The 72089-nt window shown below is 40.0% G+C and overlaps 3 protein-coding genes and 1 long non-coding RNA gene across 4 annotated transcripts; 3 read left to right on the plus strand and 1 right to left on the minus strand.

Annotated features, from left to right (window-relative positions):
* Window positions 1-17007: 17007 nt before the first annotated feature.
* On the minus strand, window positions 17008-18852 carry LOC114573733 (uncharacterized). The gene is made up of 3 exons (XR_003694933.1): window positions 18759-18852; window positions 18632-18660; window positions 17008-17377 (listed from the first exon to the last, which is right to left on the minus strand). It is a non-coding gene; the product is annotated as an uncharacterized LOC114573733 (long non-coding RNA).
* Window positions 18853-33887: 15035 nt separating this feature from the next.
* On the plus strand, window positions 33888-49553 carry crip2l (cysteine-rich protein 2). Its single transcript, XM_028605397.1, has 8 exons — window positions 33888-34104; window positions 41260-41354; window positions 44279-44336; window positions 45123-45251; window positions 45646-45714; window positions 45922-46016; window positions 46125-46182; window positions 48982-49553. The coding sequence occupies exons 1-8, from the start codon at window positions 34062-34064 to the stop codon at window positions 49047-49049; spliced, it is 615 nt and encodes a 204-aa protein (XP_028461198.1). The 5' UTR covers window positions 33888-34061; the 3' UTR covers window positions 49050-49553.
* A 1005-nt stretch (window positions 49554-50558) lies between these two features.
* pnrc1 (proline-rich nuclear receptor coactivator 1) lies at window positions 50559-56246 on the plus strand. The gene is made up of 2 exons (XM_028605050.1): window positions 50559-51305; window positions 53510-56246. The coding sequence occupies exons 1-2, from the start codon at window positions 50988-50990 to the stop codon at window positions 53984-53986; spliced, it is 795 nt and encodes a 264-aa protein (XP_028460851.1). The 5' UTR covers window positions 50559-50987; the 3' UTR covers window positions 53987-56246.
* A 4575-nt stretch (window positions 56247-60821) lies between these two features.
* Window positions 60822-65648, plus strand: LOC114572867 (uncharacterized). The gene is made up of 6 exons (XM_028604648.1): window positions 60822-60910; window positions 63225-63536; window positions 63658-63945; window positions 64661-64762; window positions 65380-65408; window positions 65565-65648. The coding sequence occupies exons 1-6, from the start codon at window positions 60850-60852 to the stop codon at window positions 65646-65648; spliced, it is 876 nt and encodes a 291-aa protein (XP_028460449.1). The 5' UTR covers window positions 60822-60849.
* Window positions 65649-72089: the final 6441 nt, after the last annotated feature.

Below are 72089 nucleotides of genomic sequence, written 5' to 3' on the forward strand. Positions count from 1 at the left end.
CATAATTTTAAAAGAGAAAAAGCAGATTAAACCAGATCTTATTAAAAGTATACATGTCTTTGATTTCAGAGAAAGACTTGTACTCCAGCTTTATTCATGCTGTCACTGAGTTCTTCAAAATAAATCAATAATCATTTTCTAAATCACTTTCTGTGTTCTGCTTTAAACCACAGTGAAAAGTCAGTTTTGTCTTTTTATAAAGTGAATTAGTCAATCTATATTTTTTTCTTGTCTTTTTTTGCCATGAAAATTTTAAACAATAAAAACCTGTTCCATTAAAGGATATCATAGAATGAAATCTATGGATACATTTTGGGAGAGAGAAAGACACTGACAGAGAGACCGAGATTGTAGAGAAAGACGTACTGTAAAATCTATGAGTTACTACCTTGTAGTTTGGTTGAAGGATCATTGATTGCTGTGGTGGTTGGTACTGATTCTGGGCTTTCATCAGAAGTTCTTGTTGCTTCAGTTTTTGATGAAATAACACTGTTCAGTGATAAAATATCTAAATGTCTACCATCAACTGTAAAGGAGGAATAATGATTTGAAACTTTAAAGTCATTGAATAAACAAGTTTTGGGGGGTTTTAGTCATTTTGATCTGATACAGTTTAGTTCTTACCTTTTGATGTGCTCATTGTCCCTGATGTTGATATTGTAGTAGTCGCTTAATTAATACAATAATAAAATGCAACAAACTGTACATTTAGAAATAAACTTAACCATCTGACATCATGACACAATTATGAAATATTAAAACCTCAGATCTACACTAATATTTAGTGTAATTATCCACAAAGTGATTTTAAACAGCTCATCATATTCTCACCTGGTTTCTCTCTTGAGGAATGAGGAGGGATGAAGGGAAACAGCTGCACTTCTTTAGTGTAACCATCTGTCACTTCACACTTCAGTAAGTTAGACCTTGGTTTGTAAATTAAACCAGGATCCACAGAATCCACAGGATCCTGCCATTTCACAGTGGTGTAGCAGCCCCTCTGTAATGTCTCAATGTTTGGGTGATCTTTAGCCTCGTCTTTACCCTCATACAGCCACTTCACTGTGTGTTTACATCGTTCATATGTCGACAAAGAGCAGTTTAACATCACTATATCATCGATCTTCTCTTCAGTCACTGGTGAAGATGGAGATATTGAGAGAGAAAGACAACAATAATTAAATTAACTTCATCACTGTAATCATAAATATTGTAATATGTCAGTAAATTGTTCTTGTTAGAACACATGATGTAAATACTCACTGGTAACAACAGAGAGATAAACCTGAGAGTCTCGACCTTGTTGTTGTCCTTTTTTGTTGTACTGCTGACAGGAGTAACGACCAGCATCCTCCTCTGTGACATTCTTTATAACCAGAGAACAGTTCTCTCTAACACTCAGTCTGTCTGATTTAGCTTTGGCTTCTTCACCAATCTGACCAAGTATAACCAGCTCTACTACCGGGCTTCTTAAATCACTGAAAGTCCATGTTGTACCGTTACAGTTATTCTGATCATCTCTCAAATTTTCACAGGACAAAGTGACTTCATCTCCATCTCTGACAGTGGAGGAGAGCAGAAACTGTCTGTTTGCTGCTGCTGAGAAGATGAGAGAGAAATATAAGAGTTCACTAAACTCACCATGTTAATGACAAACAACAGATTTGTCTTAGTTGAATAACATTTAGGAAGTATCTGCCCAGATAGCTCAGATAGCTCAGTATCTTTAACAAGAATGATGAAGTTAATTTTTGCAATGTGCCTTCCATATATATATATGATATAAGTCTTCTTACCTGTAAAGTGAAGCAGCGGTATCAGAAATAAAGACATTTTGATCCATTTGAACTCTTCCATCGTGCTTCTCTGTGTCTCTGCTTCTTCTCTCTCTCGTTCTGATGCTCAGAACTGTTTCTAAAATAGTGCTTTAGTCGAGAGATGCTGCACCTACTTCCTGTAATTAGGATGATGTTACTTCCTCATAATGAGTTTTAGGGTTAGGGGTAGTCTGTTTGAATTCCTTATAGACGCCAAACAGCAAAAAGTTTTTTACAGTATTTACTTTTCCGTTTTTAAAACATAGTTTTCTCTCAGAGGAAAGTTAAATGTTTCTGCGTTCATTGATCCAATCTAACGCTATAACAAACAAACTGTATTAATCTCATGTTGAGTCTGGTGTTCACACTGTGTCCAGTCCCAGGGTGTATTTATGACACTGACGTGTTTCACACCTGAAAAGAAGAAGACGACGACTGAGGAAGTTGAGTGTGTGAAGATTGTTGGTTAAGATAAATGTTTGTCGGTGCCCAGATAGCTCAGTTGGTAGAGCAGGTGCCCATATATAGAGTTTTACTCCTCAACGCAGCGGGCTGAGTTTCGAATCAACCTGCGGCCCTTTAATGTGTGTCATTCCCTCCTCTCTCTCACATTTCATGTCTTCAGCTGTCCTATCAAAATAAAGGCCGAAAATGTCCAAAAAAAAATAAAAATAAAAATAAAAAGATTAAAAGATAAGTGTTTGCAGTAATGCAACTTGTTTTCTTCAGATGGTGTTTATTAGAAACCAGACAGGATTCATTTTGATGTTGTGGCAAACCAGGGGAAACGGGTCAGCCAATCCGGCACAGGGGGCGGGTACATAGGCTCAGACTGGGGGAGGTGATAGAGGGAGTCTATCTGCCTGTGCAGGTGCTGCAGCCACTTGGCACATGGCACTGGTCACACCTGCAGCCCAGGGCCGTGCAGAGACCTTTGGAGGGGCAGGCGCTCAAATTATAAAAGGGGCACATGGAACAATGTTGTTATGCAGTTTTGAAAAAGAATCAGAATAGAAAAGACCATTTTAAGGTAAAAAAAACCTCTGGAATTACAAACTGAAGTGTCTTAAATTTCCCCAATCTGAAGGCTTTTTCTTCTCTGTTATACAGAATAGTAAACAATAGCTGTTATAGTAAACTCTGTCTAGGACATTGTCATTATTCGAAATCAACGTGGCCCGTTATGTACAGTACAGTATAGTTTTATTTAATGCCTTATCAGCAGGGGTTAAATTTGGATTTGTTATGTGGGGGGGCTCTCCCTAGGGATGTCTGGGGATATGCTCCCCCGGGGGGAAAAAAATAGAAAAATAAACCGCTAAACCGCTTTTTTTTTGCCTTGACAAAAAGGCACTTTGGGCATCAAGGGGCAAAGGGGCAGGTGCTCAAGCACCCTGCGCCCCCCCCTCTGCACGTGCCTGCTGCAGCCCATCAGGTAATCAGAGGGAAGGTGTTAAGAGAGCCAGCCCAAGGCTGCAGGGAGACAGGAGACAGTGAGCAACAAAGGCCCAGGGGAGCAACACTTCAGGAGCTGATGGTCAACGAGGATATTGGCCAGGAAAAAGACTAACCTCTCCCTCTGCTTAAATCCTCCCAGGACAACACCTCTTGAAGGCTGACAGACCCCAGATGGGAAGAAACCTAAGTTGCAGTTTGTACCATTACCTTTTTCCCGAGCTACTTCATTAAAGAACACTTTCTGTTCAAGCCGACTGTCTCTGTGTTTCCTATGTTCATTGTTAATCCGGCGTTCAAGTCCCCTGGGTTGCCACAATGTTTGACAGCACACATGAACACACAGGTGAAGAGTCAAACTCCTCGCCCAGCAGGATTTCACTCTTGATGTCCGTGGTGTAATATGGTGATACTGTAGCAGCTGAAAGAACACACAGAAGATGAGGTTTTACTGTCTGACACCTGTTGGTACCTCATTGTATCTTTGCAGTTTGTTTCTGAGACCTGAAGGAGAAGTGTTTGGGTGAGAATGTGGGTAACACCAGCAGCAGAGCTCTGCAGGTTTTACCCTCTAATGAGGACCAGATAAACATCAGAAACACACAGACAGTCCACACTTTATTAGGACAAAGAGACACTTAATGAGTTGTGTTGAAAACTACTTTAACCCCTGGAAGGTTTGGGCTCACTGAGACTAGTTTCAACAAACGGTTAAAACACTGATGAGAGTCCTGACTGAACTGAGTGAGGCGACTGGGACAGGAGAAAAAGTCAGAGGACATCTGGTGGACAGGAAGAGAATGGCAGTGAACTGGTTTGCACAGCAATAAGTGACATATGAGGGAAAAGAAGGAGAAGGAAGAGGAAGTGACAGTTTTTCTCGATTGTTTAACCACATTTTCTGAAAGCATGCCTCATACTCTCAGAACTCTACACACAAATCAAAAACACACACAATGGGCAAAACCCCATTAATTCGCAAAATGACACTTTACATTCAAAACAATGTTATTTCTTCTCAAAATGGTATTTTGTTTTCAAATGACACACACAAACCATCATATGAATAGACATAAGAATCAGTTGAACACTGATGTGCTCAATGTACAGTAAAACACTATGATGAATGGAAAACACTTCTCCATTCATCATAATGACTTAGGCCTTTTTTTGTTCAGTTTTACACTTTCTACTGACAGTTCATACATAAGTGTGTTGTAAAATATTTGAGAATATTGTTTTTATACTCAGAACACACAAATACACGGTAACAAATATATTTTATTTTTCCCACAAAAACAGTGTACATCCGAACCAACACAAAGTTGCACATACAGTGGTCTAAATACAAAATAACAGAAAAATTTGAGGTATACAGTTATAGTAAAACAAACAAAAAAAAACAATGCTGCATCCTCTCTTCTGTTTCGGTCCGGCCACAGCACCTCATCCACATCACAAGCAATGTTTTCCCTGGCCAAGCAGCGGGGGAAATATGGCCTAGCATGGTGTATCCAGCCATGAAAAGCATCACCTGCAATATCTCCACAAGCTTGGAGAAGGCGTACACGCATTTGTGGATTTCGGTCATACACTTTCCATCTCCAGGCAGAACATCTCCTCCATTTTAAGTAAAATCATAGAAAAAGTGGTTTTTGATGCCTTCCAGTCAGGTTTTCGACCACAACACAGCACTGAGACGTCTCTTGTTAAAGTCTTTAATGACATCCACTTAAACACAGATAGTGGCAAAATTTCAGTCTTAGTATTACTTGAGCTCAGTGCTGCATTTGATACGGTAGACCATGACATAATGCTTGACCGATTGGAAAACTGGGTTGGTCTTTCTGGCTCAGTACTAAAGTGGTTTGAATCCTATTTAAAGAATAGGGACTACTTTGTGTCTATAGGTAATTATACATCTGAGCATACAAATATGACGTGCGGAGTTCCCCAAGGCTCAGTTCTGGGGCCTCTTCTGTTCAACATCTACATGCTTCCACTGGCTCAGATTATGGAAAACAACAAAATAAGTTACCATAGTTATGCGGATGACACACAAATTTACATAACCTTATCGCCAGGGAATGACACACAAATTTACATAACCTTATCGCCAGGGAACCAAAGCCCAATACAACAATTAAATATGTGCATTGAACAGATTAATGATTGGATGTGCCAGAACTTTCTTAAATTAAATGAAGAAAAAACGGAGATGGTTTTTTTTGGAGCAAAAGAGGAACGATTGAAAGTCAGCGCTCAGCTTCAAACGACAATGTTAAAAACAACAGAAAAAGCAAGAAATCTTGGTGTAGTCATGGACTCAGACCTAAATTTTAAAAGCCACATTAACATAATTAAAAAATCTGCCTATTATCACCTTAAAAATATATCAAGGGTTAAAGGGCTTATGTCTCAGCAGGATCTGGAAAAACTTGTCCATGCTTTTATCTTCAGTAGACTTGACTACTGTAACGGTGTCTTTACAGGTCTCCCTGAAAAATCAATCAGACAGCTGCAGCTGATTCAGAACGCTGCAGCTCGAGTCCTCACTAAGACCAAGAAAGTGGATCACATCACTCCAGTACTGAAGTCTCTACACTGGCTTCCAGTGCCTCAAAGAATTGATTTCAAAATACTTTTACTGGTTTATAAATCACTAAACGGTTTAGGGCCAAAATACATTTCTGATCTGCTACTACATTATGACCCAACCAGACCTCTCAGGTCGTCTGGGACAGGTCTACTTGTTGTCCCCGGAGTCAGAACTAAACAGGGGGAAGCAGCGTTCAGTTTTTATGCTCCACATATCTGGAACAAACTCCCAAAAACCTGTAGGTCCGTTGCAACTCTCAGTTCTTTTAAATCTAAGCTAAAGACCTATCTTTTTGATGTTGCTTTTCTTTAAATAATCTATTTTATTAACTTTAATTTCATATACTGCACTGTATCTTTTATTCTTATACTGCACTATCAATTTTATTCTTGTCTTTTAATGTTTTTAATTTGTTTATTATTGTTTTTTAATTGTTTTCTAACTGCTCTTTAATGTTTCATGTAAAGCACTTTGAATTGCCCTGTTGCTGAAATGTGCTATACAAATAAAGCTGCCTTGCCTTGCCTTGCCTCCAAACAGAAGACCTCACCTCTTGCCCTGTTATGCTAAAGCTCTGATTGCTAATTGTAAACCTGTGTGACAGGTGTTTGCCCATGTGATGAGTCAGTGTGCATATTTCAATGGCAGTGTGTTCCTTGTGAAAACAAGAGATTTTCTTCATGAAAAGTGTGCCAACTGCAGAGAATTGTGTGTAGTGTTTTGAAAAAAAGTGTGTTTTAGAACTGCAATTTGAGTGTAAAGCAGGAATTGCGCTTGTAGTGAAACAGAATTGGTTCAGGGGGTTGGTGATGAGTTAGATGTTGTGGTCATTGTGTCTCAAGTACCAGTATTTGTGTGTAAACAATTGAGAAAAACTTTAAGTGACAGCTTGCTCCCATCAGGGATATTTGGGACAAATTGGTGGAACACTTGCCATACATGTAGCCTTATTGCAGGATCTGTACACTCCAGCAAGAAGCAACAGCCCCATGTGAGTATCCAGGTGTGTTTTGTTGATCTCCGTCTATGTTTAAACTTGAAAACGAGTTAAATTTGACCCTAACACAATATAAGGGTTAACTTCAACACAAATACATTAAACTGCCTGGCAGCAAGTATTAAAGTGCTCATATTATGCTCATTTTCAGGTTCATAATTGTATTTCGAGGTTATATCAGAATAGGTTTACATGGTTTCATTTTCAAAAAACACCATCTTCTTGTTGTACTGCACAATGCTGCAGCTCCTCTTTTCACCCTGTGTGTTGAGCTCTCTGTTAAAGCTACAGAGTGAGACATCTCACTTCTGTTCCATCTTTGTTGGGAACACAGTAGCTAGGTAAGGACTACTAGCCAGTCAGAAGCAGAGTATGAGGGCGTGCCACGCTAGCAGCTAGGTGAGCATTATAACATGTGTTACAAAGTGACCACGTTGGTCTCTGAAGTAAAGGCTGGACTACAATAGAGCTGTTTGGAGCTGTTTGTGAACAGTGTTTTCTGTTGGAGATGGTAAGTCCCTTTGAGGTGGACTTTATGATTATATTGTGATTATACAACAAAATAAGTGACCAATCTGTATTCATATTGTGGAGCAATACGCTCTTGAAATACAAAAAACAGACTATTTAAAATAGTCCCTCCCTGTTTAGTAAACCAGCCAATTTACCGTGGGATTTATCAAACTGAATAAATCCCGCCTGCACAGAAAGACAAAACTGCTTTGCTTGCTCCATTGTGTTGTAAGTAAGACATCTGCTGAAAAAGTTATTGTATTCATTAGCATGATTGCCGTACTGTTTAGTTCAAAAACATCCAAAACACCAAAGGAAGACAAGCCGACCAAACGCAAGCTTTTATTTTGAAAAGTCAAAGCTCGAGCACGGCACCAGCCTCCCGGCTGAGACGGGAGCATAGACTGTATATTACTAATATATTATATTATGTTATTAATAAGGGCATGAGACAGGAGTTCTCTTTTTACTATGCAGCCATACCCGACTCTAATAAAAAGGCAGAAAAGGGGTCATAAATCCAGCTGATTAGCTGTTCCCTCTAGAGGTCTGGAGAACTTCCGTTGTGCAATATGGATGCAGCAATTTTTTGTTGCATGTGTTTTCGGGGTTTGTGTGCTTTTCTTTTTGCATCGTTTTTTATTCGCATCGCGTTTATGTATTTAGTTGTGTTGTGTGTATTTGCATCGCGTTTGCGGAATGCTGCACGTGTTGTCAAATTAATGAAGTTGTTTTCTTAATGTGCTTGTGTTTTGTCTATTTGCATGTGATTTCTGAAGTTGCAGGGCGTTTGCCCCTGTCGGCCACCGTAACTTTGGGCTTTTTCACTTTGTATACTATATAACGGGCACAAAAAATATATATAACACAATAAAGGAAAGGGAAAAAGACAAAAAGCATAATATGAGCTTTTTGACATATATTATGCTCATTTACATGTCAAACAGACGTGTAATGTTGGGTTATTGTGCTACCAGTTAGCCTATTGCTCAGGCAAAAAAATCCAGCGAATGATCATAAAAAGAATTCTAATGAACATGTATCAGTATCAGTTATAGGTTTATTTTTCATTTCTATGGGACGGCAAACATCTGGTCCATGCCACATGGGAATCACAAGACACCGCTATTTTACAACAAAGCCTACGTCTTCATCCTTGTACAATAAAGGGCAAGAAAACAAGCAAAAATTACGACATTAATATTTGAGACAACACATTTCATATGAACTGTAAACTGACAAAATCGGCTACCTGATTAAAAACAATTTTTATCTCATTTCCCAGGTTATCTCCAAGTATACTTAAGCTAAAATCCTCATATGCAAATTGCCAGCTCAATATTTGTGCATCATCCATATTTACAAAATCAAAAGGGAACAAAAGAAGAATCAATATCTGTTTTTAACATACTTAAAGTTATGTGCAGTTTCCAGGAAGAAGGGCAATACAAATTAAAATGGATTTCATTTTGTAGAGCAGTCACAAACCATCCAGTTCCAATAGTAAATGGTAAAATACAGAGATCTCAACTGGGCAAATAACCTTTTTAGATAAATTATATACGCATAACAAAATATAATTCTCTGTACCATATTTATATATTATCATCTTAAATGTAAGCCGTTTAGGTTTAGTCCATACAGGATCAGCCCATTCTCTTATTGAGAAATGTCTCGGCCATAGTTATAGAACACTGAGCACACATCTCTTGACCACTAATCATTTGTTTATCATATCTTTCTTCCATATCAAGTAACCGAATATAACTGTAATGATACGAGTTGTAACTACACTATGCTGTCTTATTTTTGGGGTTTGTTGACGGTGGCGTAGAGGTTGCTGAGATCAGCAGAGGCTGCAGCAGCAGCAGAGGAAGAGGGAGCTTTCACGGTGCTGTAGGTCACTGCATCATCTTCATCTTCATCTCCACCCCGAGCCTGGGAAACAAAAGACAACACGTAAATTACGCAATATGAAACAACAGAATAATGCAACATTATGATATCCAGCGCCTCATAAACACAACACAATGCTCAATAATGACACATCATCACAGTAACCAATCAGCAGCTGACCTGTGCTCTCCTGTTGGTCTTCTTGGTGTAGCTGATGGAGGCGTAGGAAACACCATCTTCAGGATCAGCCTGCACAGAGGAGCTCTTACATTACGTCTCCTATTCATGTTGTGATTGGGTCAAACAAACACAGGACTCTCACTCAGGAGACCGGCATATGTGTCCCGTGTGAATCCAAAAGTCAACTGTATCTTTTTAAAATTAACCGACTTTTACGGAGCTTAGGGCGTTTTCACACCTATAGTTTGTTTGCTTTGGTCCAAATCAGGTGATGAGTTTGTAAAGTTGGAGCGATTTTCCCTGGGTTCGTTTTTGTTTCACACCTGGAAAAATCCAAGCGTACCAAAATGCATCATTACAAATCAAGAACGTTCACTCCTCTTATTGGTCAGATGTGTCTAGGGCGGGAGCAAGAAAGTTAATAAAGGAAGAAGGTCCTGTGTTCTGGACTAGTCCATATTTCTTGCATCTCCATGGTCAAACCAGCTCATTTCATTTAAATAATCAGACCTTGTTTCCCTAGCAACGTTACTACGTCTGCTCTGGTCACCGAGACTTCACTATGCTCTGACGGCGTCTGTCTCCAACTTTAGCGGCGGCTGGTTTGACCACGGAGATGCGAGTAAGCGAACAGCGAACTTGACCTCAGTCTATTTCTGTGAGAGAAACACTGAAAGCCTGTTAAAGGAAATATGACTCATTGAGTTTTGTTAATCATTTCAACATTTTAATTTATGCATCGTGTTCAAAAATGCTCACACTGTTCACTGAGCTGTGATTTGGAAATGTAGTCAGAGGCCCATGTCGTCTTATTACCTCAGGTGACAAGAACTAGGCATTTCGTAGACCGGACGGAAACACCATGTATGTGGACTGGATGTGAACTAATGTATATGTCAAGGTCACCAGTAGGGGAAAAAATACTGTTTTCTTATAGGACACAGAGGAGTGTTGCTTGAGGACTTTTGTCCAATGATAATAGAGCATTATAGAGAGACTATTTCCAATCAGAAATGATTTATTTTGTTCTGTGACAGTATAAAATCAATGTGCACAAACTTCTCTGTGGGAGTTACTGGGGAAAACTGATCTGGTGATACCTTGACACCTTTTCTCTGGAACTTCCCTGTAATTAATGAAATAAACCTTTACAATATATCACTTTAACCATCTCTGTGTTCTCTGTGCTTTGTGTTCGATATTTGAGTATCTATGGAAAGATCAGTTAAAGGTCCCATGACATGGTGCTCTTCAGATGCTTTTATATAGACCTTAGTGGTCCCCTAATACTGTATCTGAAGTCTCTTTCCTGAAATTCAGTCTTGGTGCAGAATAACAGCCACTAGAGCCAGTCCCACAATGTGCTTTCTTTAGGATGTGCCATTTCTGTATCTGTAGCTATTGAGAGGGGGGGGCGGGGGGCAAGGTGGAGATTGGGGGTGTGGCCTTGGCCAACTGCCACTTTGCTCGTTTGAAAGCCATGATGTCTCTCTCTCATGGGTTGGCCAAATTCTCTGGGCGGGCAAAGCAGAGAAAGGGGAGGTAACCTTGCTCCTTATGACCTCATAAGGAGCAAGATTCCAGATCGGCCCATCTGAGCTTTCATTTTCTCAAAGGCAGAGAAGGATACCCAGGGCTCGGTTTACACCTATCGTCATTTCTAGCCACTTGGGGGACCATAGGCAGGCTGGGGGAACTCATATTAATGTTAAAAAACCTCATAAAGTGAAATTTTCATGCCATGGGACCTTTAATATCTATAACATTTTGGAGGTCCCATTGAGATTCTAAACCTGAAAGCTGCTCTTCTGATGCGTTGGACATTATAGGACGAGACTAGCCGGACAAATTCCAGGCTCTGGGAAACCTCTGACTCCTCATTTGATGGAAAGGTTTTTGTTCCTGAGACGCCCAGGAGGCCTTCGCTCAAAGGAACTGACTTCAGTAAGATTTTGAACTGAACTGGCAAGTTGTTTAAAAAAAAAAAAACATGTTGCTTTTCATTTTCTTTTTTGTTCTATCTTTAAATATTTGCAACACATTTGAATGGACGATTTATGGTGCACTGAGACTGGCTGACATCCAATAGATGTCTGCCCTGCAGGGCGCACCGAAGGCGGTATCCTTCATCTAAACAAAAAAAAAACTCTGCAGTTTGCTGTTCTGCCACATCCCAGATTGCAAAGCACACCTGACTACAGGAGCCATTAGCTCAGACTTGTGGAGTATATATAGTTATACAGTTGATGTGGTTCGAGGTCGGATCAAGTTCTCACAACAAACAAACCTCTCCAGAGTTCAATTTAAAGTGTGCTGAGACCACCTCATCAAGCAGGTCTCTGCACGCTTTGCTTGGTCCGCGTTTGGTACGCACCCGAGTTCAACTGCTGCTTTCTCACCTGCCCAAACGAACGGGGCAAACAAACCCTAGTATGATTCAACCGAACTAAATGAGGCAGGAGTGAAAGTGTCCTTAGTCTGTGACACAATGATGTCAGATGTCAAGTTCTGTCCTCCCTTCAGTAGTTTTACGTGACTCATTTTAAGCCAATCCCTGATGTTTTACTTAGCTAAAGTATTTTGTTGCCTAAACTTAACTAGTTTCATTTACCGATGTGTGCCACATGTTTAAAACTGCGCCTATTACACTGAATAGAACAGTCACGTGATTAAATTTCGATGTCGGTCACGTGTTTGGTAATGTGTTTAAGCGGCCAGCGTACGGCAGTAAACAGAACAGTCATATATGTCATTTTGGGAGTCATTGACAATCAAAATATTCTGTTGTTTAGGTATGAGGAAGTGTTGCAATGTTCTCACCTTTAGCTCTCTTCCATCTGAGGACAGCCACAGTGATGATTATGAGAGCTGCAACAGCCACAGACACAATGATCAGCCACCACCAACCTGGAAAGAGAATAAAAAAACTATTAAAGCATGTTTGAACTGGAAGCCAGAGAGATTTATGAGAAAGACACAAAGCATCTTTGAGTTACTACCGTGTAGTACCGTGTTTAGACCAGGTTTTTCCTGGTCAATGGTGGATTTTTTTTTCTGAAACTGCAAAATAGCACCAGGGAACGTTTGGGCCGGAACACGCCTCCTCTTTTCGCTGATCCGCCCCCGGGAGCGCATATACATTCCCTAATTTACCGACGTGCGTCTGTGGAGGGAAAAGTCCGCTGTGCATCGGGTGAAAAATAGGAATGATACATGCGTAGGTGCAAGATAGGGACCCAAGTGATTTTTTTCAAATGTTCTTGTTGCTTTAGCTGTTTGTGTTTCACCTGAACAAATGAAATAACACTGTTCAGTTTCTGCTTTAAACTACGATGAAAGGTCAGTTTTGCCTTTTCAGAATGTGAGTTAATCCAACAAATGTTTTATTTCCTTTTTAACTATAAAAATATTAAACAATAAAAACCTGTGCCATTAAAGAATAGTACAGATTAAAAAAAGAAAGTAAAATAAATATGGTTGGGAGAGAGAAAGAGATAAAATGTGTCATCAAATGTTTCTACCATCTGCTGTAACTAAATAAGAATAATCATTTCTCTTAAAACTTCAAAGTCATCAAATGAACAAATGTTTTGGGGGGTTTTAGTCATTTTGAAATGCAGTTTAGTTCTTACCTTTTGATGTGCTCATTGTCTCTGATGTTGGTGATATTATAGTCGTCGTTGTTGCATCAGTAGCTTAATTAATACAATAACAAAATGCAACAAACTGCATGTATTCATGCTGTCACTGAGTTTTTCAAAATAAGTCAATCATTTTCTAAATCACTTTCTGTGTTCTGCTTTAAACCACAATGAAAGGTCAGTTTTCTCTTTTTAGAAAGTGAGTTAATCAAACAACATTTTTTCTTTTCTGTTTTTGCCATGAAAATATTGAACAATAAAAACCTGTTCAATAAAAAAATATCATAGAATTAAATCAAAACAACAAGTTTGGAAGAGAGAGAGACTGACAGAGAGAGCTAGATTGTAGAGAAAGACGTACTGTAAAATCTATGAGTTACTACCTTGTAGTTTGGTTGAAGGATCATTGATTGCTGTGGTGGTTGGTACTGATTCTGGGCTTTCATCAGAAGTTCTTGTTGTCTCAGAGGTTGCGGTTTTTGCTTTACCTGGACAAATGAAATAACACTGTTCAGTGATAAAATATCTAAATGTCTACCATCTTCTCTAACTAAAGGAGGAATAATTTGAAACATCAAAGTCATCAAATGAACATGTTTTGAGGGGTTTTAGTCATTTTGATCTGATACAGTTTAGTTCTTACCATTTGATGTGCTCATTGTCCCTGATGTTGGTGATATTGTAGTCGTCATTGTTGCATCAGCAGCTTAATTAATACAATAACAAAATACAACAAACTGTACATTTAGAAATAAGCTTAACCATCTGACATCATGACACAATGATGAAATATTAAAACTTTAGATCTACACTAATATTTAGTGTAATTATCCACAAAGTGATTTTAAACAGCTCATCATATTCTCACCTGGTTTCTCTCTTGAGGAATGAGGAGGGATGAAGGGAAACAGCTGCACTTCTTTAGTGTAACCATCTGTCACTTCACACTTCAATAAGTTAGACCTTGGTTTGTAAATTAAACCAGGATCCACAGAATCCACAGGATCCTGCCATTTCACAGTGGTGTAGCAGCCCCTCTGTAATGTCTCAATGTTTGGGTGATCTTTAGCCTCGTCTTTACCCTCATACAGCCACTTCACTGTGTGTTTACATCGTTCATATGTCGACACAGAGCAGTTTAACATCACTATATCATCGTTCTTCTCTTCAGTCACTGGTGAAGATGGAGATATTGAGAGAGAAAGACAACAATAATTAAATTAACTTCATCACTGTAATTATAAATATTGTAATGTGTCAGTATATTGTTCTTGTTAGAACACATGATGTAAATACTCACTGGTAACAACAGAGAGATAAACCTGAGAGTCTGGACCTTGATGTTGTCCTGCTTTGTTGTACTGCAGACAGAAGTAACGACCAACATCCTCCTCTGTGACCTTCTTTATAACCAGAGAACAGTTCTCTCTAACACTCAGTCTGTCTGATTTAGCTTTGGCTTCTTCAACAATCTGACCAAGTCTAACCAGCTCTACTGTGCTACTTAAATAACTGAAAGTCCATGTTGTACCATCACAGTTATTCTGATCATCTCTCACATTTTCACAGGACAAAGTGACTTCATCTCCATCTCTGACAGTGGAGGAGAGCAGAAACTGTCTGTTTGCTGCTGCTGAGAAGATGAGAGAGAAATATAAGAGTTCACTAAACTCACCATGTTAATGACAAACAACAGATTTGTCTTAGTTGAATAACATTTAGGAAGTAAATTATGTTTAATAAGAATGACGAAGTTAATTGTTGCAATGTGCCTTCCATATATAGATGATATACGTCTTCTTACCTGTAAAGTGAAGCAGTGGTATCAGAAATAAAGACATTTTGATCCATTTGAACTCTTCCATCGTGCTTCTCTGTGTCTCTGCTTCTTCTCTCTCTCGTTCTGATGCTCAGAACTGTTTCTAAAATAGTGATTTAGTCGAGAGATGCTGCACCTACTTCCTGTAATTAGGACGATGTCACTTCCTCATAATGACTTTTAGGGTTAGGGGTAGGCTGTTTGAATTCCTTATAGATGCCAAACAGCCAAAACTTTCCCTTTTCCATATAACATAGTTTTCTCTCATAGTTATATGTTTCTGTGTTCATTGATCCAATCTAACGCTGCAACAAACAAACTGTATTAATCTCATGTTGAGTCTGGTGTTCACACTGTGTCCAGTCCCAGGGTGCATTTGTGTCACTGACGTATTTCACACCTGAAAAGAATATTTGTGACATTTGTGACACTGACGTGTTTCACACCTGAAAAGAAGAAGAAGACGACTGAGGGAGTTGAGCGTGTGAAGATTGTTGGTTAAGATAAATGTTTGCAGTAATGCAGCTTGTTTTCTTCAGATGGTGTTTATTAGAAACCAGACAGGATTCATGGTGATGTTTGACAGCACACATGAACACACAGGTGAAGAGTCAAACTCCTCGCCCAGCAGGATTTCACTCTTGATGTCCGTGGTGTAATATGGTGATACTGTAGCAGCTGAAAGAACACACAGAAGATGAGGTTTTACTGTCTGACACCTGTTGGTTCCTCATTGTATCTTTGCAGTTTGTTTCTGAGAACTGAAGGAGAAGTGTTTAGGTGAGAATGTGGGTAACACCAGCAGCAGATCTTTGCAGGTTTTACCCTCTAATGAGGACCAGATAAAGATCAGAAACACACAGTTTAACCCCTGGAAGGTTTGGGCTCACTGAGACTAGTTTCAACAAATGGTTAAAACACTGATGAGAGTCCTGACTGAACTGAGTGAGGCGACTGGGACAGGAGAAAAAGTCAGAGGACATCTGGTGGACAGGAAGAGAATGGCAGTGAACTGGTTTGAGGAAGTGTGAATGTGTCTGGAGGGACAGAGAGGCAGAATGGGACACACTGCAGAGACGACAAGATGGACGTTTAAGATGTGTGAAATGTTTCTACATCAATATTAGATCACAGTAGGAGGTTCTGTGCATCCCAAATCTCTGAACGTAGCCTGAGTTATTATATTTCTGTTGATTCTCAGGTAACTTTGGGTGCATTTCTATCTGTTTTCAGACACATTTGAGTTCTCAGTGAGAACAGAGCTGTTCAAGCCAACAGAGGGAAGCTCCACTACTAGAAGTGGACAAGAGGAGGGAGGTTGTGCTTCTAGTAGAGGCAGTAAAAGAATGTTCACTTTTCATTATGACTCTGTTAGTACATGAAGGAATCAGAAAAAAACAGTGTAGAATGAAGTGGTGAACTTTTCTTTATTTGCAGATTATATTATCAGATAGAATAAAGAGATTTGTAATTATTGTTGGAGGCCCAAAGAGGTAAACTCTCCAATATTTCACAAAAAGCAAAGCTAGGAGAATTGTGCCGAAACTGAAAAGAAATGTGTGTATCAGAACTTTTTCTTTTTCTTGTTTCCAACCATATGAATTATCTTCAGATTTATCTTGTGACTCGTTGGAGCTGCCTGGCCTCTAGCTTGGGAACCACAGTATATAAAGTAGTTAAAAGTAGCTCAACCTCAACAATGAAATACTACTTATGTGTTGATGCATCAGTATTAAGGATTCACTTTCCATTATGACTCTGTTAGTACATGAAGGAATCACAGAACACAGTAGAATGAAGTGGTGAACATTTCTTTATTTGCTGATTATATTGTTACCAGATAGAATAAAGAGAAGACTGTTACTGACTCCATTAAGGACACACACGCACGCACACACACACAAACACACACAAAGACACACACACAGACACACACATACAGTACACACACACACACACACTGACACAGACATATATATATATATATATATATATATATATACACACACACAGACACACACACATGCACACATACACACACACACACACTGACACACACGCACAGACACGCACAAACACACAGAACACACAAACACATATATACACACACACACACGCACACTGACACACACACAGTACATCTTAAAATCAGCTCTGAAATCTGCAGCTGGAAGACTATTTCAGGAAGTTAACAAGAGTTAAATGAAGTTCAAATCCAGCTGCTGTTCTCAACTGGCTGCAGATGAGAAAAGGTTTTTACAATTGATGCAGGAAAATACATCAGACTAAAATAAAATAAGCCTTAATGATTTTTTTTGTTATTTCCAGTCTTGAACTAGTCCAGTAAAAGGTGACGAGTTGATCAGTGGAGTCTGATGGAGGCAGAAGTGTTGGTCAAACTCCATCAGGAGATCTGATGTTTTCATAGTTCACTGTATCATCATCTACATCATAACGCACCTGGGAAAAACAACACAACACAATCAAAGACACACTTTCTAATCCCAATCCCACTTCTCTGATCTGTAGGAGTCCACCGCCCCACATTTAGCTCAGGGAAATAAGAAATAAGATAAAGACAACAAGGACATTTCATTACACTCATTAGGAAGATGCTTTTGTTACAATTACTGAATTTAAAGCGTAACTCTCGCCAAAATGCATCCTAGGGTCTTTTTTTTAATGTACCTGAGTCAAACTTTCGTTTAAAAGCATATTTAGGACGGAAGTGCCACTTTTAAGATTTACCGTGTTTTCATTTTTCGGTCAAATGGCCTTTTGAATGGGAGTGCTAGGGGCACTTTTATGCTAGCCTCAAAATAGCTATTTTTAAAACACTAAGAAGGCTCGACACAACATGAAACTTTGCTCCGAGTATCACCAGGGGCTCTACACCTTAACGAAAGCATCGACAACATTGTTTGTGTACCCAGAGTTTACTAAAAAAGGTTTTGAACAACTCACCGTAGCTCTTGTTGTTTCCGGCCGCAGCCATTTTATCAGTCAAAAACAATCGATTTCTGAATGCAACGTAACAGGGAGGAGAGTAAAGACGGAAAGCTCCTAAAGCTTAGTTCCATATAAACGCACGGATAAGTCGTTTTGTCGTTTTTGAAAAACAATACTGACCTTGTAGTTGAAAAAGGAGCCTCATATGGAGTCTGTTCATTCGCATTCGGATATCGACTCGTTTTGACTGCCGAGGTGGTAGTGGCCGGAAACAACAACAGCTGTGGTGAGTTGCTCAAAAACTTTCTTTTTAGTAAATCTGTGTACACAAATAATGTAGTCAATGCTTGCGTTAATGTGTAGACCTCCATACTTGAAGCAAAGTTTCATGTTGTGTAGAGCCTTCTTAGTATTTCGAAAATAGCTATTTTGAGACTAGCATGAGAGTGGCCCTAGCACTCCCATTCAAAAGGCCATATGACCCAAAAACGAGAATAGGGTCAATCTTAAAAGTGGCGATTCGGTCCTAAATATGCTTTTAAATTAAAGTTTGACTCACGTACATTCACAAAAATACCCTAGGATGCATTTTGGCGAGAGTTACGCTTTAAGACCAAAAGTAACATAAATATGTTGAACTAACATTTACGTCCACTTCACCTGTTTATTGTTGTCTCCTGTCTTCTTCTATCTAAATGTACAGTTTATGAAGTGTTTAAAGCAGCAACTGTAAAAACATTTCATTATTTAGTTGTAAAAACTCACAGCGATTTCCTCCGTCTGTGTTTTCTTCTCTGAAAAGACAAGAGAAAGAGAGGACTTCAGTTTCCACAGTGAAAATCAGCTTCATCAAAACTTGTTGTTTCTAAGTTTGATCTGTGAATGTTCTCACCTTTAGCTCTCGTCCACATGTTGACCACCACAACAATTATTATGAGAGCTGCTAAACCCACGGGCACAAAGATGATCCTCCCCCAACCTGGAGAGAGAAGGACAACATCAGAGATATATTTTAGTTGGAGCTTTGAGACTTAAAAGAGGAGACAGAGAGATATTGGAGTTTTTAGTAACATCAAAGTGTCTAAATGTTCCACTACATCAATGAAACAGTATAGTATCCATGTCTTTGGTTTCAGAGAAAGACTTGTGCTCCAGCTTTATTCATGCTGTCACTGAGTTCTTCAAAAGAAATCAATAATCATTTTGATTCACGATGTAGGTTTCTGTTGTTGTTTTTCCTGTTTTATTTTATAGTATTCTCTCTCTCCCCTGTTATGTCTTGATTTACTTTACTGCATTGTGTTTTCCCGCCTGTCTGATTTTCTGCCCTGAAGTTAATCAAACATTATCTTTCTTTTTTTGCCATTAAAATATTATACAATAAAAACATTTTCCATAAAAAAATATCATAGAATGAAATCAAAACAAATTTAAATAACTTTTTTTGAGAGAGAAAGACACTGACAGAGAGAGCTAGATTGTAGAGAAAGACGTACTGTAAAATCTATGAGTTACTACCTTGTAGTTTGGTTGAAGGATCATTGATTGCTGTGGTGGTTGGTACTGATTCTGGGCTTTTATCAGAAGTTCTTGTTGTCTCAGATGTTGATAAAATAACACTGTTTGGTGATAAAATATCACCAAATGTTTTTTCTATTTACTCCCAAGACAGGCGATAGCAAACATAGCTAGACTCTTCTAAGCATTAAAAAACGTCTCTCACTAACTTTCAAAGGTTGTAAACTTATTTCCATTCGGCAGTAGGTGTCGTTCTTCAAGTCGTTTGTCATCACCAAAATACTTGTGTGTGTGTGTGTGTGTGTGTGTGTGTGTGTGTGTGTGTGTGTGTGTGTGTGTGTGTGTGTAATCCTTCTGCTTTTACCCCTTGATAAGTGCCAGCTTGTTTTCCGTTGGAACAATTCGATTTTAGATTTAAATGAAAAATAGATTTGAATGTTAAATTGCTAGCTGTTTCTGATTAGCTACTGTTAGTGTTTGTAATAATAATAATAATAATAATAATAATAATAATAATATAAAGCGCATTTCATGACACCCAAGGTCACTTCACAAACAAAAAAGGACATTCAAATTATAGTCATCTTATAAGGTGCTGAGGTTCACACCATGCAGCAGGTCTTTTGATAATACCTATATATAGTTTGAATGTTACATATCTAGTCGTTCTGATTGGCTGATGTTATTTAATTTGAATGTCAAATGGTTGCATTATTTTTTTAAACCTGTAAATATATATAATTTCTATTCACATGGCTTTTTTGATACCTGGGAAACTAATACATATGTTGTTTGTCATTCAATGATTTCATTTTTTGATTTTTTTTGATGACAATAGTAACAACAATAATAGGCATATATTAGGGCGTAATCATTAATATTCAGGGCATTTAGTCTACATGATATTTGATGGGGGGCGTTAGGGACCTGGATAATGGAAAGGGGGGCGCTGGCACAAAAAAGGTTGAGAACCACTGATTTAGAAATAAGCTTAACCACCTGAAATCATGACACAATGATGAAATATTAAAACCTCAGATCTACACTAATATTTAGTGTAATTATCCACAAAGTGATTTTAAACAGCTCATCATATTCTCACCTGGTTTCTCTCTTGAGGAATGAGGAGGGATGAAGGGAAACAGCTGCACTTCTTTAGTGTAACCATCTGTCACTTCACACTTCAATAAGTTAGACCTTGGTTTGTAAATTAAACCAGGATCCACAGAATCCACAGGATCCTGCCATTTCACAGTGGTGTAGCAGCCCCTCTGTAATGTCTCAATGTTTGGGTGATCTTTAGCCTCGTCTTTACCCTCATACAGCCACTTCACTGTGTGTTTACATCGTTCATATGTCGACACAGAGCAGTTTAACATCACTATATCATCGTTCTTCTCTTCAGTCACTGGTGAAGATGGAGATATTGAGAGAGAAAGACAACAAGAGTTAAATTACCTTCATCACTCTAATCATTAATATTGTAATATGTCAGTATATTGTTCTTGTTAGAAAACATGATTTAAATACTTACTGGTAACAACAGAGAGATAAACCTGAGAGTCTGGACCTTGTTGTTGTCCTGTTTTGTTGTACTGCTGACAGAAGTAACGACCAGCATCCTCCTCTGTGACATTCTTTATAACCAGAGAACAGTTCTCTCTAACACTCAGTCTGTCTGATTTAGCTTTGGCTTCTTCAACAATCTGACCAAGTATAACCAGCTCTACTGTGCTATTTAAATCACTGAAAGTCCATACAGTACCATCACAGTTATTCTGATCATCTCTCACATTTTCACAGGACAAAGTGACTTCATCTCCATCTCTGACAGTGGAGGAGAGCAGAAACTGTCTGTTTGCTGCTGCTGAGAAGATGAGAGAGAAATATAAGAGTTCACTAAACTCACCATGTTAATGACAAACAACAGATTTGTCTTAGTTGAATAACATTTAGGAAGTAAAGTATGTTTAATAAGAATGATGAAGTTAATTGTTGCAATGTGCCTTCCATATATAGATGATATACGTCTTCTTACCTGTAAAGTGAAGCAGCGGTATCAGAAATAAAGACATTTTGATCCATTTGAACTCTTCCATCGTGCTTCTCTGTGTCTCTGCTTCTTCTCTCTCTCGTTCTGATGCTCAGAACTGTTTCTAAAATAGTGCTTTAGTCGAGAAATGCTGCATCTACTTCCTGTAATTAGTATGATGTTACTTCCTCATAATGACTTTTAGGGTTAGGGGTGTTTTTGATTATCTTATAGATGTCAAACAGCCACCATTTTCTTTTCAATTTTCACTTTTCCATAGTTGAAACATAGTTTTCTCTCATACTTAAATGTTTTTGCGTTCATTGATCCAATCTAATGCTGCAACAAACAAACTGTACTCATGTTGAGTCTGGTGTTCACACTGTGTCCAGTCCCAGGGCCCTATTTTAACGATCTGAAATGCAAGTATCAAACGTGAAACGCAAGTAGCTTTGTGGGCGGATCTCTGGCGCTGTTGATATTATACCAGCGGGATAAATGAGTCTTGCGCCCGACGCAAATCTAAAATGGGTTGGTCTGAAGTAGCTAGGTGTGGTTTGGGCGTAACGTGAAAATAACCAATCAGAGCGTCGCTTCACATTCCCTTTAAGAGCAGGCGCGCTTGTTCTATGGCGGACTGCTATTATAACGGCGGATTTGCCTGGCGCACGCCAGCGGGAGCTGTCCGGGATGCGGCAAAGTAATAAATGCCCGTCTTGGCCGGGTGGCGCCTCTCGGGCCCAAATCTGGAGAGGATTGCTGCAGCCATGGAGCACGGGCCTCCAAACGTTCCACCTGCTCCTGTTGTGCCCCTTCCTCCTCCCCCCACTCCATCTCCGTACACCCGCTCCACCAGGAGCGCATCGAGTGTCCAATCCCACCGTAGTTCAACATCACGTCTCCTTAAGTCTTCTAATTTGTCCTCATTTATGTCATCAACACATACATGATTCATGGAAATATTGTGTAAAACACAACAAGCCACAAAGAATGCTGGGACTTTTTGAGGACTGTACTGTAAAGTGCCTCCTGAGCTATCCAAACACCTGAAGCGCATTTTCAGTAATATTTTTCGTTTTCACGCTACAATATGGCCAAGCATGCGCTCCTAAAATAGCATCTGAATAATGCGCTACTGACTTTAGACCAGGTTTTTCCTGGTCTGTGGCGGAATTGTTTTCTGAAACTGCAAATAGCACCAGGGAACTTTTGCGCCGGAACACGCCTCCTCTTTTCGCTGAACCGCCCCCGGGAGCACAAATACATTCTCTAATTTACCGACGTGCATCTGTGGAGGGAAAAGTCCGCTGTGCGTCAGGGGACAAAATAGGAATAATACATGCATCGGTGTACAAAGGCAATTGCGCTGAGTGCAAGATAGGGCCCCCAGGGTGTATTTGTGACACTGACGTATTTCACACCTGAAAAGAAGAAGAAGACGACTGAGGGAGTTGAGCGTGTGAAGATTGTTGGTTAAGATAAATGTTTGCAGTAATGCAGCTTGTTTTCTTCAGATGGTGTTTATTAGAAACCAGACAGGATTCATGGTGATGTTTGACAGCAGTCAACTCCTCGCCCAGCAGGATTTCACTCTTGATGGAACACACAGAAGATGAGGTTTTACTGTCAGAGACCTGTTGGTTCCTCATTAGGACAAAGAGACGCTTATTGAATTGTGTTGAAAACTACTTTAACCCCTGGAAGGTTTGAGCTCACTGAGACTAGTTTCAACAAACGGTTAAAACACTGATGAGAGTCCTGACTGAACTCTTCCATCGTGCTTCTCTGTGTCTCTGCTTCTTCTCTCTCTTGTTCTGATGCTCAGAACTGTTTCTAAAATAGTGCTTTAGTCGAGAGATGCTGCACCTACTTCCTGAAAGTAGGATAGTCACTTCCTCATAATTACTTTTAGGTTTAGGTGTAGTTTGTTTGAATTCCAAACACTCCAAATACACCAAACAGCCAAAAAGTTTTTACTTTTGCATTTTTAAAACGTAGTTTTCTCTCTGAGGAAAGTTCAATATTTCTGCGTTCATTGATCCAATCTAACGCTGCAACAAACAAACTGTATTAATTTCATGCTGAGTCTTGTGTTTACACTGTGTCCAGTCCCAAGGTGTATTTGTCACACTGACGTGTTTCACACTTAAAAGAAGAAGATGACTGTCTGAGACCTGTTGGTTCCTCATTTTATTTTTAGTTTGTTTCTGATAACTGAAGAAGTGTTTGGGTGAGAATGTGGGTAACACCAGCAGCAGAGCTCTGCAGGTTTTACCCTCTAATGACACACAGACAGTCCACACTTTATTAGGACAAAGACACTTATTGAGTTGTGTTGAAAACTACTTTAACCCCTGGAAGGTTTGGGCTCACTGGGAATAGTTTCAACAAACGGTTAAAACACTGATGAGAGTCCTGACTGAACTGAGTGAGGCGACTGGGACAGGAGAAAAAGTCAGAGGACATCTGGTGGACAGGAAGAGAATGGCAGTGAACTGGTTTGAGGAAGTGTGAATGTGTCTGGAGGGACAGAGAGGCAGAATGGGACACACTGCAGAGACGACTAGTTGGACATTTAAGATGTGTGAAATGGTTTTACATCGATATTAGATCACAGTAGGAGGTCGTGTGCATCCAAAACTTCTGAACGTAATGTAGCCTGACTTATTATATTTACGTTGATTCTCAGGTAGCTTTGGGTGCATTTCTGTCTGTTTTCAGACACGTGTGTGAAGCTAAGCAATGTACTGCTGTGGACGGGGCCAGCAGCTAAACATATTCTAGCCACCTAATTACCTCATACAATCCCACTTCAACATAACTGAACTATCCCTTTGAATAACTGAAGGTAGAGCATCAAATCTCAATCCCAATTTGCACAAATGCAGTGTCTGGTCTGTTCATGTTACATGTTTGTCACATTTGTGCTGTGACTGTGGTGGCTGTTTGTTTGATGTCATCCCTCTAGCTGTAGTTTAGGAGGTTTCTCGTGCTTTGCACACTGAACAAACAAGTCCAGAGTCACAAAAAACTGTCTGAGATGTATTTATTTATTATATTTGCATTCATATTAGGGTACAGTAGGTAGTCATGGGCATCCAACTCGTTCTCACTCCCAACTCGTAAAATACGGACACAGTCAGATACAACACAAAAATCACCCTTCAGCAAGGGTATAGAACGCACCGGGCAGGGCAGCAGCTCTGCCGTCTTTTAAGCGACTTTGAGTTTGTGAAAAGCGCTATATTAATTCAATTTATTATTATTATTATTATTATTATTATTATTATTATTATTATTATTAATAAGATGACATAGTATTAATAACGACAACAGTAGCGAGTTAGCCTGACATCATACTCAGATTCTAGTCAGAATATGAGTCTGAAACCGCTCCATTGGGCTGTGATTATGGGGCGTGTTTCAACCAAAACCAGGAAAGAAAGTGCCTCTGCACTCAATTGGATAGACCTACAACCAATCAGAGCAACAAATTATACTTTTGCCGAATTCCGTAGGATGGACGGCAAAAACATCTTTCCGATTGACAAATGCCTTGATCGCGGTTCTCTGTTCCTCTTTCAAAATGAATGCGCTGTTGATATCTTCTATAACAGACGTGATGGCAGAATCTACACATCTCAATTCCCCAGCGGCAGCCATCTTTGTTGTAAACAAATTCAACCCAAGCGCTCTTTGGTGACGTGGTTGATTACGTTACTGTTGATCATCTGTCCATCATCGTATAAAGCCCCCCCTGACAATTTGATTGGTCCAAAGAGCTCTGGTTCGAGCATAGTTGCTCCACAACGGATTAAGTCCAGAATTTAGCCCCACCCACAACATTTGAGGTTAGGAAGTTCGGCTGGCATCCAGGCTAGTAGCAAGTAGTATGAAATCCCAAAATAATGCATAGGGAGGTTGGTTGGGGTGGTGGATGGGTCAAACAAGACAGGACTTATACCCCTGAGACTGGGATCAATGCCCCTTGTCCCGCAAGTCACTGAAACATACATTTTATAACCCCACCCACGATCTGTTCCTAAAACCAACAGTCCCGTTCTTCTTTTCCTAAACCCAATTGTCCCGTTCTTGTCCCGCGTGTCACAAAAACATAACTTTTATAAGCCCACCCACGATCTTTTCCTTAACCTAACTGTCCCGTTCTTGCACGTCCCGACCCATAGCGTCAAAAGTGATGCCAATAGTCCCGACCAAGCGTGTTTAGATAAAGCGTGTTTAGATATGACGCTAAAGGAGATTTTTTTGCGTCAATAACAACGGCAAAGGCACACACACACACACACACACACACACACACACATAGGTGGAGGACATGCCTGCTAGCTAATGACAACTTGCCTACAAAACATTAGGGTGCATGCTTGCAAAAAAAACAAGCAGTTAATACTGTAACGGCCGGCACGATGCCACTGTGTTGAGACTGTTCTGCACGGCAGTGCAAAGGATCATGGGACTAGGATATTAACGGTTCCTGTCCTAGTTTAAGTGTGTAAATGATGTTCTGTTAGTGTTTTCGTTATGCATTTACGTTACCATGACTGAGACACTGGGGTAAATGTATGACCTCTGTGTATCAAGTGTGTGTAGAAGACAAATAAACTTCCATAGATTTCAATATTTTTGATTCTTTGACTTCTTCCACGTATAGCTCGCTACATTGGTGTCAGAAGTGGGCTCAAGCACGTCATAAAATAAAAAAGGAAGAAGTCAAAGAACCAAAGATATTGAAAGATATGTGATATTCTATGGAAGTTTATTCATCTTCTACACACACTCCAGAGGTCATCAATCTACCCCAGTGTCTTAGTCATGGTGACCCAACAAATGTAAATACACATCAATCAAGACTAAAGCCTAGGTAACATAAATGCATAACGAAAGCACTAACAGAACATAATTTACGCACTTAAACTAGGACGGGAACCGTTAATAACCTAGTCCCACAATCCTTTGCACTGCCGTGCAGAACAGTCAACACAACGGCAACCTGTCGGGCCGTTACAATACAATGCAAATTCAGTGACAAACCAAGGTACAGCTAAATTTGATAAGAACACAATTACCTTGTTAAGTGACCTTTAGGAGCAGGATGGCCGAGGATGTGCGATGTGTAGTATGTGAGCCAGGCGATACACGCCATGAACCTCTGTGCTGGCCCGGCAGAGTCACTCACAGTCGGGGCAAAATTTCTCGTTTCTTCTTATTTTTTGTACTTCTTTGTATTAAATCTCTGGTGTAATATTATATTTTTCAGATTACTCTCTTCATGAAGTGGTGGGGACTTGATGGCACATGATTTTAAAACTGCTGTGGGTGGACTCAACCTGGCTACTAAAAAAGAAAAGAAAGAAAACACTGTACTATACCGTGAAATTGTACAACAGCTTGTTCCTCAAATGCCAAATGCCTTAACATTTACAGTAATACAAACAGACTAGCACTTGTCTGTCTTGGTTAAATGAAGGTTAGGTAATGAAGTCACATTAATTATGTTAATTAATGAGCTTTCTTAGTGTTTCTGTCATTCATATTCATGTTATACGTTCTTACCTGTAAATTGAAGCACCAGAATCAGAAAAAAAAGACGTTTTAATCCATCTGAATTCAGCCATCATGTCTCTTTGGCTCTCTCTGCTTCTCTTTGAAAGTCTCTAAACTAGTCGCTTCTTAAGGAAAAACGTACTTCCTTAAATCAGTAAAGTGTCACTTCCCCATCCTTCTTTTCTCTAATATGTCATGGTGAGTCAGTCAAGATAAGCGTTGTGTCACTTTCCGTGAGTTCGCTTTAACCCTGGTGTAGTTTTCACTGTTTTTTTATATCAGAAGGATGGGTTTCTTTCAACCAAATTGCCCCAAACATAACTTGGATGCATGCATGTACGTTGTATGGAACCCATTGTTTTGGACCCCAGGAAGAGTAGCTGGTCGTCTAGGCGTCAGTTAATGGGGATCCTTATAATAAATGCAAATACAAATACATACAGCATTCTTACCAGGTAAAATAAATGATTACTTCCACTGAATTTAGCAAATTCAATTTTATAGCATTTAAAAAAATAATAATTAAAATGGTTTTAAAACAGAATCCTGACTAATACCGGTCTGTGATTTTCTATCAACATTCTCTGATCTTATCAGTCAAAATACTTACGAATTTTAGCTTGTTTAACTCAAAAAATAGGTATACTGTCATACAAATTAAGTTTATTGACAATGAATAAAATAGCATTGAAAAAAGTGACAAAAACTTTTAAAAACAGCGTCAAAAGCAACAAAGCGACAAAAACGTTTGAAAAGGAATTTAAAAGAAATTTCATTTGCAATTTGGATCTGAAAGGACTACAAGTTCATGGTCGACGGGAAAACAACACAAGGGTTGATTACTTCCATACCAGAATATAAAGACTAAACTGAACAGAGAAAAAGACACATTAAAGCAAAAATGATTACTGGAACCTGTTGAAAAGCAGATAGACAAACGTGAAGGAAACAAAATAACATATACTTTAGACCAGGGGTCTCCAACAAGTAGCTCGTGAGCTACTGGTAGCTCACAAGCAGGTTTCCAGTAGCTCAGCAATAGGTTGACAAATTGACACACAAAATTACCACGATATTAAAAGTGAGGTAGCCATAACTTTGTGGGCCATTGACGTGTAAAGTGTTAATTTTTTCTTGGACTCTGATGGGAATATTTTCAGTGATGTAGCTAACTATGTGGGCTTAAGAAGTGTAAAATAGTCATAACTTCACATCAAGGTTCATAATTCTTATAATTCTTGCATTTTCACCAAAATGTAGCTTCATTGACCTTATGTGTGTTATGTAAATAAATCTAAGCGATGTGATGCAAGTAGCTCATGGCCATTTTTGATATTTTAAAGATTATTTTTTGGGGCTTTTCCCCCTTTAATTGACAGGACAGCTAGGTGAGAAAGGGGAGAGAGAGGGGGAAGACATGCAGGAAATCGTCTCAGGTAGGACTCGGACCTCTGCGTGAACCTCTAATTATATGATCCAACCCGGCCACACAACTTTCAATATTTTAAAGTATCCCTCAGATGAAGAAAGGTTGGAGACCCCTGCTTTAGACAGATACGAGACAGAGGCAGTTTAGGATTAGACTCCCCCCCATCCACACACACACACACACACACACACACACACACACACACACACACACACACACACACCATGACATTCAGTCACTGTTGATGTCTGTGCCAAGATTACATAGAGACACAATCTGGATGTGTTTATTTTAAGATTAGTGCATTCCCAGGCCCTGGATGGCTCAAAACCAAGTGCACTATATGGAAATGGAATTGCCACTGTTTCCATCTTTGCTGAATCTGTTTATGTGTGTTTATCTCATTTAAAAAGGCATCATGCACTTGTCGGCATTAGAGACTTAATAGAAGTTATGATAGTAAAGATAGTTATGTCAGTTCTTTTTGTATCTCGGTGCCAGGAATGTACAGAGCAGATCTCCCGGGAGCTGCAGAGCATCACTTAACATTCCCTTGCTTAGAGCCGTGCTATCCGGCAGCGTAACCTAACAACCACACAGACAACACAAACACATCTGAAGGGTGACACTGATGAATGCATGCAAAGAAAACATTGCTAGGATTTAGGATTTAATCACATTTCCAAAATAAAAGGCACCTGCAACAACGCACCGACGACGGGATTACACATTTGAAGTCAGGTCACAGATGTAAATGTGTAGAGACATCTTCACTGATGTCGGCCTTCTGTACAAGAAGTCCTTACACCATGATGATTGATGACATCAGGGTGTCCCTCCTTAAAGTGACTATATGCAACTTTTAAATGTTTCTGAAACTGTGACATCTTTTATCTGATGATCATAAGTGACCTGTAATAGCAACCGAGACTAACAGTGAAAAGAACGCTATTTTGATATAGTTTTTACTAATGTCTTTCCCCGGGTCTGATTTTTCCAAAAGTCACAAAATGATTTACTGCAGGTAGACGCCGCGTAAAATAACTTTAGTTGTGCGATGTGGTTGTACGTCAGTAGCTGACATTAAATTAGGTCCCAATTCCATTTAGCGTGGACGTTTTTGTTCCTTTTAGTCCGTCTTTGTGTAAGTAGACTATTTTCTTTTCCTTTGTCCCCCTGTACTTCTGTAAAGCGTCCTTGGGTTTCATGTAATGTGCTGTATAATAATAATGATAATAACTTTTATTTATATAGCGCCCTTCATGAAACCCAAGGACACTTTACAGAATTACAGTGGCTGAGGGAGGTTGTAGGCTGTGGTCAACAAGTGGTGTTTCAGGAGTTGTTTTTTTAAATGTCCAGGGATGTAGCATTTTGAATATCTAGAGTAACAGTATTCCAGAGGGATGGGGCTGCAACATATAAAGGCTCGGTCTCCGAAGGTACAGAGTCTGGTGTGGGGAATGGAGAGCAGGCCAGTGTCTGAGGATGGCAGGTTTTCGGGGTGGGGTGTATGGATGGAGGAGGTCGGAGAGGTACTGTGGGGGCCAGGGGCATGGAGGTATGTATAGATGAGAAGGAGGATTTTATATTGGATTGGACTTAATTGGGAGCCAGTAAAGGTGGATGAGGGTTGGGGTGATGTGCTGCCACGTCTTGGGGTGGGTGAGGACCTTGGCGGATAGATCGAAGATATTACGTTTGTTGCTACAACAAACTCTTAATGCTTTGGCTCGTGACACAGAGACAGTGATACCCGTTTTAGCTCACGAGGTTACGTTCCGGAGAATGGTGGACCCCAAAAGAAGAGGCAGCAGGCTTGAATATTTAATAAATGAAAATAAATACAAACAAAAGATGTCCAGCAGGCAAAGAAAAGTCCAAAATCTGTGAAAGACAAAACGGGAAATAACAGGGACCAAAAAGCAACAGAGACTAAACGGGTAACTGAAAAACTGACACTCCAAAATAGAAAAAACAATACAATGATCTGACACAAGACAAGGGGAACACAAAGACTAAATACACAGGGTAACGAGGTAACACAAGACAGGTGACACACGGGCAGGGAAACAGGTGAAACACATTAGGGCTGGGCAGAACAATCAAAAAAGGCGGGAAAACACAGGACAGGAAGTAAAACCAGACTACCAAAATAAAACAGGAAACAAAAACAAACACAACCATAACACACGAGACATCCAAAGTAGGCTAAGATACCGTATGCTACACTTGAAAGGCAACAATGCATCTGTAACATATTCTCTTACTGTAAATGAATGATTTTCTGGTTGAGCAAAACATTCATCGCGACTATGTGACCTCTCGGTAACGCTAACTTAGTCATATACAGTGGGTAATAAACAGTGTTGGGCAAGTTACTTCCAAAATGTAATACATGTTTGATGACTAGTTACTGTCATTTGAGAGTAATTAGTTATTTTACAATATCACTGTGTCTGAATTGCTTTAAACTACTTTTGCTTTACTTTTGAGTTACTTTCATCAAAATAAAAGCGGAAGTATGACTTGGCAGTAGGATCAACGAAGTATCATCTTTATCCCCTATATACATCATAATTTATTCATTCTTTTGTATCATTAATCTGAATCTGCAAAGTAACTAAAGCTATAAAATAAATAGATAAGTAAAAAATGAAAATAGTCAATTAAAAGCACCTTACAATTGAATCGAAGTAGCCTACGGAATAGTTACTTTCCACCGCTGATAAAATGTAATGATATTACGTGTAGCAAGACTAACCATTCATTCCCGACATGTTATTATCTGTCAGGTGCTTGGTCACATTGCTGTCGGCACTGAAAGGACACAGATGTCCCTAGCCTAGTCTCTGGTTCTGGTTCTGACCACGGGAACAGTGACGGGACAGCTCGCGTCAATGCAGCCTAAAAAACTCAGTCATTTCAACCACCGAATCCAGCAACAGGAAATAACACTCGCAGACTTTTTTTTCTGTGCCAAAATGTTTCGCGGTGTCGGTAAATTCTTAAAAAAAAATAAAATAAAAACACCACTAAATGTGTTGTAACTTGCGTTGTAACTCGTGTTACTGAGATTGAGACAGGTATAATATTACCGACATTTTATTAGTAATGCGTTATATTACTGTGTTACAGCAAAAAGGAATACATTACCGTAACTGTGTTACTTTTGTAACATGGTAATGACACTACTGCTTTTGTCCTAAGAGGCCTCTAGAATCAACGCAAACTGAAAGTTACAGATATAGCCACTCTAACCTAATAAATATAGAATTCTTTTTTTTGGGTGCAGATGGTTGACCTGTTAGTGGAACTGAAAGTTAAAGTGGCACCGAAAGCATTAGAAATTCCTCTTTTGAGACAAAGGTTATTCATACTAATATCATTGAAATATGGCAAATAACCCAAATAACTGTTGATGTTTCTTGCACTTGACCAAAGATGAAAGGGTTGATTGACATATCATTCTGCCATGAACAGGACAAAATTACAATAATTTTAAGTGCGCTATAATCAAAAATAACTATGTGTAATATAAAAGGAGTCAGCTCTTTAGTAGTAAGTTAGTTCTCGGTAGTAAGTCGGACTCGTTTCAGGTGAGGGTTGGCCTCCGCCAGGGCTGCGCTTTGTCACCAATCCTGTTTGTAGTATTTATGGACAGGATATCGAGGCGTAGTTGGGGTGGGAAGGGGTTGCAGTTTGGTGGGCTGGGGATCTCATCGCTGCTCTTTGCAGATGATGTGGTCCTGATGGCATCATCGGCCTGCGACCTTCAGCACTCACTGGATCGGTTCGCAACCGAGTGTGAAGCGGTTGGGATGAGGATCAGCACCTCTAAATCTGAGGCCATGGTTCTCAGCAGGAAACCGATGGAATGCCTTCTCCAGGTAGGGAATGAGTCCTTACCCCAAGTGAAGGAGTTCAAGTACCTTGGGGTTTTGTTCGCGAGTGAGGGGACAATGGAGCGGGAGATTGGTCGGAGAATCGGCGCAGCGGGTGCGGTATTGCATTCAATCTATCGCACCGTTGTGATGAAAGAGAGCTGAGCCAGAAGGCAAAGCTCTCGATCTACCGGTCAGTTTTCGTTCCTACCCTCACCTATGGTCATGAAGGCTGGGTCATGACCGAAAGAACGAGATCCAGGGTACAAGCGGCTGAAATGGGTTCCCTCAGGAGGGTGGCTGGTGTCTCCCTTAGAGATAGGGTGAGAAGCTCAGTCATCCGTGAGGAGCTCGGAGTAGAGCCGCTGCTCCTTTGCGTCGAAAGGAGCCAGTTGAGGTGGTTCGGGCATCTGGTAAGGATGCCCCCTGGGCGCCTCCCTAGGGAGGTGTTCCAGGCACGTCCAGCTGGGAGGAGGCCTCGGGGAAGACCCAGGACTAGGTGGAGGGATTATATCTCCAACCTGGCCTGGGAACTCAGGATCCCCAGTCGGAGCTGGTTAATGTTGCTCGGGAAAGGGAAGTTTGGGGTCCCCTGCTGGAGCTGCTCCCCCCGCGACCCGACACCGGAAAAGCGGACGAAGATGGATGGATGGATGGATGGGTCAGCTCTTTACGGAGTGTCTCAGCGTCTTTAAGTTCATTGTTTTGGTTTTACAGCCTGATACTTTTTAAGTGTTGCAGCCGCAGCAGGCAGCTGTTTTTAGTGAAAATAAAAGATAAAACTCAATGTGACGGACACAGTTAGCAAAAGGTTTGGACCAAAACAGAACTAAAAGGAAAGTGAATATTTGACTAACCCTAACCCTCCAAAAAGGACTGATAATGTTGCAAAATGTGAAAAAAGCAAAAGCTCTCATGATATAAAAGGCCTCCATTCTCATACACATTTCATATTATTAAGTTATGGATGTAAGCAGCATTTTAATTGTGCCACTACTTTATGTTGTGCATTGTAATCTATACCAATGCATTCTATTTGATAAGGTGATTATATGTTTTGCATGAAAAAGCTAGTAACTACAGCTGTCAGGTAAATGGTGGAGTAAAGAATATTTCCATCTAGCAGACATATAAAGTAAATGTAAATGTAGAAAAAATGTAGTTTTTTTTCCAACTCTGGAAGGAGAAAAGACATATTATATAAATACAATGATGTTATTGGCAGTAAACAGTAGGTGGCTAAAAAATAAACTCAATATGGATGTGTACAGTTACACGTTTCCATTTTATATTTCACATCTGCTGTTTTTTAGTTTTTCATTGACAACATGCATTATACACAGAATCAGGTAAACAGCAATAGCACAAAGTCATCAAGTCTAACTACTATAAAGATATAAATAAATAAAAAACACACGAAATAATACAAACAATAAATTAACAGATACATTACATAGAAATAATAATAGAAAGAGGTACATGTAAACATATAAAATCACATTTAGTCAGAGGTTTCAGGATTTCATATCTGCTGTATAAGGATGAGAACTGCATGATGTCATCCTGGGGGCGGGGTTATGCAAATGAGGCAGAAGAACCAAAGGGAGGATGTGAGTGACCCTACGGTCTCTCTCATCTCCATCCGCGCCACAGCCACCATCATCCTCTGAGGTGTGTCTGCTGCCACTGTAGCTCCATTCAGACTCAGCCAGACAGAGCGCCGGGACACCGACTGAAAACCACCTCGTGTCTTTGTTCACACGGAACATGGCGTCAAAATGTCCAAAGTGCGACAAGACGGTGTATTTCGGTAAGTGTTTGTCTTAACCGCCCAACGTCGAGGCATTTATCACAGCCACAGACGGGGGTTTGACTGCTGGTGGGAGTGATAGCTAACGTTAGGCTACTTACCATCCGCTATTCTATTAAGTCCTCATATTGTTTGTTTTCAGCGAGGCTAGATACATTTTTAAGCAATGCAGAGCTCTATATCTGAGGTGACGTGTTGACAATGACAGAACAAGGGTTTCCATTTTGTAAGTCATCATCATTTTATTATATTATTTTATAAATATAGCCTAAATTAATCACATATAAAAACTGTTTTAAAGAAGAATCCAGATATAGGCTATTGTACAATATGTATCCTTAATTCATGACATCTTGCACGCACATCATATATTTTTTAAGGAATATATATGTGCACAATTGTTCTCACAGCTGGGGCTTCATAATATGGTCGTAACATTAATGTGGTAACATAGACACACAGTTCAATTATTCAAAATCACCTAGTGAAAAGTTATACCATTGAGTCCAATTGATTTCTAATGTTTTCAGGTCTTTCAAAATACTTATAGGAGTGGTGAGATAAATCACAGTTAACTAAAATCATGACATTCATCAAACCTTCCTGTAATGCTACTATCAGAGCTGAAATATAGCAAAATTACTCCACACTATTTTTGCCTTAAAGTGCTCATATTATGCTTTTTGGCTTTTTCCCTTTCCTTTATTGTGTTATATATCTTTTTGTGCACGTTATAGGTTTACAAAGTGAAAAAGCCCAAAGTCCACCCCAAAGGGAGTTACCATTTCCAACAGAAAACACTGTTCACCAACTGCTCCAAACAGCTCTATTGTAGTCCAGCCTTTACTTCAGAGACCAACGTGGTCACTTTGTAACACACGTTATAATGCTCGCCTAGCTGCTAGCGTGGCACTCCCTCATACTCTGCTTCTGACTGGTTAGTAGTCCTTACCTAGGTACTGAGCTCAACACACAGGGTGAAAAGAGGAGCTGCAGCAATGTGCAGTACAACAAGAATATGGTGTTTTTTGAAAATTAAACCATGTAAACCTATTCAGATCTAACTAGAGCTGTGCAATATATTGATATAATATATCGATATTGTGATATGAGACTAGATATCGTCTTAGATTTTGGATATCATAATATCGTAATATGGCATAAGTGTTGTCTTTTCCTGGTTTTAAAAGCTGCATGTAAAGTGATGTCATTTTCTGAACTTACCAGACTGTTGTAACTGTTCTATTATTTGCCTTTACCCACTTCGTCATTATATCCACATTACCGATGATTATTTATCAAAAATCTCATTGTGTAAATATTTTGTGAAAGCACAAATAGTCAACACTACAATATCGTGGCGGGATCGATATCGAGGTATTTGGTCAAAAATATCGTGATATTAGATTATCTCCATATCGCCCAGCCCTAGATATAACCTCTAAATACAATTATGAACCTGAAAATGAGCATAATATGAGCACTTTAAGACTACTTCTTACAACGTTTCACACCACCAGCTAGCTGTTACAACAAGCTTACTCGGTATTCTCAGTACAGATGTATAATTTTTCCAAGCCAGGAGACGGGGAAGAAAACCGGCGACAACTGTAGAAAATCAAATTCAGCCATCTCAAACCCAATGGCTGAAATTGCCCAAATACCAATTCTTGCATTGCATAATGTTAGTTATGATGTAGGCTATAGGGCGTGGAGTGGGTCGAGGCACAGTTTGTATTCACGAAATACCAATTGTTGCACGTTGCTTTAACTTAACTTAGCCAACTGGCCGCTTGGATAACTAGCTAATTTAGTGTTGCAGGTCATGGCCATAATATGCTGTGGCCTGACATAAAGTAAACCTTTATTTTTTATTGCACTTTCACAACAAGGTTACAAAGTGCTTTACAAAGAACCAGCAGATAAAAACCAGGGAACAAAAACTTCCAAGTCCCAACAGGAATATTGTATATAGGTCTCAGTGGCAATTAAATGCTTTTAAAGCCAGCCTTTACAGTCTGAAATTCTGTCTGTGTTGTAATCTGACAAACACTTCTGTGCTATTCTTTGTCATACTGTAGTGCACTAGTTTTGGGGCCAAGACATTTTCAAACATTAATGCAACAACACCTCAATTATAAACTCCCGGCTGAGTAGCGCAGCCAGTAGGAGCCCTGAATATTACAGTGATGTTCCACCAGAGCCAAAAAACAGCTGACAGCCTAATCTAATAACCCTCCTGCTGTAATGATCTGAAGTCTGGTCTGCTCTGCCTCAATCTTTTTGCCAGTTTGAATGAGTAATTACAGTTTTTCTCAAAAATTTCAGTGCCTCAGATGGCGAGTCTCCGACTCAAACTGGTAACCGCTCTGTTGTGACGCAGCCCAGACTGAGCTATAATTGGTTCACTATCTTTGGATAAGGTATACAGGAAGCCGTTCACAGTCCTGTTTGTGGTCATCAGCCTAAACTTTTATCTGACGGCTGTATGATAAAGCACCGTCTTTACATTTAACTCCACTTTTAAATGACCTTTAAACGATTGTTATTGGTATCATTTTCCCGTTTTACATGACAATAAAAGTGGGATATGATCTGGCTCGCGAGTGAGTTAAGAGCCCACATATCAGTTTTCAGCTTTTCATTTTGAAGCCACACCACATGGCTTTGTAAATAATTGATTGACTGCTTTACATACGTCACATGGATCGATTTCCTTTTTTGTTCTTTCATCTTCATTTCTCTGGAGAGCAGCAGCCAAAACCACGCCCTGCAGCTTTAACCAAGCATGCTGCTCTTCTTTTTCCTCCTCAGATTCGGAGAAATATCTTTCCTCTGGCAGCGCGAGTTGTTGTTATGTAGCTGCACAGGGAATTTATTGCGGTGGAGGGTCATTTTGAACATTTCAAGCTCAGACATTTGGTCTATTTTGGGATTTTGTTATGTACAGCTTATAATTTTCTTATAAAATGTGTATATACCCAGCATTTCATTTATACAACAAACAACAGCATTTCATTGGTACAACATACTGATGTAAAAAGGGGAAAAGGAAAGAACAAAATAACAAGAAAACAAACACACAGAAAAAGAAAATCAGCTCAGGAAGGGAAAGAAAAGGAAAAATAGCCAAAAGTGAATAAATCAAAACTCAAACAAAGCTGTTTTAAGCGGAGACTATATATATATATATATATATATATATATATATATATATATATATATATATATATATATATATATATATATACAATAACTCAAAATAACCCCCCTTAGTAACCCGCTGCAGTGGGCCTCATGTCGACTATGACACTGCATAAACAGTATTTTATTTATAAACGTGCAATAACAGTATCTATTTTTCTTAACTGTTTTTATACGCTGCCATTCAATTTGTACAATAACAATATTAATGCTGCTTTCAAACTCTTTTTTTATGTCATATTTAAAGAGAATACTCTGTAGCATTTGTATTTATTTATTTTTAATCTTAGTTTTTTGTGAAAATACAGTATTTATGAGCCAGTGTAACAACATTTCATTCATATGTGCACTCTGTATGTACAGTTGAATGACATTCAAAGATATCTATCTATCTAAAAGGAGTAAAACACAAAGAGCATGATTGAAAATGATAAGAACACATTACTCTACATGTGTTCCACACACACACACACACACACACACACACACACACACACGTCCTCCAGCATCAGTGCAAAGTGCTCGCTGTGTGCCAAGGTGACTTACTGTCACATATCACAGTGACAGGCTGGCCAGTGAGTCTAAACAGGAAGTGTCAGGTTGTATCAGGGCCTCAGTCTGTCTGCTGAGATATTGTGGGACTGTCCATGACCCTCTCCATCTCTCTCTTTACCTCCCTCTGTCCTTCTGTCAGTTCTAAAAGAAACAAAAGTTTTAGCATCAAACTAAACTTAAACATTTAAAATCTTCATACAGCAGAATGGCCCATTTCAGAATCATATATATTGGATTATTGGATTATAATGATGCATTTATGTTTTAAGTCTGTAACGGTGAAGCTCATTTTAATAACTTTATATTCTGCTGGATAGCTTGTAAAGTCTCATCGTAATCTGCAATAATATGTTTATTTGTGGAATATATTTTGAGTTATTAAACTGCAAAGCAACTTTTATCTAGTAAATCAAATAAATGTAGTGCATAAAAAAGGACGTTTCTCTCTAAATGTAGGAGACTAGAAGTCTAAAGTAGCAGAAAGGGTCTGCGTTCATAGAGGTAGATCATAGACTGTATATAAATATGGACAGCGCATCTCCATTTCCTCCCACCGTACAAAAATTAAAGGTCCCATGGCATGAAAATGTCACTTCATGAGGTTTTTTAACATTAATATGAGTTCCCCCAGCCTGCCTATGGTCCCCCAGTGGCTAGAAATGGTGATAGGTGTAAACCGAGCCCTGGGTATCCTGCTCTGCCTTTGAGAAAATGAAAGCTCAGATGGGCCGATCTGGAATCTTCTCCTCATGAGGTCATAAGGAGCAAGGTTACCTCCCTTTTCTCTGCTTTGCCCACCCATGAGAAAGAGAAACATCATGGCTTTCAAACCAGCAAAGTGGCAGTTGGTCTTGGCCACACCCTTGGGTTCTCTTTTGGGGAGCTGTCATGTCCTCCATCTTTATAAACAGTGTGGTGGTGCTTTTTGTGGTGGAATTTCCGGAAACACCGTGTTGTAGTATGATGAGACTAAGGGAAAGCTTAGACAACATCAGGTCCTTCATAGGTCAAAGGTCAGGGGACGAGAATATTCATGCCAGTCTCTAATAACCTAGTCTATATACACAACGTTCCACTTCCGGGATTGCTCCATTGCCGCAGGAAATTCGGCCGTATGTCCTTCTTTTCGGCCAGATGTCAGTTACCTTCAGCTTTCTTTGTGTTGGCGTTCTAAACTCTGGATTTGTGAGGACTATGGTTAACTGCTCCTCAGATCTCTGCAGGGTAAATCCAGACAGCTAGCTAGACTATCTGTCCAATCTAATTTTTCTGTTGCACGACTAAAACAACTTTTGAACGTACACATGTTCCACCAAAACTAGTTTCTTCCCGAGGCTATTTTGCAGAGGCACCGGGGCTCCGTGCGACGATTGTGATTGGTTTAAAGAAATGCCAATAAACCGGAGCTCGTTCCTCTCCCATCCCGGAATGCTGTGTGGACTAGCCAGACCCTCCTCCGCAGCGCTGTGGAGGAAGGTCTGGCAATGCCAGACTACTAATAACCAAACCTGTTCATGTATAATTATGTTTGTCTCTCTACAGATTGAGGGAATCTAGGCAGCTCTATGATAATAGAATGTTTTGTCTCAGGACTGTCTCCTACTGGAGGTCAGTGGGCCAGCCACACTTTAGCACAACTTCCCAGAGAGAGAGATAGGCCGAATCTGTGTGTTTAGGCGACTGCAATATCTTTGTTTACCTTAAAGGTTCGGCTTAACGTAAGGCCTCCAGCATGAGTTTAAATACACCTTGAGGAAAACAGGAATTTCAGAGAGTTGGGACCTCACTGCACAATAACACATTGTGGTTAAACTGTACTGCCTGCTTGTGTCTTATGCACCGATCCGATACCACGTAATAAAGCCCTAAAGAAAATCTACGTTAAAGTAGTTTATTTATGTTCTTTTTCCGTTATAACTGACTGTCAAACGGCATAATAAAAGAAAGTTCTGTGGCGTTCATTGTTTGTGTTTGTTTATGTTTCACAAAGAGTTTAACCTGAGCCAGACAGACAACAAAGACAGACATAATATCACATCCATACAGGGATAGTAGGATACAGCTGTTAAAACATAATAAAATATATGACACACTGGTATCGGATCGGTACCCGGTATCGGCCGATACACAAGTTCAGGTATCGGAATCGGTATCGGGAAGCAAAAAAATAGTATCGGGCCATCTCTACCTGGAAGATAGGAGGAGCTTAGAGCAAGGAAACACAGGCGTATCCTACGCGGAAGTCTTTTATCAAGTGTCGTATACATACCGCAACTCCACATGACAGATACAGCTGTACAGGAACTGACGTTGCTCAGTACGGATGCTACGGAACCAAGGATCTCTCATTTGGCAGCTTCGGCTCCTCCTCCCTCACATCTCTCTCTCTCACATCCTCACCGGGAGGCGCTATGATGCGAAGAAGAGATGCGAGTGAAGGAAGCAAGGAGACCAATAGCATAATGAAAAGCACCCTGTGAGTTAGAGGGATGGAGGAACATGCCGTAGCTTTATAAAAAGCCAGAATGAATCCCTCCGTGTCACTCTGCTCTCCCTCTGAGCGCAGTGGAAAGAATGTGCTCTAGGTTGATATGAACTCCCAAGAGCCTGTCGAGTGTCTTTTATCACTTTCACTGGAATGGTCTGGGACAAACGGCTCTGCTATAATTCAGAATACATGTTTGCTTATGATCTGAATCCAGATTGTGGATCAGCTGTTGTACTGTACACACTAACGGTGGAATCTTTCTATCTATAAAATCTGAATAGCATTGCATGTCAGGTTCTCTTAATAAGTCATATTTTACCTTGATCTCCTTTATATCTGGTACTAAAATCAGCTTGTTTGAATTATGTAATGTAGATTAATTGCATTTGCAAGGGACGGGAGGTTTAATACAGAGGCAAAAGTAGGCTGTGCACATCCCTGAATTTCCCCTTTTACATGCTGTTGCTGTGAACTTCCACCGTTTCTTCCATTATACAGCTTTCAATGGATGGATGTAATTTCCCCTTTTATAATTTAACCTAGATTCTATCAAAATAACAGTAAACACCTTTTTCCACTAGTTCTCTATGAGGTATTTTTGGCGAGGATGTTATAATCTTAGCTCTGATTTGATTGTGTTTTCTGGACCGTTTCTGTTTATGCACCTCTGACCCCTCCGGATGTGTCTTGGATGATTGGATCTTAATTTTTTTTTTCTTTGGTGCATTTATACTCAGAATGTATTTATTTACTCTTTACCCCATTATCATCTGGTTTCCCAGGGCTGAGTACCTCCAGGTTCATTAATACCGTCTGGATTTTTAGACACGTTTTGAAAGGCTTAATGTTCCGTAAACTCCATAAACATGACCACATCAGTTCCTCATTTCTGTCTTTTTATTCTGCAGCGGAGAAGGTGTCATCCCTAGGGAAAGACTGGCACAAGTTCTGTCTGAAATGCGAGCGCTGCAACAAGACGTTGAATCCAGGAGGCCACGCTGAGGTAAGGAGGATGTAAGAGGAAGTGAACAGAAGGAGTCGTCAAACTGGAGAGTTGATGGAGTACATTTAAAGATAATCTGGAGTGGTTACGTGGAATGGTCTGTGTCCATTGTCAGCGTCATTTCAACGCTTCCCATTCATTTCTATGGGAGCAGCTGAGAAGCAGCTTGTCGCCCGCCCCTCATTTGCATAATGTTGAATCCAGTCAACTTTATGCAAATGAGGAACGGATGGGTTGGCTCGACGCCCTTAAAAAGCTGATGAAAATCTTTTAAACTGACCTTTATCAATATAAAATAAAGACTGAGTAGCCTATTTCTTTGCTTAAAATGTTAGAGATCATATTCCGAACGAGCCGCCATCATGGTCCGTTTTGAAATCTGGGAGTAGCCAGCCCCAAATGCCGCGTTCGTCCAATCAGCTGCATCCTTCGTGGTTATAGGAGGGTGTAGACTGTCTTTGCTTGCCAGTGGTCAGTGGAGATAAACTGGTGGCGAGCCCACTAGCGTTCAATGATGTGAAGCGACGTGATTCCATCCGTGAAAACAACGCGGATATATACATGTACTATGTCCAAACTAGGGCTGCACAATTCATTGCAGTTTTCCAAAATCGCAATATGGACTAGTGCAATATCCAAATCGCATGGGGGGGGTGCAATATTTGTTAAAGGCAAAACATGTGCCAAACCATTCTGAATTTAGTATTGTGCTGCTGCAGAGACGTCTCAGCCTACTAATCCTATCCTACAGACTAAAAAAAATCTTTGTTTGGTACAGATCCTCGCACAAATCACACTATAATCATTTAAAAAAACAAAATTCAATATTGTGAATCGTGTAGCAATCGCAATATCAGTCAAAATAGTAGCGACTGGATATTTTCCTCATATTGTGCAGCCCTAGTTTAAACATATTATTCCCACATTTTTTAATGTGTCGTGGAGGATTGACATTTGTTTGTGTTTTTATTTTATTTTAGAATACACTTTTGATTGATAAGGGACAGAAAGGGTGTAAGAGCAGTGATATAAAGATGAGAGATCATCTAAGTAGTTAAACTACTTGCAATTATAGGCTGTAGCTGTTTCAAATACACTTGCTGTGAAAGTACACTTCCTTTGGCCTTGGAGTAAAGAGAACATAACCTCAGCATGAAGTATTTGTGGTCAAATAGTCACTCTGTTGACTTTCTAACCAACTGGGAAGTCTGCAGAAAAATCAGTGCAAGTCTGAAACCACACCTACTTCCTGTTGAGGTCACGCTCTGTGGTCAAAGGTCCGAAGTGAAAGTATCTGCCTGAGTTTTGAGGATCTGTTCACACCGAGCTTAATTGAAGAATTTCTTTATTTGGTGCGTGTAAAAGAGACTTCATTTAAACCAGCGCTGTTTCTGACTGTCTTCAGATCAGTAGTACTTTCAGTCTATTTGTGTCCCGAGCTGTTACTACAGTTCAGTACAAAACTACACTAGCACTGTACATGAGCTGAAAAAAACTGTAGCAGCCTGTTATTTTACGCCTGTGATTGTTTCTGAGGCTTTTTTCGCGGCCTTTCAATGAGCGTTAAATGAGGAAGTGAAGCAGTGTGAATCACAGCTGAGCTGACAAATGAGGAGCTCCACTGCTGAAAGCTGCTGACTCAGAATGTGACAATGCTTTCTTTCTGTATAGCCAGTTTAGGATTTGTTGTAAAATGACTTGTGAACACATCTAGCGCGAGTGAAATACGAGCCTGGAGTAAATCAAGAAGCTGATTGTTCCGTCAGGCTGAAAAACATGGCTAAAAACGCCTCCTGGGTGGATGACCCAGACATGTCTGAATAAAGCCACTATACAGAGCATTGACATAAAGGACACCAGTGTCTGAATGACATACATTATTACTTGAAATAAGGCTAGCAATGTTGCATATGTTATGTCTGGAAAGGAGTCGTACATGGAAAGTCAAGCTGAGGACCTTTTCCTGGACGAGACAATAGAGCCCCCGCACGCTGCCTGCGTGGCGTGAGCGTGTCAGCTGTGTGGCATGTCCGTTTTTATTTCGGCTCCCATGTTAACAGGTTAGAGCTTGCACACTGCCTGCGTGACATGCAAGTGTCGAAAAAACGCGCGCATGCTATAAATAGGACAGACACCTTTTTTCACGCGACACTCAAGCGTGTTGGAAGCGTTTCCAGGCTAAATAGAATAGAAAAGATGTTTATATGTCATTTTGACACAAATACATATTAATAAATGACATATTGATGTTTGAAAGTCTCAAGGTTACGTAAATGCAGATATAAATGTAATTTTAAAAATTATAATAAATAATTATCGATTTTCAAATATTGCACCCGTCAATACAGAACGAAATATTCTGTAGCCTATTTTGCCGTCAATACTGCCGACGTTGTCTTTGCTGTAATCTATTATTTCATTTTATCAATGGGAAACATCCATGTGTACAGACGAGGCTAGCAGCAGCAGCGTCGCGTCAGACACGTTTCTGGTGTGCAAAGACAGAAAACGCCACGCTCACGCCACGCTCACGCCACGCTCACGCCACGCAGCCAGTGTGCAGGAGGCCTTAGTCTCTATTTGCGTTGGGGCACCGAGTGTAATTTTCCAGAGAACTGGCTTTCACAGAGATTAGTAACTAATAACAAAATGAAGGTAAACACCACAGAATGGACTGATGCTCATATTTAGCTCTTTTCTTGTACTTTATAAATTGATGTGAACAGAGAAAATAACAGAGAGCAGACAGGTATTCTAAACGTCCGTGATTAAATCCTGGTTCATTTGTTATTTGGCATTATGTGAATCCAAACAGACTAAATACAAAAAATGTGTTTAACTAAACTTTTCCACTCTGGTTCAGCACAGTGAGAAACTGGACCTGGATGTGTGTGCTTACTGTCCATCCCTCTTGTGTTTTGCAGCATGATGGGACGCCTTATTGCCATAAGCCTTGCTACGCCGCCCTCTTCGGACCAAAAGGTGCCTTTTCTTCTTGATTACAGCTAGGGCTGGGCAATATATCAATCAAAATCGATAATTGACTAGATACTAGTTTAAAAAAAAGCATGGTTAATACAGCAGCAGCAGTGTGAGCATGCCATATGAAATGTATAGCTGTGTGTATGTGAGGTGTGCATCTGTGTGAGTCCGAGTTAATGTGTTTATTTACTACACTTATAGTTTTTTTTGGACATTTTATTGTATTCACTGTAAAAGTTTGACTTTCTTTTATTATTTGAACTGTTAAAAGCCCTCCTAGGGACAGTGTTGCGAATTAGCCATGGCTACAAACACTGTGATACAGGCATTGGATTGTTATTTATGTAATAATCTATGTTTTTTGTATTTGTCCCTATTTAAATAAACTACAAATAAATAAAATCGTCTTAGATTTTGGATATCGTAATATGACGTGTGTTCTCTGTCCCTGGTTTTAAAGGCTACATTTCAGTAAAAGGTTGTCATTTCTGAGATTTCCAGACTGTTGTAGCTGTTCTGTTATTTGCCTTTACCCACTTAGTCATTGTATCTACATTACTGATGATTATTGATCACAAATCTCATTGTGTAAATATTTTGTGAAAGCACCAAATGTAAACCCTACAATGTTGTCGCAATATCTATATCGAGGTATTTCGTCAAAAATATTGTGATATTTGTTTTCCTCCATATTGCCCAGCCCTATTTACACCTTTAGAGAGAACACTTGTAACAACGCTGGTCATTTTCAGGTTTGTAAATGCAAACTTTGTCTGTGTTTTTAAGGCGTGAACATTGGCGGAGCCGGTTCCTACGTGTACGAGGCTCCTGTCAACGAAGCCCCTGCTGCCGTTTCCATGGAAACAGATGCCAAACCAGAGGAGAAAAGAGCCCCCGCACGGGGACCAGTGAAGGGTGAGAGATATGTGGAGTAAAAATAGAAAAAAAAACTGTCATATGTCGGGATGAGAAATGCAACGTCTGCTAGAAGAGAATTCTCTCTGGAGGGATTAGGTTTAGTTTAGGTCACCTCAGTTGCATAGGGGAGTGACATACTGAAGATATGAGGGGCAGGTTTTAGAGGATAACAGAGGAAAATCAAGATGAGAAAAAATGGAACCTCACAGAGAAAGAAAATACATAAAACTGAGAAAAATAAACTGCTATTGGGCCGATGTTCCAGTCAAAGTGATCATTTGAAGATGTGTGAAAAATAGGGAGGGAAAAATAGGGGAAAGGATAATAAGAGAGATTGTTTGTGTTGAAAAAGCAATATATTATTCGAATTCAATGTGCCTTTTTTTTTTAGCTGCAAGCTTCTCCTCTTTCTCCGGAGGACCCAACATCTGCCCCAGATGCAACAAGACGGTTTATTTCGGTAAGCCGATTGGTGTCTTCATATCTCACAGTTTGCATGTATGAGTGTTGGAATGTGTCAAAGTGACTAAGGCAGCTGGTTTCCATGGTGACTATCTCCATGGTGGTATGTGTGTGCATGTGTGCGTGTATGTGTGTGGTTGTGTCTGTGTGTGTGTGTGTGTGTCGGTGTGTGTGTGTGTGTGTGTCGGTGTGTGTGTGTGCGCAGCTGAGAAGGTGTCATCTCTGGGGAAGAACTGGCACCGGCCCTGTCTGCGCTGTGAGAGATGCAGTAAGACTCTGGCTGCCGGCAGCCACGCAGAGGTGAGAGACCCACTCATCACGCTGGATGTTTCCCTGTATTTCTTATTTCTTTTTATCACATACCCATGAGGAGGAAATAAGAGGGATTTTGTTTTCTTTCTTTTGCAGCATGATGGACAGCCATACTGCCACAAACCGTGCTACGCTGTGCTGTTTGGGCCCAAAGGTATGAAGTCAGAAACCCTGTCAGTGCAGTGCAGGGGACCGGGCAGCAGGGTGGACTGGTGCTTAGAACAACCATCTTTAAAGGTCCCATGGCATGAAAATGTCACTTTATTAGGTTTTTTAACATTAATATGAGTTCCCCCAGCCTGCCTATGGTCCCCCAGTGGCTAGAAATGGTGATAGGTGTAAACCGAGCCCTGGGTATCCTGCTCTGCCTTTGAGAAAATGAAAGCTCAGATGGGCCGATCTGGAATCTTCTCTGCTTTGCCCGCCCAGAGAATTTGGCCCACCCATGAGAGAGAGAGACATCATGGCTTTCAAATGAGCAAAGTGACAGTTGGTCAAGGCCACACCCCCACCCTCTACCTTGCCATATCCCCACCCCTCCTCCTCAGTAGCATTTAAAGCTACAGATACAGAAATGGCACATCCTAAGTAAAGCTCATTGTGGGACTGGCTCTAGTGGCTGTAATTCTGCACTAAGGCTGAATTTTGTGAAAGAGACTTCAGATACAGTATTAGGGGACCACTAATGTCTGTATAAAAGAGACTTCAGATACAGTATTAGGGGACCACTAATGTCTGTATAAAAGAGACTTCAGATACAGTATTAGGGGACCACTAATGTCTGTATAAAAGAGACTTAAGATACAGTATTAGGGGACCACTAAGGTCTATATAAAAGAGACTTCAGATACAGTATTAGGGGACCACTAAGGTCTATATAAAAGAGACTTCAGATACAGTATTAGGGGACCACTAATGTCTGTATAAAAGAGACTTCAGATACAGTATTAGGGGACCACTAATGTCTGTATAAAAGAGACTTAAGATACAGTATTAGGGGACCACTAAGGTCTATATAAAAGAGACTTCAGATACAGTATTAGGGGTCCACTAAGGTCTATATAAAAGAGACTTCAGATACAGTATTAGGGGACCACTAAGGTCTATATAAAAGAGACTTCAGATACAGTATTAGGGGACCACTAATGTCTGTATAAAAGAGACTTCAGATACAGTATTAGGGGACCACTAATGTCTGTATAAAAGAGACTTAAGATACAGTATTAGGGGACCACTAAGGTCTATATAAAAGAGACTTCAGATACAGTATTAGGGGTCCACTAAGGTCTATATAAAAGAGACTTCAGATACAGTATTAGGGGACCACTAAGGTCTATATAAAAGAGACTTCAGATACAGTATTAGGAGACCACTAAGGTCTATATAAAAGAGACTTCAGATACAGTATTAGGGGACCACTAAGGCCTATATAAAAGAGACTTCAGATACAGTATTAGGGGACCACTAAGGTCTATATAAAAGAGACTTCAGATACAGCATTAGGGGACCACTAAGGTCTATATAAAAGAGACTTCAGATACAGTATTAGGGGACCACTAAGGTCTATATAAAAGAGACTTCAGATACAGTATTAGGGGACCACTAAGGTCTATATAAAAGAGACTTCAGATACAGTATTAGGGGACCACTAAGGTCTATATAAAAGCATCCAAAAAGCACCATGTCTAGGACCTTTAAGGCTTCAAAAACCACCACCTCCCCAAATAACAATCTGCAGAAGGCCATTTAGCGTCTACAAATATTCACCAGAGGCAGTTGTATTGGTTGACTCAAACTTCAGTGGGTGAAGCAAAATAAAAAATGTTTTTGTGGCCTTACAGTGTCAGATTGAAGCTCAGTAACAAGGGCAAGAGGGACATGAAGAGGGGAGGAACACTATTATTATGAGCTTCATGCTTTAACTGATACCATAATTGAAAAAAAACTAGGTAATCAGCCTTCATGAACCTAGTTAATTTAACAATTTTGTTTCTTGATTAGTTATAAGTATTCTATTATATATGTATTTTATTATATATAAAAATAATATATAATAAGTAATTTCCCAGTTTTGGATTAATGAAGTCTATCTATCTATCTATCTAAAACTGTGGCTGTGTACTTAGAAAGGGAAGCAGTGATGCAATCTTGTTTGCGAGTGTGTGGGCACTGACTGCAAGAATTAATATATGCAGATTACATAATCTGTCCTCTCAATTTAATATTTATTGGCCTGAGACAAACGCTGTCAGGCTCTGTCACTTGCTCTCACACCTCACAAACTAAGCTAAGGAGGTCTGAACATCAGGCTTTTTTTAAAATACCATATCATATATTATACCATTACAATATTGCAGCTTTTGATACATAAGCTAACATTTGTGTGACTTCAGCTGCACACAGACCGTTCAAAAAGGACAATCATTTTCATTTAGACCTACAATTTTCACACAGTCTGAAATCGTATCTATTATCTTCATTGTGTTTGTTATTAATTATGCAATGCCTGTAGCTGTCAGACATCAGCAGGAATGAAATAGTATGTTCACAGGCTCCTTGTTTACAGTAGAATGCATACTTTAGTTACAGTATTCATAATTTATTATATTTGTTGCACTCTTTGTATAGTGTCTAAGTTTTTTGCCTGATTTTATTTTATTTCATTTACCTTGTATCATCTTTTTCTATTTTAGTCTGTGTGCTTTTCATTGCCCCTAAATGTGTACTTGACTCAAATAGCCTGCACAAGAATTTCTATGGGCCTGGACCAGATAAAAATCTGGGATCTTGAAATTCAGAATGAGCATTTTTTTTTTTACGCACGTGGCACAGCAGCAGTAACTTCATAATTGTCATTGATTAACAGCAATAACTCCCCTGAAATGTTTTAAAATGTCATTATTTGGGTGGACTGGCCCTTAAAAGGTACCGACTGTGTTATGCCCTCTATCAGGTGTAAACACTGGCGGCGTCGGCAGCTACATCTACGACGAGCCTGCTGAAGAGGAGGCCCAGCCCTGAGCCATGAGCCCTGACGCTGCCTCCAGGACCCTCCATGGTTTGCCTTCTACAGTCACACAGGTGACGGATGATATGTACTGCGATCACAGGGATGGATATTTAGATGTTTCCGTTGTATTTGTATATTGTTTATATATCTATTTTTTGTACTGATACTAGCCTTTAACATGTCCTCCCATGTGAGTTTTAAGATTTGCCTTTCAGTTTCTTGGTTCTCTTTGCCAAATAATTATTATGTAGTAGATTAAAGCTCCTGCGTCACTCATGATTAATAGTTTTTCAGACTTTTGTGCACTTACGAAATGTACTGTATGAAACGTACAAGTCCCACCAATTTATTGTCAGTGTTTGTTGAACATGGTTCTAAAATATTGGGATGAGATGTAGACGTAGTTGCACGCACAGAAGACTTTTACTGAATGTTATGAAGTTTGGGGTCTGCTGGGAACAAAAAGTGTTCAACTGTGCATCGCATTTTCTACAGTAAAACTGTGTGGTACCAAACTTGTGTTAAGTGTCTGTGGCTATTTATTCATTTATTACTTATAAGCAAAAATACTAATTTAGCAATGCTAAGCTTAGTTATATAGAGCATTTCATACACAAGGAAAGAAATCTGTACAGCTGCAACTAAAGAGTATTTTCATTATTTCTTCATCTGTATTTTCTCTGTCGACTATTATTAAACAATTAATCATTTAGAAAATTATCAAAATTGCCAATTTGTCAGAGCCCAAAAGTTTTCATATTGCTTGTTTTGTCCGACCAACAATCCAAAACCCAAAACTATTTCATTTACGGTTATTTCAACAGAAAAAATCCTTAAAAGAAGAAGCTGGAACCAACAAATGTTTGGTATTTTGGCTTGCTTAATGATTTAAAAAGAATTAGATACAGATTAAGGAGAGCTACTAAAACCATGTTCACATAAAAAAATATAAAACATTTCAGGCACATTCTAAGGAAGGTTGTTACTGTGAGCAGAAGCATAAAAACTCATATTAGCCAAATCAAATTGATTTAAGCATATAATATATTTACATACAGTATAATCTGTTGCAAGTGCTGTTATAGACAAATAAGAGAACCTTAAACCCAGTTTCGGTGCAGGATAAAGGCTGATGTACTTGTTTTTCATCTTATTATTATTCCCTGTCAAAAATCATACTATTTTTTTAATCTAAAGCACAGAGTGCACAGCAGGGACTCATTTGGAGACACAGTTCAGTTTTCCAGTTGTACAGAATTTCTCTTTAATTTCTTTTAGATTTTGTGTATCTCTTACATTTGCCCAATGCATTTGCCCCGCTTTAGAAAAGTTCAACCAAACGTCACCGACAGGATGAACTGTGGTAATGCATGACCCGCCCTACTCTCCCTCTGATAGGCTAGTACCCTGGTTGAGAATGTCTGGGTACGCCAATCAGAGGCAGAGAGGCACCTAAAAGTAAAGATTTGTCAAGCTACACTAGAATACTATCGGAATTGAAAGTTTCCTACAAAATAATTGTACAGAAAGTGACAATAATGCTCTGACGTCAATAGAGCTCAACGGATAACCGTCTTATTATGAAATACATCACCGGAAGTCATGTTTTACTCTGGCAAGCTTAACATTTTGAGCTAACGCAGCGCTACTTCTGCTTTAACAACACGCTCACTAGGACCGACGCCATCTCGGAATAAAGGACGTCCATAGGGTGTTTTTGGAAGCAGAAAATATTCAAATACCACAAGTTGGCTTTCAGAAATTTCTGGGGAAATATAACGTTTCATTCGTTTAGTAACTCTTTCTGCGGATAAGAAAGTGTATCAGCCGCCCTCGAAGAAGTATCATAACGTTAGCTAACTGTTAGCTTGTGACGTAGTTAGCTAAACTAGCTAATTTAGCCGCGGAGGAATTTCACAGCCTGTTTATGTTTTCGCCAGTTCGAAAAAATGTTGGACGGATCTCCGGCTCACGGTGATGAAACGAACATCGGGAACGTCGAAAACAACAACCCGATATCGTTGATAAGCAGCGATGGGGTGAACAAGACGAGACAGGCGCTGCTGAAGAAAGGAGGGAGGAAGCTGCGGTCGACCGCGCCGCTGCATCACCAGAAACCTCCGAGAAACATCCGGCTGTCCGACCACAACAACAACAACACCACTTTATCTGCTACCAAACCCGCAGCTCAGCCCGGTACCGAGCTGCCTCTCGGTACACAGGCCGTGCTGACCCTCCATCATCTCAACCAGGGACCCAAGACAGAGGTAACTTCCTGGTTCATTGTTGGTCTGCGCTGAACTTCTGTTAACGGACTGTTTAATACCCAGTTAGTCTGAAAATGAGATAAGATACATCTGTATTTACCCCCAGCGTTGAAATTCGTTTGTTGTAGCAGTACAATAGAAATAACAGAAATAAAAACTGTATATAAAGTTACATGAATAAATTGTAAACGGTACAAAATTGAGGTAGAATAGCTAGCTACACAATAAATTGTGCAAGAGCATGAGGTAACTTTAATGAAGAGGTTGTTTAAACCTATTTATGAAATAAATAAAGTTTCCCTCAATTACCTGAAATTAAATATCCCCAAATTGTGTTTACATCTGTCCTGTTTTTGTGATTGCTTGATTAATCGATTGAAGTAATTTATATCAGTTGTAATAAAAATAACTTAGTTGTAATCATATGCACATCCCTGTCAGCAAACTTTGGAAGCTAGCTATGAGCTTATAAAGCCTCATTAAAAAAAGTAAATAAAGTCTATTAAATAATTTAAAAAAATGCATTCTTAAAATAAAGTAGATTTAATCGTGTCAAGTGCCTGAGGCAGTTTGAAGTGACGCAGTTACTAATCCTTGTTGTGATGAATCGAAACTAGACAAGTCTGTCTTTATACTGGCAGCTTGACAGAGATGAAACGCCCAACTTGCAATCTGCTGGCAGGCTTGCCTGCCTATAGGCATTAACATGGAGAGGAAGCTCATGTAAACAGTGCAGGGTTCATTTTATCAATGTATTACCCACTGAAACTATTAAACTTTTTCGTTTACAGCATAGGCTGCACAATATATTGGTATTTTTTTTATCGTCATTGCAATAATAACCGCTGCATTACACATCGCGAGAGGCTGCAATGTATCGCCAAGGTCACTCCAATTTTGTATCAGCAGAAAACTGCACTTTAAAACTATCGTTCTTTTTCAAGCAGCGCTTTTTATATTTAATTCAATGTTCAATTTGTTCAATAAAATAATCTTGGAAATCACTTACTACAAGAAATTTGTTGCATTTTAGCAGAATTCTGTAAGCAGCAGAACTGAGTACACTGTAAAATCTTGTTTTTTTATCGCAAGTAAATATCACATTCAACAACATTTTCACATATCTCATATATTCCTCATATCGAGCAGCCCTATTACAGCTGCAATTGGTTGCTTTCGAATGGGGCCTCCTTAGGACCCCCAGTGCAATAATTAAAACAAAAAAAAATTATATGAATTGAGTCGATGACATGTAAAATAAGGGTCGCCCTTCAATGATCTCTCAAGGATAAATAAAGGTTGAATAAGGATCAAATTGATTGACAAAGTCGTAAAAAAATGGAATGCTAGAGTGAAGCACCGGTGAGATATGAAAGAAAGAAATCCCTCAGTGGGATGAGTGTAAAAGTTAGTATGTGGGGCGGCTCACCCAGTAAGAGTGTTCACCCTATGTTGGTTGAGTCCTGCAGCGGTGCAGGGTTCGAATCCGACCTGCTGCCCTTCGCTGCGTGTCATCCCCGTCTCCCTCCCCCTTTCATGTCTATCCACTTCCAAATAAAGGGAAAATCTCCCAAAAAATAATCTTTGAAAAAAAAAAAAGTTAGCATGTAAACTTTAAGTACACATTTTTTGGTTTGCCAAACTTCTGTTTCCAAGGTCAATAATGATCTTTCCTTTTTGACCATCCTTTTGTACTCAGGGTCAAATTGGACCTGTTATGAAAATGTCTACATTTAAACAAAAATATGGGTTTCTTTTCTAACCAAATTACCGAGAAAATAACATGGATGGTTCCAGGTTCGCAAGTACAGTTAATACTTTGATTGTATTTTGAGTTGTTTTATTACATTTTATAGCATTTAAAAAAAAAAAAAGAAAGTGTTTCTAAACTCAACTTTTACATACACAAGTTTTTGATTATCCATCAACATACATTCCTCTAAGTGTAACACTTGTGGTAATAAGTTGGTGTACGTGGCGTGTATACAGTACTGGTGGTAGTGGAAAAAAGCGTCAATAGTGGGGGGGGGGAAATGGACAGAAACAGGGGGGACAAAAACGTCAAATAAAGTGTTAACTTTCGGAGGATAACAAGTGCATGGTCAGCGCGGGAAGACAACATGAGGGTTAATATGAGTGTTGTTTTGTCCAGTATTCTTTTTAGATAACTCTTAATTAATAAGAGTTTGTTTTCTGTTTCTTAGCTGCTGAAATCCAAAGGCGGCAGGTCGGAGCAAGGAGCCGCGCAGCCGGGTGGCCAACCCGGCCGCAACCAGCCCCGGCAGGACCGAATCGGCCAGAACATGATCACGCGGAGCCACAAGCCCAAGCAGGGCCAAACCCCCGCGGCCTCCCGCTCCGCTAAGAGGAAAGAGACGGGCAGCCCCAACAAGCCCCACCCTCGCCACCAGCCTCCGCCCCGAGAGCACAACCAACCCCTCCGCGCCTCCGACGCTGCGCCGGTCGCGAACACGCCGCCCGCCGAAGCCGCGCCCGAATACCTCAAAGACGGCGAGAAGGTCTACGCCGGGGCCAAGTTCAGCGAGCCTCCGTCGCCGAGCGTCTTGCCCAAACCGCCCAGCCACTGGGTCGGCGAAAACGAGCCGCAGCCGAGCGACCGGAGCCGAGAGCAAATGACTGTTCATCTCAAGTCGCTGCTGAAGGTCACGGAGAAGTCATGACCACGTCGGCTATCCATCCACGCACGAATGCCAACAATTGGAAAACAGGCATTCATGTAAAAAAAAATGAGTTTGGCCTTTTAAACACACTGAAATACAATGTAGGGAGTTTTTTTATTAACTGTAGTACAATTTCTCACGATTCAACATGCTGCCTGCATTTGTAAACATTTTGACGCCGCGTTGTTGCTGGAGATCTGACTAACCGAATATTTTCTGCCGCCGTGTCGGCAGAGTAAAAGAGAAAATAATGTCCGTGATTGGATTTGTGTAGTAGGAAGTCGTCTCCAGCAGCAACGCGATCAGCGCCTAATGGTTACATTGTGCAAAGTGATGACTGCACTTTTTTCTTTTTTTTAACGCTATTGAAAAGGCAGTTTTGTGTTGATTTTTTTTTCCCAAGAGCTTCTGCAAATGTACATAATATATTGTAAACATATGTGTGTATATTTCTCCTTGTTATTTTTAACTGAGATTCTAGTTTTGTTACTGAGATTTTTCCTAAAAAAAACCAAGAAAAAAAGAGAGAGAAAAATATCCCCTGCAAACTGAGGCGCTTTGTTACAGCTTCTTCAGCACGAGGCTCAGTGGAAGCACGAAAAGACTTTTCTATCTGATTTGCACTGAAAATCAGGGGGGGGAAGGGCAGGGAACCTTTTTGATTTTTATCCAAACGCTTGACCAGCCACTTTGATGACTTCATCAGCCTTCGTCGAGCACAGGAGAGCACTTCCGGGTTCCCGGCTGGCTGGCCACCTTTTCAAAATGGCTCAGCCGGCGGACAAATCACAAAGTCCGAATTTACCATCCGGTCGCTGAAGTTCTTTCCCTTCCCGCGAACACGGGTCCAACCTGGTGGAAAGCCACGAGTGGAATCAGGGACCGTGAGGCTGCCGAAGCCTCGCTCACGAACTGAAGAGAAATGTGAAAAGTCTCACGACCAGCTGCTGCAGAAAAAAGCCAGTATCCAGCAACAAGCCCATGTGCTGCTGCTTCTTTTTTTAATCTTTATTGCACTGACTCCGAGTCAGTCACATTAAGCCGTCTACATTTGAAATATCTTTTTGTCGTCTGTCCACACACAGCCGGTGTATTTCACAACCCCAAAAAACTGATTTTTCATTCAGATTTCATGTGTGTGTGTGTGTGTGTGTGTGTGTACGGGTGAAACTGAACTCGACATACATTACATCAGCCCGGCCCAGTCGTGGCTGAGGATTGTGAGGCATTAAGAAAGACAATCTTCTGTCACCTCCAGCTTTCTCTGTGATCATAATGGTCAATGCAGGCGATGTCCAACACCGCTTTTCGCCTGAAGATGTCGCGATTAGAAGTAGTCGATTGCCTCAAAAGCTACCTGTAACCTCTTTTGATAAAGCCAAACATTTGTTGGCTCCAGCGTCTAACGTGAGGATTTTCTATTTCATGTCATCTAAATATGTTTGGATTTTTGGACTACTTTGTGACATTTTAGGCAATAATAGTGAGAAACAATGGGTTAATCGACAATGAAATGACTCATTAGTTGTACCGTTAGACATAATCATAAAATAATGACATGCAGTGAACAGGTAGTTTTTATTATATACTAGTTATACCGTTATCTGGCAGTAGAAACAGATAAACGCAAGTGAGGACAACTAAATGGTGACTTTGGCTGTTTTCAAACGGCCATATAGGTGATCACGGAGAGCAGGAGGGGACAGAAAACCAGTTAAAAAGATGTTAATGTTAGAGGACCGAGAAGATGAAGCTGTTTTTGTATTATTCAGGTGTTTCAGGATGGACGGCACGCAAAACCTTTTTAAAGATTGTATGGCTTCATGTGGACGTAGTCTCACTTTTGTCTGTATGTTGTGTCTTTTAAAGGGGACTCGGTTCCACACACTTCGTTTTCATTTATTTAAGGTAATTTAATGCACGTTAATGTTTACCGAGAGTGCAGGATGTGTTCCGTTTTGGCACTGATGATCTTGTAATTGTGTACGACGTGTTCTTTTGTTTCTTCTGGATGGTTTCCGGGGATGCAGGCAGCTGCTGGATCTTGTTTTCTTGACCTCTGTGACGTCACGCAAGTGGGAAATTGTATTACTGTAGCAAAAACTGCCCATTTTTATGACAGTGTTTTAAAAAAAAATCATTATGAGAATATGCTAAACGAGGCACCTCCATGTCACAATTTGGAAGGGGAAAAAAAAGTTTTATGAAGTCTTTCATATCTAAATTAAAAATGATTAAAATATTGGTTACCCCTATTAAATGTTGCTTCTGTGTTTTATTACAAGCTGAACATGTCAGTTTTTGTTGCAGATATAGTGAACACAAAGATTTGGTGGCTATAAAACATGTTTCCTACAGAGGTACATTTAGTTATGTAAACGTGTAGCATGAATTATGTGAAATTGCATCACGGTTTGACAAAAACGGGAGTATGATGAAACACATTCCAGCCCTCTCTTTCTCTTTGGAGAGAACCCTCTGAAAACATTTTAATGCAAAAGTGGTTCTGTCTCTAGATTAGCATTTTGGTGAATGAATGGCTAGAGATGTCATAATAATACAGAATGAATACAGGCTATGGAAGCAAGTGGGCCTTTTTTCACAGCAGACATTTTGACTTGTCATAGTAGGAAAAGCACAGCTTAAATTGATAACCTTAATGATGGTGCGTTGTTTTTGTCTTGTAATCGCGACTAGTAGCTCGAGTGTGACATCACATCCGTGTCAAAAAACGAATATTCTGCTCAAGACTCGGCCATTGTTGTCGTATAGCAACCGAGCGTCTCTAGCCAATTTCAGCTGCACAAGCTACAAAATATCTAATTAGGCGGTATTTAACTCCTAATAAGACTGTAGAGACATGTCTATAGGTAGCAGTATACAGCACTATGTTTAACTCCTAATAAGACTGTAGAGACATGTCTATAGGTAGCAGTATACAGCACTATGTTTAACTCCTAATAAGACTGTAGAGACATGCCTATAGGTAGCAGTATACAGCACTATGTTTAACTCCTAATAAGACTGTAGAGACATGTCTATAGGTAGCAGTATACAGCACTATGTTTAACTCTAATAAGACTGTAATAAGACTGTAGCAGTATACAGACATGTAGAGACATGTCTATAGGTAGCAGTATACAGCACTATGTTTAACTCCTAATAAGACTGTAGAGACATGTCTATAGGTAGCAGTATACAGCACTATGTTTAACTCCTAATAAGACTGTAGAGACATGTCTATAGGTAGCAGTATACAGCACTATGTTTAACTCCTAATAAGACTTCATGTCATTTGGTTACAGCACTATGTTTAACTCCTAAAAGACTGTAGAGACAAAGGTAGCTTAAAATTGTAGAAAACTTCATTTGGTTACAACAAAGACAAAATGTTTAGAAAACCACAATGTGATGTGATGAATGACGTAGCCATCTTTGAAAGTGAACTCGGGGTCCTTTGAGTTCAGACGACTTGACGAGTCGTATATATATACACGACCTCGGGGGCGTTCTTTTTGCAACTTCCGGTTCGTAACTCCGCAAAACGACTCGTAAATCGACTTTAGTGGACAAAAAGAACGCACCATAAGCTATTTCCAACCCAGTCTCACGTCAGTTCGTGATGGCATTACGAAATTAAATCTATTAGAACGTGATACCATTACGTTATTGTGAAGATTTACGTGTTGGGGTCACGTTTTTTATACTAATGTATTTCAATGAGAAGCATCTTACGTAATCACAGCACGAAACTTTCTGCCACTCGGCTGCAGCAGAGAATACAGCTTTGATATTATTGGTATTTTTAGCCCAATAATTGCTGTTTTAATCAACATTTATTCACCAGATCTTATCACGGTTTATATGTATTTCTTTTAATGTTATTATTTCGGTCTATTTTGGCCAGGGAAGCTGGATTGCTTTGTTGTTTATTGATATTTTTAAAACTATAACGCTACATCTTTCAACATGTATTTAGCTGTTATCATGGTATGCATTTCTTTATTTTAATAATATTATTTCGGTCTTATTACCGGTGAAATATTACAGTAAATAAGACAGAACAGTAAGCTACGATATGAGCCGAGCTGGGCGCATTCAAAGCCGATGTCCCACGATGCAATGCGGGCATTCATTTACAGAATCAGACGGCGATCAGCTTGTCTTTAATGGCAGTATCGCTTCAATGTACGTAAGGGATCATGTAGAGCGTTGTTATAGCGACTACAACAACGACGGGGTGATCAGGACCCCGACGCCAATCTTCTTCTAGCGGATTTATTGATAGCTCTCCACCAGAGGGAACAGAACCGCATCCATGGCAACGCTTAGCAACGGTCTGTTATCAAGAAAATAACAGACCGCATTGTGAAGCTGTGAAATATTTTATTTAGAAAACCATCTGATTAACTAAGTAAAAAAAACAAAAAAACACCTCTGACATATTAACACCTATTCATTTATATGGAGAGAAAAAAACGTAACGGGCTGTACTTGACATTCTGAACATTAAAATAGCAGGAAACAAATGTAGAGTCCCACTCCCGCTGTGTGTCGGAGCTTCTGTTCTATGTTTTGGTCACCGTTCTGGCGTGTATGTGGGAGCTTTGTGCGTCGGTATCAGACGCCGAGGGCGTGATAAGGCGTCACTATTTAGTTATTTTGCAGCGGCACCGTGGCTCTGTCCGGCGCTTAGCCGATTGTGATTGCGATTGGTTTAAAGAAATGCAAATAAACCAGAGCTTGTTTTTCTCCCATCCCAGAATGCTGTGTGGACTAGACAGGCCCTCCTCCGCCGCTCTGTGGAGGGATGCTTGGCAAAGCGAGACTAGTAGAAAACAAGCTGCACTACTGCAAATGTTAAGTTAACCAACAGTTATTACACACTCAACTTCCTCAGTCCTCTTCTTTTCAGGAGGTGAAAACATCAGTGTCACAAATGCACCAAAGAATTGTGTTTACTGTAGTAAAATCTGCTCAAATTGTTTCCGAGCACATTTCCATCCTGCAAGGATTTTTATTTTAGGGCTTTTTCCCCTTTTATTTAAGAACAGCTGAAGAGGAATGAGGGCACCAACAGTGACATCTAATCGGTCAAATTTCTTTTATAAGTTCTCATGGTGGATGCACATGACTACCTACTGCAGCGTAATATGAATGCAAATACACCTCAGACAGTATTAACTAACTAACATGTTACAAAGTTTTTCATTTCAGAACAACATGAACAGACCAGACACTGCATTTGTGCAAAATGGGATGGTGGAGTTTACTGCTCTACCTCCAGTTATTTAAAGGGATAGTTCAGTTATTTTGAGGTGGGGTTGTTCGAGGTAATTAGGTGTCTACAATGTGTTTAGCTGCTGCCGCCATCCACAGCAGGACATTGCTTAGCTTGCGTGCCAGTATTAACTTAGACCGCCATCTACTGTAGCACATTACTTAACCAACAATTATTACTTAACCAACAATCAACTTCCTCAGTCCTCTTCTTCTTTTTAGGAGGTGAAAAACATCAGTGTCACAACATTGTATTTAGCCATGTATTTAGTAAAAAAAAAAAAAGAAAGTCTAATCAAGTTTGTTTTTTTAGGGCTTTTTCCCCTTTATTTTAGAACAGCTGAAGTGGAAAGGGGGGATGACTTGCAGCCCCACATGTTTAATGCACAACACCTGTGTTGAGCACCATAACACTTCAACAGACTGCCTCACTAACTACACACTACAGCACTTCAACACACCGTACCGTCGACTGTTTTAAAATGTTTTTATCTGTTTTTATGTATTTCAGTCTATGTATTCTTTCGTACATGTCAGAATGTGACTTTAGACTTTAGACTGTAGCTTTTCATTTTGATCCCAACGTTGCATGTAGTAAGATGTGCTTGTTAAAGATGGATATGAAACAGGTACAGAGGAAAAACGGCTGGAGGAGCGTCTTTGTTTTTTTGTTTTTTTACTCTTTATGCTGTAAAACATAAGCTTTTTTTTAAAAACGTTTTTTTACCAGTGGAAACTGTTTGTCGCTGGTAAAACAGGACCTCACACAACCATGTGACATACACTACCGGTCAAAAGTTTGGGGTCACAACAGGAAAAGACAACAGTTTTAATCAGGGCAGCAGTTTTCAGATTACATCATGTGCTTAAATAATTGCAAAAGGGTTCTCCAATGTTTTCTCAGTTAGCCTTTTAAAATGATAGCAGATTAGTAAACAGAATGTGCCTTTGGAACATTGGATGAATGGTTGCTGATAATGGGCACTGTAGATATTGCATTAAAGACCAGCCACTTCTTTCTACAACAGTCGAGAATCCTTTTGCAATTATGTAAAAAATTATGAAAACTGCTGCCCTGATTAAAACTGTTGTCTTTTCCTGTTGCACTGCAAATGGCTGGTGGAGAACAGTCTTTTCATTTTCTTTATGTATGTAAGTACACAATGAACTATGGCAAATCACTTAATCTAAAGAATCAAAATGTAATCAAGTTTTTTTTTTTTTATTTTAGAACAGCTGAAGAGGAAAGATGGGAAGAGATGCAGCCCTCACATGTTTAATCCAGTTTCACAGGATCTTTGTGAGGCTGCTGTGACCTCTGACCTCCTTCATGTGGATCAGGGAATTGGGGATCATTTAGCTACAGTTGCGTTCAATGTACGCCACTGCGGATGGTTGTTTAGAAATCATGGAGACGGGAAGTTGATTTGCTCCACCTTCAAAAAAAAAAAAACAGACAATGAGGAAGTGCCTCTTTCTTAACAGCAGATAATATTTATACTGATTTCCTCATGAGCTGCATCAGTTTAGAGACTCGGACAGTTGAGAGCATCAGAACAGCAGAGATACACAGAGGAAGAACGATGGCAGAATTCAGATGGACTAAAACGTCTTTATTTCTGTTACTGGTGCTTCAGTTCACAGGTAATGACACATATACCATGTATATGAATAACAGAAACATAAGAAAGCTAATTTATTAATTTAACTTTACTACCTAATCTTCATTTAACCAAGACGGACAAGTAGTCCGTTTGCTTTCCAGTAATAGTAAGTTAACCCTTGTGTTGTCCTTGGGTCAAATTTAAACCCTGTTTGTTTCAAGTTTTTAATATCAGAAATATGGGTTTCTTCCAACCAAATTGACAAAAATAACATGGATGCATGGATGTAGGTCATATGGTAAAATGAATGATTACTTCCATTGAAGTTTGAAAAAATTGTTTAAATGGTTTCAAAACAGTATCCTGACTAAACCACTCTGTGATCCACTCAACATCCTCTGATGAAATCTATTAGTCCAGGGGTTCTCAACCTTTTGCAAGCTGGGCCCCCCCAGAGCTGGTTCATTGCAGTTGGGCCCCCCCCCCTCCAATTTCTTGGCGAAATGTCTGATAAACGTAGCCTCAAATCATCCTCGATTTGTGCACGATTGCGGTATTTCGTTTTGAGTGGTCATTTCTGAGAATCCTGCCTCACACAAATATGCCGACGCGAAAGGGAGGAGAATCTTCGAGAGTATTCCTGCATCAATGCTGCCCAGAATGACGAAAGAGGGCAGGAGGTCAGTGGCATAACTAGCCAACACACGGGCCCCTAAGCAGGATTATCAAGGCGGGCCCCCCTACTACAGCACATGATGACGGCTCAATGTCCACGAGTAGGCTACCATGAATAGGACAGGAGAGGATCATAGAGACGCAGCATATAAGAGATGGGATGACTGACAAAATCATGTGTAGCCTACACACACCACAACAACAACAAAAAAACACTGTTAATGTGCACCATAACACATGAAAAAACACACAAGGGCAGTCCTTCCAGGATTTCACAGCCTTTTTTTGAGATTGTTGCGGCCCAAAATGATTTCACGGGAGCTTTTGTTAAAAATTGCGCTAAAAGTTGTGGTGTCTTTTGTATGTATGTTGCAATGAAGTTGCAGAAGACAGTGAAAGTTGCAAAAAAAGTTGCAATTTTATTTTATAGTTCTTTAAGAATAAAAGTAAACTTGTTTTGGGGAGAATAATAATTAGTACTTTTAATTAATTACTCTGGGCTGAGATTTCCGAGGAACCTTACCAAAAAGGCTCTGCATGCTGCAAATGTTGGTATAATAGGAAAATGGCTGGTGGATTTAAGACAAAAAATAATAATTTATTGAATGAATCAGATATGAACATAACAGTCACTGTCAGTGGCTTGTTGATCTTTACATTGTTAGTTAATGTCCTATCCTGGCCACACACACACACACACACACACACACGCACACACACACACATGCATTCATACGGTTTGATAAAGTACTTATTGGACTTTAACTTATCATTGCACTTACAATAACGAGCATAGCTGTCCTCAATTTAGGTCATCTGCGTTTTTTCCTGCATCCACGTGTGTGTGTGTGTGTGTGTGCGTGCGTGCGCGCGTCAGTCGCGGGGGAAATGGAGCAGCAGCCCCGCCCGCTGCAGAGAGCAGACAGTACTGAAACAGCAGCCGCTTCAGTCACTATAATGAAAAAGAGTTACAGCGTACATTGATGTTAAAATGTACACACGTTGGCAGTAGAGTCTGAAATGTTTTGCGCGGTCTTTCGCTGTACGTTTTGTTGGTAAATGTGAGATGTTCGAGTCACACACACGATCATCTTCATAACAGAAACAAGGAAATTAATTTGACCCCTTCTCACTCCCGCTTGGTCAGTGGCTGTTCTCTCATTGCTGACAGGTGCTCAGACGCCGATTGAAATAAATAAAATAAAGTCTGCAAGGCTGGGGAACATGTCGCAGTTCCCTCGACTGATGCGGCCATGCTATAGGTCAAGTTTTTGTGTGAAGGCGTCCACTCTGTCTGCAAGGAGCAAAATATGAGTTTATATGAGGAGCGGTGTGTGTCTCCTCTCTGGTCTGACTGCTGTGTGAGGCTACTGAGAGACTGACCGCCTGTGAGTGCTTTTGGACGGGGCAGGGGCTCACGGCAGCACCCGCTGCTCGTTGAGCACAGTAGAGAGTGATAGTGCTTTCGAGTCTCCAAACACCACAAAAGTCTCCAATAACACCAGTAAAAGTCGCCAGACAAAAAAGTCGCCAGGAGGATGATTTGTTTGTGTTATAGTCCAACCACTTGCATTTCAACATGGGGGAAATTTTATTTCTTAATTCTTTTTTTTTTCTTTCTTTTTTTTCTCCCATCCTGTAGCCTACTCGTGCTCACATTTCTCTCTCTTTCACAACAGCAGCAGCTGGGGAATATTACTCCTTCACTGTCAGAGATGGAGATGAAGTCACTTTGTCTTGTGAACATGTTCAGGATAAGTGTTACAGTACTATCTGGACCTTCAGCGGTTCAAACACAGTGACACTGTTTGAACTCGGGCAGATTAAAGAAGAAGCCAGAGTTAAATCAGACAGACTGAGTGTTACAGAGAAATGTTCTCTGGTTATAAAGAAGGTCACAGAGGAGGATGTTGGTAATTACACCTGCAGACAGAACAGACCAGGATACCAAAACAATGGTGGAGACACTATTGATCTGTCTGTTGTTACCAGTGAGTATTTACATCACTTTCTTGTTGGAATAATAAACTGAAACATTACAATAATTATGATCACAGTAATTAAGTTCATTTAACTCTTGTTGTCTTTCTCTCATATCTCCATCATCACCAGTAACTGAAGAGAAGGACGGTGATATAGTGACATTTAACTGCTCTGTGACGTCATATGATGGATGTCCTCACACAGTGAAGTGGCTGTATGAGGGTAAAAAAAATGATTTTGAGGATCCAGATGACAGAGGCGTGACAACATCGCAGTCTGGCTGCTCGGCCACTGTCTCCTTTCCGACTTCTCGTTTCCTGCACGTTTCAAAGACGTACGAGTTGCTCAAGTGTAAAGTGACAGATGGTTACGTGCCCACCATAAAAGTGTTTCCCTTCAGTCCTCCTCAGTCCTCAGGTGAGAAAAACAAATGACACGTTGAGCTGTTTAACATCACATCATCCTGATGTAACAAATGTTTGATTATCTGATGTATTTTAAAGCCTTAGTGTGTAACTTTTTGATATTAATAAACGTCCGCTACATTCAAGCCATTGCCAAATGGGTTGCTATAAGTGGGTTCAAAATGTGATCCAAACTAATTACATGTGTCTGCTAATGAATGGTGTAGCTGTTATCTCTGCAGCCCAAACTGAAAATGCATGGTTTACTCTCAAACACAAAGAGGTAACTGTTCTAATTTACCGGCTGTGGCTCAGGTGGTAGAGTGATCGCCTACCAATTGGAAGGTCGGTGGTTTCAATCCCTGGCCCTGGAGTCCCATGTCCAAGTGTCCTTGGGCAAGACGTCGAACCCCAAATTGCTCCCGATGTCATTTTTGTAATTCATACACATTTTGTAGATTTGGTTAAAAATGTAGATGTGTATTTACATTGGCAGTTGTTGAGATGTTTAAATAAAAAATCTAAATACAAAAATATCAACCAGAGGAACCCCCAACGTCAGCAGGCCTCATCCTCAGGGGATCATGAAGAGTTCATGGTAATCCATCCAATAGCTGTCCATATATTTCAGTCTGGAACAAAGTGGAGGAGCGACCGACTTTAGCATGACTCGTGCTCCTGATTTTGTGTCATCAACTTTCTTCTCTGACGTCGTTTGTGTTCCACAGCTGGTACCGGTTGGTCTGCTCTGAACTACATCATGTTGGCTCTGCATGTGGCTGAAGTCCTCCTAATGGCTGGGATTACTGTTCTCCTCCTCAGAGCTCGAGGTGAGCACATTCACACCAACATTTGTTCAATTCAGTTCAGTTCATATAACTTTGATTTGTCCCAGAGGGGCAGTTAAGAGGCATAAAGAGTGACACATAAAAGGACAATTCATAGACGTGGTACAAATATTAATTAATATATGACTAGATACATAGTAATGCATTGCATAACGCTGCACATTATAATGATAATAATAATTTATGCTTTTTATTGATCCCCGGGGGGGAATTACAATTTACACTCTGCTGTTAGAACACACTACACATGCCTGAATACACATACATGCTCAGGACTTATACATGCACAAATGGAGAGATGTCAGAGTTAGGTGGGGGGCTGCGAGTGCTGGACAGGCAACCTGAGCGGTTGGGGGGGGGGAGGTTTCGATGCCTTGCTCAAGAGCACTTTGGCAGTGCCCAGGAGGTGAACTAAAGTGCTTATATAATAAAAGTCATTAAAATCATCATCAGTGGTGGAATGTAACTAAGTACATTTACTTAAGTACACATGTTGAGGTACATGGGGACAAGGGTTTCCCTTCTCTGCATCAAGCTTCACACTGATTAATACAAACTCTAAGCCCGGAGCTGAACTGTTCCTCTGGTTTATTTTCCAGGCAACCGTAGAGCACCTGATGACAACACTGTGAGTTAAAAATGTTTAAAAAAAATAGTCTTGAAAATAATTATCATTTAACTGTTCATGTTTTTGTGATGCGAGTTTGAGTTTGTTACACAATGATGGACTGCTCAAGTTCAACATTGATTCCTTCCACTTCAAGTGTTTCTTTGTGTTTCACAGGTGCATGGTGATGGAGATGAACATGGCGGCACCGTGAACTATGAAAACGTTGGAGAGCCTTCTGTTTCTGTCAGACTCCCCTAGAGCTGGGCAATATATCGATATTGTATCGATATCGTGATATGAGACTAGATATCGTCTAAGATTTTGGATATCGTAAAATCGTAATATATTAAGTTTTGTCTTTTCCTGGTTTTAAAGGCTGCATTAGAGTAAAGTGATTTTCTGAACTCACACGGTTCTAGCTGTTCTATTATTTGCTTTTACACACTTTGTCATTTAATCAACATTTCTGATGATTATTTATCAAAAATGTCATTGTGTAAATAATATTTTGTTTAAGCACCAATTGTCAATCCTACAATATCATCGCAATATCGAGGTATTTGGTCAAGAATATCATGATATTTGATTTTCTCCATATCACCCAGCCCTGTACTCCCCTGATCAACAACTTCCACACAGACGTCAGCTCTCCAGAGAAATGAGTCCACTGCTGTTAAACATTTCTTCACAGCGTCATTTTGAAGACAAAGTTGATGTTGTGTAAAGGCGCTGACACACAAACCCGATTATCGGCCGTCGGACAGTCTGGCGAGGTCGGTAACCCAAGTGTGTTTGGTGTGTTCCCTGCCGTCGTCAGTCGGAGGAGCCGTCGGCGTTCATTTGGGCCAATTTGACTTGATGAATCGGCCAGTGGGCAGTTGGACTCAATGACTAATTACCGGAGATGACGAGCAGGATGAGCATGACAAACGCCTCTCAAAATCTGACGAAAATCTTTTAAATTGACCTTTGTCGATCTGAAATGATGCATGGCCTATTTCTCGCTTAAAATGTTTTCAGAAACACGTTTCGTGAACTATTTTCGTAAAATACGAGCTCGTATTCTGAAAGAGTATGTTATGGTCTGGCTTTGAAATTCGGGAGAAGCCAGACCCACGTGACGCGTTCGTCCAAACAGCTGCCGGTTTTCATTTTTTGGGCGACAATACAGATCAGCGCCGCCTACTGTTATGGAGACATATTACGTCTTGTGCACAAGCAGAACGTACGCTCAAGTCGGCGTCGCTCCGGTGTGTTCTCATCCACTTTTTTGACCAACTCAGGGAGACTGATCAGTCCGACTACTTTATCTGCCAATGGTCGGTCGTCGGGTTGGTGTGTCAGAACCTTTAAAGCAACTCTCACTTGCAGCCAGATATTAAAGCCTTTTTTTTATAATTTTAGTTTGCTGTACATTTCAGAACATTTTATCTTTTCCTGCATCAGTTCTGAAAATCTTCAGAACATACTAACAACTTCCTGAGAACGACTTCTTTCTGATGACTTTTTAATGTGTAAGTAGCTAAGCATGATCTCACTTTGTATCCCTCTGTGTGCAGAAAAAACTAATTTGAATCTACTTTGATAGGAAACTGTAGGGTATTCTGCTCATTAACAGAGTAGGTTTGAATGAGTTTTGATTCTGAATAGAATCAGTAACAGTGATGTCTTCTTTAGAACTGAAAATTCGATCTGCTGAAAATAAATGTCAAATTCTCACTAATACATGTGTTCTAATAGATTCATGTGTCATGTCTTATCCAATAAAAGGTGGATGTATTGACAGAAAATATCAATCAATGACCACACCCTCCATTAAGGGTGGCATTTTGGAAGCATGTTGACTTTGTGATATGTGTCCAACAGACACAGAAACAGGCCTCATTTATTATTCCTGCAGAAGAACGTAAGAGGAAAATTACAGCTTACCAAAATGATTGCAACAGTGACATGCTGTGCATCTTTCAAAAGAATGAGGAACTGACATGTCATCATATTGAGGCTTGTGGTTTCAATATGTTATGCATTTTTATTTTTTTCTCTGCATGTTCTTATTTTTTTGTATTTTTAAAGTCAATAGTTTAAGGGACTTAAGACAGGGACAACGAAACTAACCAGTTATGTTCACTCAGATGATGCAAGCGAGGACCTGTTACCATTTCCTCCACCCTGTACTTTATGGACAGAACAGAACAGAACTACATGAAATGTTATGCAGGCAAAAGACACTTCATTCAGATATTAGAGACCCAGATTGAGACGCATATTCCGAATGCACTGTATATATATGTACAAAGAATGCCTCTATAACCCAAATAATACCGGAATATCCCACGTCTTAATCGGAAAATGCTATATTCAGAAAAAAGCCTTATTCAGAATATCAAACCGCAATATGATGTTTACATGACATGTATCAAATTTGGATTAGTGATAGAGTAGAGTTCCTGTCTCCTTTCCGGGTACACGGAACAGATCACATCCCGAAAAATCCTGAAACCACCAAAAATTTCTTCATAGCCTGGGGGTCCTCTGATTTGAACACAGCGGAGAACCCATCCCTAGATACTAGATTTTTGTCGCATTCCGGGGAAACAGAGAGGGAACGAGAGCCATGCAGCCATCTGAATGACAAAGCTGCCCGCGTTGCCTGAAACAACAGCTAATAGCACAGGGAGAGAAACAGATTTATTGCTGTCTTTGTCTCTTGTTGGATCATTGTCTTGTCTTGTCCGTGCCTTGCTTTTGTGGTCTTCCTTCCTGGCCTCCCTCGCCTGTTGGATTACTTTTGTTGTAAGTTTTTGCCTGCCAACCTCTGGACACTTTTTGTTGTTGTTTTTGTTAAATAAATTCTTAACTCTGCATTTGGGCTCAAGCCTCGCTATTTCGCTGACACAAACCTTATGGGATGGGAATGATTGTTCCAGGTATTAGTAATACCCTCAGGTGTAACCAGTTTTAAAAAACTTTAGATTTTGATTTGCGTAAGTGACCATGGTATAAGTGGGTTAATGCTGGAGGTTGTGCGTTGGACGGTTCATGCCTCGCCGTCGTCCATTAATACCTGACAATGGACACCTCGTCGGGCATTAACCCTTACATATGCAAACGGGTGAACTGTATTAAATCTTTGCCGATTAGACTCCGTCGCCATGTAAATAATTTGTAGAGGTAGAGAAGTCATGAGTAGGCATTTCCCCCCCGACGGAGTCCATACACTGGTGGTGATGAGGGAGCCTGAAGACCGGAAGGAAGGAGCCAACAGGAGCGCTCCAATGGAGGAGGTCCCAGGGTGCCTTGCATGACAAAGAGGGTTGCATGCTTTGACTGAAATGACAACTGATTAGTTTAGAAAAGAGAGAGAGATGAATGAAACTTAGAAGTCTTCCTGAGAGAATTTACGTTCCGCTTCCGTGACGCAGTGATAGAGGCTCGAGTCCTGGACTCTGATTCGGTCCTGACTCATGATTTGACGCTGGCATGGACTCGGACTCGAGGGTTTATGAAATTGGACTTGAGCATTCATGAACTTGGAAGTTGTATGAAGTTTCTGGCTACTTTTAATGTGTAATGCATCATGACCTAACATTTTTATATAAGATATTTATATATATTAAGTCTGTAACTGTTTCAATGGGCCACTGATGGAGTGCTCGATTCCTGGACTTGGACTCGAGTCTGACTCCAGTCACTATTCTATGGACCCTTGGCTCGACTAAGACTTGATCTCACACTCTTTGTTGGTGACTCGGCTTTGAACACCACAGCCTCAACACTTGACTCGGATTTGACAATTGGTGCTTCGACTACAGAGTGCCGCGTCGGTACCACTAGCGGCACCAGGATGGGATGGGCCAGTTAAAATAAGCCCAAAAAAAACGTGTTCCCCCTGCATACAGCCAGCCAGACACTAACGTTAACGTTTGCTTAACTGCCTACTTGCCTTGCTGGTGTGAGGGGGTGGCTATGGGAGGACTTGATGGGGAGAGGGCGGCCAAGCAGGATGGTATACTCGTCACTTGTAACCGCGTCACTTATAATGGCAGAAGTTTCCTGCTCCTCGGAGCGTTTCTTGCTGAATTTAAATGAAAACAAGCTGTTTTGCTTTGCGTTTCATATTAACTATTAACAGTCTGTGTCTGTCTCATTGAGCTTGCTTGAAAAAATTGCGCGCAAACGTCATTCATTTCATTTGATCACTTGCTGGTGACGATGCAGCCTGTGGGCGGGCATAAGAGTCCACACTTGGGGTAGAAGCCGTTGATTGGCTGAGAAGCTTTCACTCAAAGCTTTCCTCGGGCTGCTTATTGGATGAACTGCTAGAATGAAAATCACTCACTACTCACTATAGGCCTGGGTCAAAATGGGCGGGCCCGGACCTAAAATAGGTCCAATGGTAGCACCGCGGGTGGGCGGTACTCCTGCCTGCTTCTCCAAACTGGGGGTGTGCAAACCACCATCTACTGTAGCTAACAGACTGACTATGGAGAAGTGACTCATACAACCACAACTGAAAAATCTGAACTATCCTTATCCTTTTAAGATCTGTGAGATGCTCATTTACCGCATGTGTTCAATATTAGAATTTCTGATGTTTATCTTGTGCTCATTAGAGGGTAAAACCTGCAGAGCTCTGCTGCTGGTGTTACCCACATTCTCACCCAAACACCTCTCCTTCAGTTCTCAGAAACAAACTGCAAAAATAAAATGAGGAACCAACAGTTGTCAGACAGTCATCTTCTTCTTTTTAGGTGTGAAACACGTCATTGTCACAACACAAGACTTAGCATGAAATTAATACAGTTTGTTTGTTGCAGCGTTAGATTGGATCAATGAACGCAGAAATATTGAACTTTCCTCTGAGAGAAAACTACGTTTTAAAAATGTAAAAGTAAAAACTTTTTGGCTGTTTGGTGTATATGGTGTGTTTGGAATTCAAACAGCCTACACCTAAACCTAAAAGTAATTATGTGGAAGTGACTATCCTATTTTCAGCTAGTAGGTGCATCATCACTCGACTAAAGCACTATTTTTGAAACAGTTCTGAGCATCAGAACGAGAGAGAGAAGAAGCAGAGACACAGAGAAGCACGATGGAAGAGTTCAGTCAGGACTCTCATCAGGGTTTTAACCATTTGTTGAAACTAGTCTCAGTGAGCCCAAACCATCCAGGGGTTAAAGTAGTTTTCAACACAATTCAATAAGCATCTCTTTGTCCTAATGAGGAACCAACAGGTCTCAGACAGTAAAACCTCATCTTCTGTGTGTTCTTTCAGCTGCTACAGTATCACCATATTGCACCACGGACATCAAGAGTGAAATCCTGCTGGGCGAGGAGTTTGACTCTTCACCTGTGTGTTCATGTGTGCTGTCAAACATCTCCATGAATCCTGTCTGGTTTCTAATAAACACCATCATGAAGAAAACAAGCTGCATTACTGCAAACATTTATCTTAACCAACAATCTTCACACGCTCAACTTCCTCAATCATCTTTTTCATCTTTTCAGGTGTGAAAGACGTCAGTTTCACAAATGCCCCCTGGGACAGGACACAGTGTGAACACCAGACTCAACATGAGATTAATACAGTTTGTTTGTTGCAGCGTTAGATTGGATCAGTGAACACAGAAACATTTACCTATGAGAGAAAACTACATTTAAAAAGTGAAAATTGTAAAAACCTTTTTGGCTGTTTGGTGTCTATAAGGAATTCAAACAGCCTACGACTAACCCTAAAAGTCATTATACGGAAGTGACATCATCCTAACTACAGGAAGTAGGTGCAGCATCTCTCGACTAAAGCACTATTTTAGAAACAGTTCTGAGCATCAGAACGAGAGAGAGAAGAAGCAGAGACACAGAGAAGCACGATGGAAGAATTCAAATGGATCAAAATGTCTTTATTTCTGATACCGCTGCTTCATTTTACAGGTAAGAAGACTTATATGCTATATATAAATGGAAGGCACATTACAAATTTATCATACTTATTGAATTGACTTTACTTACTTGTTAGTTAAATGGTATTTTAAGATAAATCTGTTTGTTTTTAACATGGTGAGTTTAGTGAACTCTTGGAAAACAAGGATAAAGAAATAATCGTCACACTATGAACACAACAAACATTTATTTTCTCTCATCTTCTTAACAGCAGCAGCTGGAAACCTTTTCCTCTCCGTCACTGTCAGAGCTGGAGATGATGTCACTTTGCCTTGTAAACATGTGATAGACGGTCAGAGAAAGTGTGACAGTACTACATGGCTCTTCAGTCGTTCAGGAAACACAGTGGAGCTGATTAATCTCGGGCAAATTAAAGAAGAAGCCAGAGATAAATCAGACAGACTGAGTGTTACAGAGAAATGTTCTCTGGTTATAAAGAAGGTCACAGAGGAGGATGTTGGTCATTACACCTGCAGACAGTTCAACAGATCAGGACAACAAGGTCCAGATACTATGGTTGTTCTGTCTGTTACCAGTGAGTATTTACATCATAATTTTTTCAAATTGTCTTATTTGAACAATATACTGAAACATAATAATCATGATTACAGTGATGAAGTTAATTTTACTCTTGTTGTCTTTTCTCACAAAATCTTCATCTTCACCAGTGACTGAACAGAAGAACACTAATGAGGAGAAACCAGGTGAGAACATGTTGTGATGAAATATTAAAACTTTGAATCCATAAAATAAACTTTT

Source organism: Perca flavescens, chromosome 18 (assembly GCF_004354835.1).
Source record: "Perca flavescens isolate YP-PL-M2 chromosome 18, PFLA_1.0, whole genome shotgun sequence".
Classification (NCBI taxonomy): Eukaryota; Metazoa; Chordata; class Actinopteri; order Perciformes; family Percidae; genus Perca; species Perca flavescens.

Excerpts from the sequence above, each read along its gene's own strand:
- crip2l (XM_028605397.1), top strand. The coding sequence starts at position 34,062 with ATGGCGTCAAAATGTCCAAAGTGCGACAAGACGGTGTATTTCG. Across the intron at positions 45,252-45,645 it reads CGCACGGGGACCAGTGAAGG|CTGCAAGCTTCTCCTCTTTC; the intron begins GTGAGAGATATG and ends TTTTTTTTTTAG. Across the intron at positions 45,715-45,921 it reads CAACAAGACGGTTTATTTCG|CTGAGAAGGTGTCATCTCTG; the intron begins GTAAGCCGATTG and ends GTGTGTGCGCAG.
- pnrc1 (XM_028605050.1), top strand. The coding sequence starts at position 50,988 with ATGTTGGACGGATCTCCGGCTCACGGTGATGAAACGAACATCGGGAAC. Across the intron at positions 51,306-53,509 it reads ACCAGGGACCCAAGACAGAG|CTGCTGAAATCCAAAGGCGG; the intron begins GTAACTTCCTGG and ends TCTGTTTCTTAG.
- LOC114572867 (XM_028604648.1), top strand. The coding sequence starts at position 60,850 with ATGGCAGAATTCAGATGGACTAAAACGTCTTTATTTCTGTTACTGGTG. Across the intron at positions 63,537-63,657 it reads TGATCTGTCTGTTGTTACCA|TAACTGAAGAGAAGGACGGT; the intron begins GTGAGTATTTAC and ends CATCATCACCAG. Across the intron at positions 64,763-65,379 it reads TCTCCTCCTCAGAGCTCGAG|GCAACCGTAGAGCACCTGAT; the intron begins GTGAGCACATTC and ends TTTATTTTCCAG.